At 37.2% G+C, this 72,089-nt stretch overlaps 2 protein-coding genes across 2 annotated transcripts in view; both read left to right on the forward strand.

The window, feature by feature from the left end:
* The first annotated feature begins 41,205 nt into the window (after positions 1–41,205).
* LOC109015864 (putative F-box/kelch-repeat protein At1g12870) lies at positions 41,206–42,662 on the forward strand. Its single transcript, XM_035691147.1, has 2 exons — positions 41,206–41,829; positions 42,044–42,662. Exons 1-2 carry the CDS (start codon positions 41,233–41,235, stop codon positions 42,080–42,082), a joined length of 636 nt encoding a protein of 211 aa, XP_035547040.1. The 5' UTR covers positions 41,206–41,232; the 3' UTR covers positions 42,083–42,662.
* A 28,645-nt stretch (positions 42,663–71,307) lies between these two features.
* LOC118348652 overlaps positions 71,308–72,089 on the forward strand; it is a 3,700-nt gene continuing 2,918 nt past the window's right edge. Inside the window, exon 1 of the mRNA XM_035690724.1 lies at positions 71,308–72,089. This exon is cut by the window's right edge and continues 268 nt beyond it. Coding sequence (XP_035546617.1) covers positions 71,308–72,089 — 782 coding nt within the window.

Consider the following 72,089-nt stretch of genomic DNA (forward strand, 5'->3'; position numbering starts at 1 on the left):
GTATATTTGCCGAGAACGGGAATGAAATACCTTTCATGCCAATAATATAATTACCATCAGCATCCAGACTGGAGGCTCTAAGCCCTCTATAAAAGTCGGTGACAAGATCAATATATGCCACGTACTGGAATGCTTCGTCCATGTGGTCCAAAATCGGTGACCAACTACACTCCACGAATACCGATGTCAAGGAGCAACCCTTGAAGAGAATATCCTAAAAATCATCGATCTTCACTTGACGCTTCAGTAAAACTTTACGGCCTAACAATGTATTAACCATACTAGTAGAAGAACCTAGTTCCCCTGGTCTGGCTTGCTTTGACCTTCCCCTAGCAAACATTTGAACCTGAAATTTAAATAATAAAATTAAAAAGATTAGTTACAAAATATAATATACAAAATAATCATAAAATTATATAATTAATCAAACAATATAAATATGTTTTCTATATTCAACCGTTCGAACGCTGCTAATAGAGTTCGAAAGGTTTTGCTTTTGGGTTCTAGACGTTCGAACACTAATAAAGAGTTCAAATGTTATTGTATATAAACAGTCGAACGGTTGAGACACCATTCCAAAGAAACTCTTTTGGGTTCTACTCATTCGACCGGCATCAAACCATTCGACTGGTAATGTATATAGGTAGTGGAACGGTTGAGACACCGTTCCCAAGAAAGTCTTTTGGGTTCTAATCATTCAAACAGTATACAATTGTTTGAACAGTGTTGTATATAGGCAGTGGAACGGTTGAGACACAATTCCCAATAAAGCCTTTTTGGTTCTTACCATTCAAACGTGATGAAAAAGTTTGAACAGTAACTGGATCGAGCTCAGCAATGGCTGAGTCAACTCAATGGCCATTGAAGCAAAAGGAATCCACTGATTCCTTTCGTTTCTTCAACAAAATAACACACACGCAAGGCCGAAATGTCCATAAAACCATTTCGACCTTGTGTTTTGCAGCCCTAGAGTACTAAATCTAAACTTAGAATAAGTTTTATATAAATTATAAATAATAATGGAAAATCACAACAAAAATACTAAATAAAAACTGTACCTCTTTGATAGTGGTATTGTTGGTCGACGATGATAGCGATCAATAGCACCCATGAACTCTGTACGTACGTCTCTGAAGGCAATTTGGATCTTTGTACGCACTAGATTAGCAATTTGATCAGCAGTAAAACTGCGTGATGCCTCGGATTGCTTGGATGTCTGACTGGTTGATACTCCATGATCAGTCGAGTGTGCATCTCTAGTCTAAGTATCGACCAGTTCTGTGGTAGGAGCACAAAGACGAAGTCTTGAGTGCCCCGTGCTCCGTGACAGGGTGGAGGCGTTGATCGGTCCAATTAGCTCCCGAATTCGGTCAGCAACATCAGGTAAGACTCCAACTGACAATAGGAATCGTGTGATTAGGAGGCCGAACAGCAAAATATATGTCGTAACGTATGAAACCTCTGATCGCATCCTAGTGAATATATAACCCACTAGGTCGATAGGCATCATACAAGCGACACGTATCATAAATCTCGCCCTATCCATTCCAACTTTCGTCTTGTGCTACCGAGGGTCAATGTTGTGGGCGATGATTAAGTTCAGAATCTTGAAAAAATCTAATAAATGAACATGTTTGATGCTCTATATCCCATCATAAGGAGGAGCATCTGGACCCACAACCAACTGCCTCATCTCTGCATCTGAGAGGCCATCCAGTCCATGAGGATCAATGCTGCCAAATTTTTGGTTGCGGGAAAATTTTGGCGCTCATGAGATTTTCACATTCAAGCACCATAATTAACCGTTTGAATGTTTTTGCCAAAATAGAAAAATTTTGGCACCCATTGAATTTTCACGTTCGAACTTCACAATTAGTCGTTTGAAAGGTCGCCGATGATCTAGGTGACAACTTATTCCACTGTAATAAGTTGTATTTTAATTAGAACGGTGCCATTTCACGATGTGGGGAACTTATTACAATGACAAAAGTCGTCGTAATAAATTTTAAAACCTACTTTCCCTACAAAACCCCTCAGCCCACAAACTTCTCTCATTTTATCATTTCTTCTTCTTCAACCAACGCCCAAAACACTCATCTTCTCCACAATCCTCCACATTTCCCACCATAATCCTTCATTCTATCCACAAAATCTATAAACATTAGTAGGTTATTGATTCAAGGTAAGTTGTTTTTTTAAATTTTTATGTAAATTAACTCATTTTCTTCATTATAGCGATAAGATTTGTTTAAACGCCATTTTGTAGGTGTTTCTTTAGTTATTTCAGTTTGCACAGCTCAAGGTATGTCCATATTATGAATTTATCTTCATTGTGAACTGTATATTTGTGTCTTTATCTTCATTATGTATTTATTTTCATTGTGTATTTATTTTCATTGTGTATTTATCTTTATTGTGTATTTATCTTCATTGTGTATTTTTCTCCAAAATAGTTTTTATCATCAAATTTATATATTTGTGTATTTATCTTCATTGTGAATTGATGTTTGGGATGATGGGGAAATGTTTTGTGATTGTTCTCTGGTTCGTATTCTGGATTCGACCGTTCGAACTCAATATCAATTCATTCGAACGATAGTACATGTTCGAACATGTTCGAACGTTAACATAGAGAACAGTTTGCCGTTACTAAATTACAATTATTAGGATACTTAAAATACACTTAATAATTAAAATATTTAAAATACACTTAATATTAAAAAACATAATAATTAGGATACTTAAAATACACTTAATAATTAAAATATAAAATAATACACTTAATTTTAAAACATAATATTTAGGATAATTAAAATACATAATAATTAAAATAGTTAATAATTAAGATTTGTGGATTCTCGTATCTTATATTCTTGTATATTGTATTCTCGTATCTTGTATTCTTGTCTCCTCTATTGTTGTTGTGTTTTAATATCGTATCTTATACTTTTCATTGAAATAAACCTTTGACCCGTTCGAGACTTATCAATCCTATTGAGCGGCTGATTAATAACTCTTGAATTGTTCAGAGTGGACAATTTGGGATTGTAAAATCATTCTCGCAAACTATCCAATTATATTTGTTGCATCCAACATTATGATTTTGGTAGAGTCATCATGTTCTTTGTATATGCAGTTTCGGTGATGGTGCAATGAGTTATTACTTGTTGGTGTGCACAACCAAATGAGCATATTTGGAGAACTATGGGGAGATGCTGCCGAAATTTTGTTGGACGTGACCAATAATAGCTGGTAGGTTGGTGATTATGATCTTACGATCCCGAATGAGATAGGACCAACTACTTGGTGAAAGGAAAAAATTGCACAATATGTTAGATAATGTTATGTTTCTTGATACATGTGACTGTTTGCAATAGGATATTAGACATGGATAAGAGTTGGATGCGAGTTAGAAATTGGTTGGGTGAGGATTACAATGTATATGCTGTAAGTGTTAAGAAATTTTTGGGGTTCGCATCTTGTACAATTGGCAGTGACGGTCGTATTAGATGCCCATGCCGACAATGTAAGAATTTTCGTTCTCATAAGATAGAATTGGTGAGAGAGCATTTGTTTGTCAAATATATTGACCAAGGTTATATCGATTGGGTCTTACATGGAAAACCGTATCCAACGTCATTCGAAGTTTGAGATGAAGAAGAAGACATTGATAAATATGTACATCCCGACGTTGTTGGTGACGATCCCGAAGAGGATATGGAGCAAATGTTGGGCGACATTGGTGCGTGAATGTTTATGGATGCAAGTGATACGGACCCATCATATTCAAATGATCCGGGCCATAACACTTTTACCCGCATGTGGAATGATTCACAGCGTGAGTTATATCCAGGGTATAGAAGGCACAGAAAGTTGTCATTTACCTTTAGATTGCTCCATATAAAATCCATGTGGCGAATATCTATTAAAGCTATTAATATGTTGCTTGAACTGTGTAAAGCGGCATTTCCATAAGACACTATTTTACTCTGCAACTTCTACAAAGCAAAAAAATTGAAAAGATGACTCGAGTTTGATTACAATGTAATACATGCATGTAAGAATGATTGTGTGTTATTTTGGCGGGAGAATGAGCAGCTGAACGAGTGTCCTATTTGCCATAAATCAAGATGGACAACTGAGAAGCAGAATGTGCCACGGAAGGTCGTACATCACTTTCCATTGATACCTAGATTATAACGGTTATTTATGTCACGTTCAACGGTTGTGGACATGACATGGCACTCATCATCTAGAGTCAAGAATGATAATATTTTGTTACATTCTGCATACTCTTAAGTTTAGAAGGAATTTGACCTAGAATACCCATGGTTTGCTGAAGAACCTCGTAATGTTCGACTTGGGTTAGCAATAGATGGATTGAATTCATTTGGGAAAATAAGTACTAGTTATAGTACTTGGCTAGTTGTACTTATGCCGTATAATCTACCACCGTGCAAGTGTATGAAAGATCCATATTTCATGATGAGTTTGTTCATTCCAGGTTCGAGATTCACAGGAAATGATATATACATACACTTATAGCCACTAATTGCATAATTGAAAGAATTGTGGGAGAATGAGGTCTTAACATTTGATTCATCAACAGGCAAGTCGTTCAAGATGCATGATGCGGTGTTATGAACAATAAATGATTTTCCCGCTTATGGAAACTTGTCAGGTTGGAGCACTTAGGGGAAAATGGCATGTCCGACTTGTAACAAACATATCCAATCTGAATGGCTTACGTATGGGAGGAAACTATGGTTCATGGGTCATCATCGATTTTTACCTAGTGACCATAGATGGATGGAAATGGTAGGATATTTGATGGCACTGTTGAATGGGGCACCCTCTACCATTCTTGTCTGGCGAATATGTTATTGCACAGTTTGTGGATGTTGGAAGTAATGATTTTGGTAAAAAATAACATGTGAGAAAACGAAGTGTAAATAAGTTGAATTGGACAAAGAAGAGTATATTTTTTAAATTCCCCAACTAGTCAACGTTAAAATTGCGGCATAGTCTCAATGTTATACATATTGAGGAAAATATATGTGAGTCCGCGTTAGAAACATTGATATCAATTGAAGGCAAAACGAAGGATAATATAAACTCACAAAAAGATCTAATGCGGTTGGAAATCAAACCTGAAATATATTTGCAACAAAGTGGTTCGTCTGCCTATATGCCAATTATGTGGTATACATTGTCAAGAAACGAAATGGCTACATTTTATGAGTGGTTGTAGGAGATTAAATTACCAGACGGGTATGTCTCGAATTTAACATGGCGTGTACGAACAAATGACTTGAAAATGACTGGATTAAAAAGTCATGATTGTCATATATTTTTACAACATATCTTACCTGTTGATATCCATGGGTTCTTGACGAGAGATGTTTGGGTTGCATTAATTGAGTTGGGTGCATTTTTTAAAAATTTATGTGCTAGAACGTTGAATATAGAAGTTTTGAATCGTATGGAACAAGAAATTGCTATAATATTATGTAAGTTGGAGAGTGTTTACCCACCATCATTCTTCGACATCATGGTTTACGTAGCTGTTCATTTGCCACTTGAGGCTCGACTTGTAGGACCAGTCCAGTATAGATGGATGTATCCCATTGAACAGTTTCTTGGAAAGTTGAAACGCACAATGGGTAACAAGGTCCACCGAGAATGATCAATTGCAGAAACATATATTGATGATGAGTGGCATACATTCTGTTCCAAATACTTCCACGGCGTTGACACAAGGTTTGATTGGCTGGAAATAAACTTTGATGTTGACCAAGCATGACAATGGAACGTGTTTTCTATATTTTCCAACAAGTACGTCCACTTGATGCTCAGTGTGGTTATGATTTATGTGGAAGAAAGTTCGAGAAAGTTTAGTAGTACGTGTTAAACAATTATCTTGAGATAGAGAGTCACTTGAAGTAAATTCAAATTAATTGTTAATTCATATTATAATTTACTTATTAAACAATTATACGAATATACTTATTGTTGATAATGTTTAATTTCAGTGATCATATTAACGTGCTCAAGGAATTGGGAGTAAATAATATAGACTAGAGACATGAACAAAAGTTTCCGAAATGGTTCGAACAACGGGTAATGAAATTAATACAGATGTGATTTTGCACAAAATTAAAAAAATAGATTGGAATGTTTCACGATTGAACGTTTATGTTTTATTTAATATGTAGGTTGTACAAATGCATGCGAGTAATCTGAACGATATATCAGACGAACTATATGCACTGGTGCGTGGTCCCTCAAGATGCGCTACTCGATATTTTGCATGTATTTATTGAGAAAGTAGGTATCACACAATTAATCTAGAACTTTATAAGAAAATACAAAATAGTGGTATCCTTGTTGAATAGAATCAAGATGGAGACAACGCTGATTTCTATGGAGTTATCGTAAATATAATTGGAATGAGATATGTCAAAGAGCTTGTGGTTTATATATTTAAATGTGATTGGTGGGATTTAAGCAATCCTCGAGTGGGAAAACACCACGATGAATATTTTCTGAGTATTAATACATCAAAAAAATGGTATGAAGATGATCCTTTTTATTTTGGCTTCCCAAGCATCTCAAGTATTCTATTTAGACAATCCTGAGTTAGGAAATCAATGTCAAGTAGACAATCCTGAGTTAGGAAATCAATGTCAAGTAGTACAAAAGTTTTCTCCTAGAAATATATATGACGTTATCCCTAAGGCGGAGGGACAAGATGAAGAAGATGATGATCCCTTTACTCAAGAAGCATAGTAAGAGAGTCAACCTGTTTTTAGCTTATTTGTGGATTTGAGCTAGTATGAGATGATCCCATTACATAGGGAAGATATTAAGGTTGAAATAGTTGATGCGATAGTTGATCAAAGTGTTGAGTCATCTGAAGTATCTACAAATGATGAGAGCGAAACCATAGATGAAACTGATATAGATGATTGATCGGTTTTGTATTCACATTACATAGTATCTCGCAATTATGCCACAAACGAGGAAGGAAGTTCGCATTCCATCTCCACCTGTTCCTAACTCTCCGTCTGACTCACCATTAGAGACTGACTCTATGGAACAAGGTAAATAGCTAAAATTTATTTTTTTAATTAAGATAATTGATAATTGATACAAGGTAAATAAATAAAGATTATTTTATTGAGATAACAGTACAATTTCATCACATACGAGGTACTACTAGAGGCGTGACGTTGGAGAAATATCGTAAAGTGGGTAAGATTAAGGTTAACATCCCAGATGAAAATACCGGAGGCGAGGGACAACAAGCAATGTACTCGTTTATTTATTTATTTTTATTCTATATAGTTTTTTGTTTAAATTACTAATTTTACTATTGACTTTATATCTTAACAATGTCTCTTGTAGCATGAGTCAAACACCAATTATGATCTGACAAAATTATATACTGCATCACATACTAATAGTAATTGAAAGTGGACTCATCCTGATGCTCATGAGAATTATGTAAGTATTATAATTTGTTTTAATTAAACATATTTAAATTATATATTGTGTCAATATTAATTTTTTATGTTGTGTGTAGGATAAAATAGTTGCCCTCCGTGCTGAAACTGCATCAGATCAGAATTCATCAACAAATGATCTAAAATTTTTACACAAGTTCTAGGTCAACGTTCAGGATATTTGAAGGGTTTGGATCGTTGTGTAAGGCCTTCAGGCTCTTCATAAAAGTCAAGTACTACTGTCATTGCATTAGAGAATGCGAATTCTCGGATCGAAGAATTGATTGCAAAACAACATGAGTTAGAGGCTCAATTGACGAAACAAGCAGACGTGGAGATGCGTATAAAACAACAAGAAGATCAGCAAAGAGAAATACAACTCCAAATACAAATGCTTATGCAACAATTCAGGCCTCCAAACAATTGATTTTCGTATTTTGCATAAATTTTAGTATTTATAAAATTCTGTACTGATAAGATTATTCGTAATATTATTATTTTATTTAACTAGTTCTGACTTATTTGATTAGTTTTATTTATATTGTACAATTTGTAATTTATTTTTGAAATATAAATATCTATTTGGTTTTAAATTAGTATTCTCCATGAAAATACTAACCGTTCGAACGATTATCAAACGTTCGAATCTATATACATCAGACACAACCGTTCGAACATCACAAGTTAGAGTTCGAACGGTAAACAAACGTTGCGAACCGTTGGAACATGTTCGAACAAGCAACTCAATTTTTCCATCCCAAACATGTTTCGAACGACTTATTCAATTATAAAAATTAATACCTCATATCTATTTAGTTGAACGGACTGGTATTGATCAACCAGCCATGAAGTACCTATTTGAACAGACATATTGTTCGAACGATTTTTTGGCCGTCAGAACTACTTCCTGAGACGAAATTCAATCGTCCTAGAAATAAAAATTCCATTCGAACGTGATTGAACGGTCTAGCAAAATTTCATCGCAAAAGATATTTTTTGGGATGAAATTGTGATTTTCATCCCAAAATACCTTTTGGGACAGTGATATTGGAACAACCTTGAAACGCTTTACTTTCATCCTAAAATATATTTTGGGACGAAAATCCAGTCTTTTGGGACAAAACATTTCATCCCAAAAGATCTTATTTGTTATAGTGAATGACTTGTAACACCCCGTATTTTAGTATATTTTTACTGAAAGAATTATTTTTATGGATTCAAAAATTTATTCTCTTATTTTAAAATTGTCGGATTTTTAATGGGTTTATTTTTACGATTTCTAATTTTGTGAAAATTATTTTGAAGTGCTTTCTTATTATTAATTATTGTTATGCGTTTAGATTTCTCTCTATTCTAAATTAATTTACTGTTGGATTTAATTATTTTATTTTCATTTTATCATTACGTTTAAATTATTTTATTTAACTTGTTGTTTTAAAATCGTTTCCGTTGGATCATTTTTGTGACCCAAAATATGAGGATTGGACCTCATTTCTTTCCCTCCATTTTCTCTTTCCTCTCTTTTTCTTTCTTCTTTTCTTTTCTTTGTCTTCTTTTCTTTCTTCCTTCCTTGGTCTCCCGTGCGCTGCACGTCCATCCTCTCTCTCCCTGTGCATTGCTTCTCTTCCACCCAGCCACCGCCGCACGCCGCCGTGCACGACACCGCCCCTCCCTTCAGCTCCCCCACCGACCGGCGACACCACCCCACCAACCTCAGCCCCTAACTCGCCGCCAATAGCCCCCTCGCACCACACCAAGCCGCGGTGCTCTCTTCGCTCCAGCTCCGCCGTAGCACCACCACTGGCCACCATTTGTTCACCACTTTATCCTCGACCTCATAGCAACCCAATGTACCCATCCTCGCCTCCGATCTGTCACCGGTGAAGCACAACCAACCCCATTTCCGATTTGGGTATTTTTGGTCTTCAACCACCCTTTGCGCCGCCACCCACGGCCAACCACCACCACCACTAACTTCACTGACATTCCTAAGCTCTACCCTATCAATCTTGGGTCTTCGTTTGTTCCCGTTTAAAAGTAGGTTTTTGAGACCCACGACCATAGTGCCTTTTGCATTGTTACGTTGCTGAGACATCACTTCTTGCACTTCTGTGATCCTCCCAAAATTACTGTATAGCACTGTAAGTATTTCTCTAAAGAACTTTCATGATTTAAATGTATTTTTGCACAAACTCATTTCACTGTGATCTAATTGGTTTTGTCGGACTGAGTCCGAGCAGTACAGGGGTTAGATGGATTAGTGGAGGTAGTTTGTTTGTGTGTTTTGGGCTATGCTGAATTGTTGGTTGGGATTTGTGTGGTACATGTACATTGTATAATTGCACGCATGATCATGTTTGTAAAGGAAACTGGGTTTTCGCGTATTGCATTCATGTTCATGTGTTTATTGAAAACTAGGTTTTCATGTGAAATGAGTTTTGGGTGCGTGTGTATCACGACCCCAAGCTGAGATGGGGTATTATCTCCGTGGAGCTCCTCTGGTCACTCGGGAGCGGAATATACTGAGTGACGTCCCCTGGATTGTCGACGGGCGACAATGGGATCGAACAAGATGGTCTCATGCCGACTCCGTGGTCCTTCTGCTGGCGGGGACTAGAGGATGTCTGGCCACGTACGCGCTGGGCGCGGAACTGGGCATCGCTCGTTGCGTAGTGTGGATGCTTGGCCACAAACGTGCTGGGCGCGGAACTGAGCATCGCTAAGAAGCCAGGACGTGCGGATGGTCCCTAGGGGAGATCATGGTGCATATGGTAATAATGGATTAATGGCCTATTTTCTGGGAAAATAGTGTGTGTTGGATTTGTGTGTAAACCATTTTCTGGGAAAATGTTTTACGGATATTTTGGGCCAAATGAGATTTTGGCGTGTGTTGGAAAATGTTCATTTTTGGGAAAAATGATGCTTTGAGAATAATGCATATTTCATAATATGCATACATGTTGGTCGCATTAATGCATTTGTATATCTGAGGGTTGTTTGGTTTATACTTACCTGCAGTACCAATTTGTGGTAACGCAGCTTTTGATGCAGATGAAGGTGAGGGTGAGCCTGAGGATTCGGCTCCGCCCGAGGAGTGATTTGGTTTCACTCATTTTATTGAGACTTGTATTATTTATTTTGGGATGACTATATAATTTTTAAACCTTTTTACAGATTGTTTAAATTGTGTTTACATTCTGGTACTTAATAGACTTAATTATCCGCTGCGTTTTTATTGTACACTATTGCATGTACACACACTTAGTACTATCGTTGGGATGCATGACAGTGTTGTCATAATCCTGGTGTCTCGATTCCCGTGTTGCCTTACATGGGAGTCGGGGGCGCCACAGGTGGTATCAGAGCAGTTCCGCTCTGAGTAAAACCACATGTCCCTTAGGTGAGGTACCAGAAATTTTAGAAGTTGTAATTGAAATTATTTAATTTAGAGTATGGTTTTATTGGTTTTATTTATTTTATTGTATACTACTTTGTTTGTTTATTTATTTTATTGCTTTATTTTATGGTAGGTTATTTAATTTGTTTTAATTATTCATTTTGTCGTATGTTATTTTATTTATGGAATTTTATTTTATTTTATTTTGTTTTGTTTTGTTCGAAATTGAAAGGCGGGTTAAGGATTGTGCTATGGCAGGAAGATGGTACGACTGTGAAAGCCATTATTAGGCTTGAACATTTGGTGTAATAGGCCTGAACTTTTGGTGATTGGTTCGTTTAATATCGAGGCTTGAACATCAGGGTTTGGTGTGAACTCTTGGGAGTAGGATCTCAAGTTGTTGCTAAGGAGGGGAATAGTTTTTAAATTGCTTAGGATAATTGAGGTTATAGGTTCCGGAGAATTTATGTAATGAGTCTTTTGGGTAGGAGGTTGTAAGTTCAACGAACCTCAAGGTTAGATTTATGAGAAGTTCATCTAAGATTTGAGGACCCATAGTTTTTAGGAAATAAGTTATGAGATTTAAGGTGGTAGGTTCAACAAGCAATTAAGGGATTACTTAGATTAGACGTTTTCGATATTGCCGACCTTGATAAGCAATTTGATAACATTTGAGATTTTAGAATTTACAAGTTTTATAAGGAGAATGTTTTAGATTTACGGTCATCGATCTTGAAGATTTCGGGAAATGATTTTTATCTGTTTTAAGGTTTTAGAATTGCAGAGTTGAAGGGTTGAATTAAAATAGAATTGGTGAGAGTTGCGTAGCTGATATGAGAATTTTTTTTAGGTGAGAATTTCTTTGGAGATGGAAGGTAATGATCTAGTTAGTTTATTTTCTGGAGATTGAAGATGTTGATCTAGTTCGGTTAATAATTTTTTTTAGCTTGATGTTACAGTGACAGGTTAAGGATTTAATCCATATCAATTTTAAGGATAATAGATGGTGCGGATTTAGGAAATTATTCTTGTTGATTTCGAGGATGTAGGTCTAGTGATGGAAATGGTAATGATGATCACTTGCACGTTTGGAGGATTATTGGTTTTGGCTAAGGGTGCATGAGATTGATGCGTAGTAATGGTGAGTGAGTATGCATTTTAGAGGGTATAGGTCCTAGTCTCATTTTGGTTTGGAGGAATTGACTTTGGTAGGGGTTGAAGAGGAGTCGACACAATAGTCCTAATTCAAGAGACCTTGGCTTGGAGTTTTTTTTTTTTTGATGAGTTGATCGAAGTGTGTAGTCGAGTGGGTTACTCAATGGAATCATGGTTGGCATTAGTTATTGTGATTATCTTTAGGAATTAATTGTGACTTGAGGTTACCTGGGAATTTTTTATTTTTGAGGCTATACTTTCTTTTGGAGAGTGAGCATCCAGTTGGTTGAATTAAGGACATTGTTATTTAACTTGAAGAGAGATTGATGAGATGTCATGTAAGGCGTATGATAAGATCTTGGAAGTTGAAGTTTAGGCATCATCAGTGGATAATATGGTCAGGTATGTGGGTTAATAAAGCTCTAGGATCCTTGGGTGCTTTGCAATGGCTTTTGGTGGATTGAAGATTTGAGCATTATGGCTTGCTTTGAGGTTTAATAGTGATCTACTATTGAAGGAACTAGTTGTGTTAATGCTAGCTTGGAGGAGTAGAAATACGTGGGTGAGTTACCAAGATGGTTTCGATAATATTTTGGTGTAGTCAATGGTGATTCGTGGTGAGTTTAGTCACCGCTAGATTAGATGTTGTTCAGAATGTAGGTGATGAGCTTTTGGGTTTAGGTTGTCAGGTAGAAGTCTCTAGGCGCTCTTATTGGTTCGCCAGGTTGGGATCTAGCCTTTTAAGGTATGCTCCTTATCGTAGATGAGATGGATGTATTTTGGGTTGAGGTTGCTTATTTTCATTTTGGGATGTTGAGGTTGGTTGATATTGGTTTTCTATCAATGACCATGGATGTATTTTATGGAATGTGATTTTGATCAAGGCTGCAGGAGTTAATTGAGGAATTTGAGTTATAATTCGTGGTTTTGGGAAAGAGAGTATTTTTCTATCAAATTATGATAAGAGTTTTGGTTAGTAGGAATGGAGACACCTTGTATTCGATGGTGCTAGTTTTATGAGGACATAAACTTTATGCATGTGGCGAATATCAGAGTGCGCAGCAGAAGCGTGATATTTTTGTGGTAGTCAGGAGTTCAGATTGTGCTGATTTTGAGGAATTAGTTGTGACTTGAATTTTGAGAAGATACTTGTAATTGTAGATTAATCATTTGGTTGTGCGAAATTTTTTATTGATGGTTAACTTTGGAAGTGGCTACTAGACTACCAAAAGTAGAATTCAATGGAGGTTTAGAAGTTGTAGCATAGGAGTTGATTGAGGTTGGCACATATTATTGTACGGAGATATTAATCATTGGAATTTATTGGATGTTGTATTAAGGTTCTCGAGGAAGATTTTGGATAGCATAGTCACCTTGGGAATACTGGTCGTGATGTGCCACTGGGGGACTAATACGAGTATGTTGAATATTGCCATGTTTATTGAGAAATGTGCCACGTGCCGTCAAGTTAAGGCTGAGCATTAAAGACTTGCTAGTAGACTTCAACCTCTCTCTATTCCTGGGTAGAAGTGGGATGACATTTCTATGGATTTTGTAGTGGCTTTGCCGAGGACACCTAGTGGAAAGAACTCAGTTTGGGTGATTGTTGATCAGTTGACCAAGAGTGCCCATTTCTTGCCTATCATTAATACCGACTCTTTGGGTAAGTTAACTCGGTTGTATGTCAAAGAGATAGTGCGTTTGCATGGAGTACCCAGGAGTATTGTATCGGATCGGGTCCCGCGGTTTACGTCCCATTTTTTAAAAAGTTTGCAGGCAGCATTAGGCACTAAGTTGAAGTTTAGTACTGCATATCACCCTCAAACAGATGGTCAATCAGAGTGCACTATTCAGGCTCTTGAGGTTATGTTGCGGTCTTGTGTCATGGAAATTCAGCGAAGTTGGGAGAATCATCTGCTTCGAATTGAGTTTCTTATAGTAACAGTTTTCATTCCACCATTCAGATGGCCCCGTATAAAGCTTTGTATGAAAGGAAGTATAGATCACCTTTGTGTTGGGACGAAGTTGACGAGAGTAAATTAATTGGGCCTAAGATAATTCAAGAAATGAAAGATCAAGTTCAGTTTATAAGGACTAAAATGGCAGAAGCTCAAAGTTGCCAGAAGAGTTACGCAGATATAAGCAGAAGAGACTTATCCTTTGAAGTAGGTGATTGGGTTCATCTCAAAGTCTCTCCTATGAAAGGCGTTAAGCGCTTTGGTAAGAAGGGAAAAACTTAGTCCGAGGTATGTTGGCCCTTTTTAGATTGTAGAGAAAGTTGGGCTTGTTGCTTATAGAGTTGCATTGCCGGATTATTTTGCGAAAGTTCATGATGTGCTCCATGTGTCATGGTTGAAGAAGAGTTTTGGACAACAAGAGCCACGTTTTGTGGACCCGGGACGCATTCAACTTCAGCCTAACCTTATGAAGTTGTTGCGATGCAGATCGTGGATTGGAAGGAGCAAGGGTTAAGGTCCAGGACAATACTTCTGGTGAAAGTGTCATGGGGTGATGAGTGATCCTTTGGCTCAAGATTTCTCTTGGGAAAGAGAAGCCGACATGAGGGAGCAATATTCATATTTGTTTGATTGACTCTTGCGATATGTTCCTTATGTCTTCTCAGTCGAATCTTATTCTTGTCTTAGTTTAATGTTGACCATGCCAATTTCGAGGACGAAATTTTATTTAAGGCGGGGAGGATGTAACACCCCATATTTTATTTTGTTTTGGGAAAACATCTCATCTCATCTCATCTAATCATTATAACTTTCCCAACTTCCAATACAAAATAAAATAAACAATTCAACTTTTTCAAATCCCAAAACAAAAATAATATTAAAAAATATACTCTAACAACATTTTATTCAACTTTTTATCTTTAATCTCATCTCATCTCCGAAAACAAACGAGGCCTAGTGTATTTTTACTGAAGGAATTATTTTTATGGATTCAAAAATTTATTCTCTTATTTTAAAATTGTCAGATTTTTAATGGGTTTATTTTTACGATTTCTAATTTTGTGAAAATTATTTTGAAGTGCTTTCTTATTATTAATTATTGTTATGCGTTTAGATTTCTCTCAATTCTAAATTAATTTACTGTTGGATTTAATAATTTTATATTCATTTTATCATTACGTTTAAATTATTTTATTTAAGTTGCTGTTTTAAAATCGTTTTCGTTGGATCATTTTTATGACCCAAGATGTGAGGATTGGACCTCATTACTTTCCCTCTATTTTCTCTTTCCTCTCTTTTTCTTTCTTCTTTTCTTTTATTTTTCTTCTTTTCTTTCTTCTTTCCCTGGTCTCCCGCGCGTTGCACGTCCATCCTCTCTCTCCCCGTGCTTTGCTTCTCTTCCACCCAGCCACCGCTGCAAGCCGCCGTGCGCGACACCGCCCCTCCCTTCAGCTCCCCCACCGGCCGGCGACACCACCCCACCAATCTCAGCCCCTAACTCGCCGCCGATAGCCCCCACGCACCACACCAAGCCGCGGCGCTCTCTTCACACAAGCGCCGCCGTCGCGCCACCACCGACCACCATTTCTTCACCACTTCATCCTAGACCTCATAGCAACCCAATGTACCCTTCCTCACCTCCGATCTGTCACCGGTGAAGCACAACCAACCCCATTTTTTATTTGGGTATTTTTGGTCTTCAACCACCCTTTGCACCGCCACCCACGGCCAACCACCTCTACCACTAGCTTCACCGACATCCCTAAGCCCTACCCTATCAATCTTGGGTCTTCATTTTTTTCCGTTTAAAAGTTGATTTTTGAGACCCACAGCCACAGTGCCTTTTGCACTATTACGTTGCTGAGACATCACTTCTTGCACTTCTGTGATCCTCCGGAAATTACTATATAGCACTCTAAGTATTTCTCCAAAGAACTTTCATGATTTAAATGTATTTTTGCACTAACTCATTTCACTGTGATCTGATTGGTTTTGCCGGACTGAGTCCGAGGAGTACGAGGGTCAGATGGATTAGTGGAGGAAGTTTGTTTGTGTGTTTTGGGTTGTGCTGAATTATTGGTTGGGATTTGTGTGGTACATGTACATTGCATAATTGCACGCATGATCATGTTTGTAAAGGAAACTGGGTTTTCGTGTATTGCATTCATGTTCATGTGTTTATTGAAAACTGGGTTTTCATGTGAAAGGATTTTTGGGTGCGTGTGTATCACGACCCCAAGCCGAGATAGGGTATTCTCTCCGTGAAGCTCCTCTGGTCACTCAGGAGCGGAATATACTGAGTGACGTCCCCTGGATTGTCGCCGGGCAACAATGGGATCGGACAAGATGGTCTCGTGTCGACACCGTGGTCCTTCTGCTAGTGGGGACTAGAGGATGTCTGGCCACGTACGCGCTGGGCGGGAACTGGGCATCGCTCGTTGCGTAGTGTGGATGCCTGGCCACGAACGCGCTGGGCGAGGAACAGAGCATCGCTACGAAGCCAGGACGTGCGGATGGTCCCTAGGGGAGATCATGGTGCATATGGTAATAATGGATTAATGGACTATTTTCTAGGAAAATAGTGTGTGTTGGATTTTTGTGTAAACCATTTTCTGAGAAAATGTTTTGCGAATATTTTGGGCCTAATGGGATTTTGGCGTGTGTTGGCAAATGTTCATTTTCGGGAAAAATGATGCTTTGAGAATAATGCATATTTCATCATATGCATGCATGTTAGTCGCATTAATGCATTTGTATTTCTGAGGGTTGTTTGGTTTATACTTACCTGCGGTACCATTTTATGGTAACGTAGATTTTGATGCAGATGAAGGTGAGGGTGAGCCTGAGGATTCGGCTCCGCCCGAGGAGTGATTTGGTATCACTCATTTTATTGAGACTTGTATTATTTATTTTGGGATGACTGTATAATTTTTAAACCTTTTTACAGATTGTTTAAATTATGTTTAAATTCTGGTACTTAATAGACTTAATTATCCGCTGCGTTTTTATTGTATACTGTTGCATGTACACACACTTAGCACTATCGTTGGGATGCGTGACCGTATTGTCATCATCCTGGTGTCTCGATTCTCGTGTTGCCTTACATGGGGGTCGGGGGCGCCACGTGACTCGCACACATTTTCCAATTACATTCGCAGGTATAAATATAAAGTTCTAAGGCTTGAGTTAAGTCTGAAATTATGATTTTCTAGAATTGACTTCCTAAGCTGTATACAATGTCAAGTATGAGCTGTACACAAATGTAAACATTCAAATTTTAAACTTTGTAGAAACAAACGGGTAAGAGCTGATTTTATGGGAGACTAATTGCTTTCCTTTTATAATATGCATGTGTTGTACATCTATTGACTTGACTACCTGGGTTGGACCAATTATGCCTATCCCAATAATTTCTACCACTCGATCACATTATTGCAATCCTCTCTTTCATAACAAAAAACACATCATGAGGATCAGGCTTTGTAATGGCTTTCTCTTTTAGAAAAGTTATAGAAGAATTTGTTGTGGGTAAGTTTCTGAAGAAGCAGTAGGAAGCAATAGAAGTATGAAGAAATTGTGGGCTTAACGGCTATTTGAAGATTGAAACGGTGCCTTGCGTTTAAGTCTGAAGAAGTGAAACAGCTACTTGAAGTGATGCGTTGCATTTAATGATACGGCGCGTTTTGGCAATTGTAAATATCCGTTGTTTTCAGTTGATTAGCTGTATTCAACGACTACGTTTTACTGTGTAGCCTTAGTATAAATAATAGACTCTTGTAAATAGAAGGGGACTGAAAAATTACGAAGCAAATTTCATTGTTGTAAGGAGTTTGGAGATTACTCGAAAATCTCTCTCAAGAAATCAAAAGTAGATTTCTTGATTTAATCTTGTGTTCTTTCTGGGTTCTGATTTATTACTTTATTGTTCTTGTTACTGCAAATTACTAGGTTCTTAATTCAGAAAGACCATTACAAGTGGTATTAGCTGGGTGGTCCTCTCATGGCGGATAATACAAGGGTAGCAGAGGCAGCCGCAATGAAGGCACAACAAGAAGAGTTTTCAAGGCAGGAAGAAGGCATGCGTCAGCAACTAGAGGAACATCATATTGCAATTTCTAGGATTACATGCAGGTTAGACAAATTAACAGATATGCTGCAATCTTTAATTGAATCTCAGCAGCGTAATTCCGATTCTTTCGGGGATGTGAATCCTGAAGAAGGAACCTATGGGATGCCAAATAATTTTAATGAAAGGGGTTCCTTGGCTCGGGGAGTCAGATTGGACTTTCCTCACTTTGAGGGAACCAATCCTTCTGCTTGGGTGTTTAAGGCAACTCAGTATTGTGAGTTCCACCAGATTTCTTTAAATCAGAGGCTTCTTATGACCTCTTATCACATGGAGGGTGAGGCCCTCTTGTGGTATCAAGATGTTGTGGATGGGAGCATTTTCAATAGTTGGGATTCATTTGTAAAGGCCCTTCTGGCCAGGTTTGGGCCTATAGCTTATGATGATCCCATGGAAGCTTTGACTCGTCTTAAGCAAACTTCCACTGTGGCCATTTACAAGGCACAATTTGAGTCTTTATCTAATAGGCTTAAGGGACTGTCAGATAGCCTCAAATTAAGTTGTTTTATGACTGGAATGAAGGATGAGATTCGATTGCCTGTTCGAATGCTCAATCCTATCAATTTGAATGCAGCCTTTAGTCTTGCAAAGATTCAAGAAGAGTACTTATGGGCTTCTAGGAAATCTTGGAAATATAATGGGTTGAGTGCAAGCAAGATTCAGCAAGAAAAGAGTGTGGATAGTACCAAAGTGAAAAGAAGGCATATACCAGTCAAAAAAGTTTTCTCTTCTCAGATGGATGAGAAAAGGAGGAGGGGACTTTGTTATCATTGTGATGTAAAAATCCCACTTATAAATGTAAAAATCTCATTGTTCACCTTTTGCAAGTTGATCAAGAAGTTTCAGACCCCTCTAGGGTGAATGAGGATGAGTTGTGTGTAGGAGATGAAGATGGACATGCTGTAGTTCAAGAAGAAGGGGAGGAAGGTGTTGAGGTGTCTCTTAATGCCATCTCAGGCTATTCTACCAGAAATGCAATGAGATTGCATGGGAGAATTGGTGCATGTGCTGTTGAAATTTTAGTGGACTTGGGAAGTACTCATAACTTCCTGGATCCACTAGTGGTTCAGAAGGCTATGTTGAGGATTGAAAGGGATTCAAGCTTGCAGGTAAGGGTTGATGATGGGACTAAAGTACTGAGTCGAGGAAAAGGTGAAGAAGTAGTCAGGATACAAGGGTCTAAGTTTTCTATTCCATTTCTTGTGTTATCATTAGGGGGCTGTGACATTGTTCTTGGAGTGCAGTGGCTCAAAACTCTGGGGTCTATTTATTGGTGCTTTACTAAGATGTCAATGAGTTTCAGGTTATGAAAGGAAGATGTAGTGTTGCAGGGAATTAGTACTGGCACTATTGATGTGCTCATGGGAGACAAATGGCTAAAACCTGATTTTGTAAATGGTCAAGGGTGGTTCTTACAACTAATGGGTGTAGACCAAAAGGTAGCACATGAGTTCACTCCTGGGATCTTTACCGAGTTATTGAATGCATACCCTAGGGTTTTTTCTGAACCTGTGGGCTTTTCACCTAATAGGGCTTTTAACCATCCTATTAATCTTAAAGAAGGGGCAAATCTTGTTTTTCTTAGGCCATATAGGTATCCCCATTACCAAAAGGCAAAAATTGAGAAGATTGTTAAAGAATTGTTGGCTTCTGCGGTGGTGAGACACAACCAAAAGTCCTTTTTCATCACCTGTTTTACTAGTTAAGAAAGCTTATGGCACTTGGAGGATGTGCATTGATTATCGTGCACTCAATCAAGTAACTATCAAAGATAAGTTTCCAATATCTGTCATTGATGAGTTGTAAGATGAACTCTTTGGTGCACAAGTATTTTCTAAGTTAGATTTGAGGGCTGGATATCATCAAATCAGAGTGAGAGAGCAAGACATTCCCAAAACAGCTTTTAGAACTCATGAAGAGCACTATGAGTTCTTGGTAATACCCTTTGGGCTTACTATTGCACTAGCAACTTTCCAAGGACTGATGAATGACATATTAAGCCCTTCTTGAGGAGGTTTGTACTTGTTTTCTTCGATGGCATACTGGTCTATAGTAGAAATATAGAAGAGCATGTTCATCATCTGAAATCTATTTTGCAAGTATTGGAGCAACACACCTTGTCTGCTAAGATGTCAAAGTGTAAATTTGGGGCATCTAAAATCGAATACTTAGGCCATGTCATCTCAGGAAAAGGGGTTCAAGCAGATCCTTCCCAGACTTTAGCCATGGTGCAGTGGCCTAGCCCCAAAACTTTGAAATCCTTAAGAGGGTTTTTGGGCCTTACAGGCTATTACAGAAAATTCATAAGACATTATGGATCCATTGCAACCCCATTGACCTTCTTGTTAAAAAAGATCTCATTTCATTGGGATGAAACAGCTGTAGTTGCCTTTGAAACTTTAAAAAAAAGCTGTCAGCAATCCTCCAGTTTTAAATTTACCAGATTTTTCAAAAACATTCATTATTGAATGTGATGTTTCAGGCATTGGGATGGGAGCTGTCATTATACAAGAAGGCCACCCAACTACAGCAAGGCCTTGACAGATAAAGCCTTATTGTTGTCCACTTATGAGAAAGAGTTGTTAGCTCTTGTCTCTGCAGTGACTAGATGGAAGTGACTTTGGTAGGGGTTGGAGAGGAGTCGACACAATAGTCCTAATTCAAGAGACCTTGGCTTGGAGTTTTTTTTTTTTTTTTTTGATGAGTTGATCGAAGTGTGTAGTCGAGTGGGTTACTCAATGGAATCATGGTTGGCATTAGTTATTGTGATTATCTTTAGGAATTAATTGTGACTTGAGGTTACCTGGGAATTTTTTATTTTTGAGGCTATACTTTCTTTTGGAGAGTGAGCATCCAGTTGGTTGAATTAAGGACATTGTTATTTAACTTGAAGAGAATTTGATGAGATGTCATGTAAGGTGTATGATAAGATCTTGGAAGTTGAAGTTTAGGCATCATCGGTGGATAATATGGTCAGGTATGTGGGTTAATAAAGCTCTAGGATCCTTGGGTGCTTTGCAATGGCTTTTGGTGGATTGAAGATTTGAGCAGTATGGCTTGCTTTGAGGTTTAATAGTGATGTACTATTGAAGGAACTAGTTGTGTTAATGCAAGCTTGGAGGAGTAGAAATAGGTGGGTGAGTTACCAAGATGGTTTCGATAAAATTTTGGTGTAGTCAATGGTGATTCGTGGTGAGTTTAGTCACCGCTAGATTAGATGTTGTTCAGAGTGTAGGTGATGAGCTTTTGGGTTTAGGTTGTTAGGTAGAAGTATCTAGGCGCTCTTATTGGTTCGCCAGGTTGGGATCTAGCCTTTTAAGGTATGCTCCTTATCGTAGATGAGATGTATGTATTTTGGGTTGAGGTTGCTTATTTTCATTTTGGGATGTTGAGGTTTGTTGATATTGGTTTTCTGTCAATGACCAATGATGTATTTTATGGAATGTGATTTTGATCAAGGCTGCGGGAGTTAATTGAGGAATTTGAGTTATAATTCGTGGTTTTGGGAAAGAGAGTATTTTTCTATCAAATTATGATAAGAGTTTTGGTTAGTAGGAATGGAGCCACCTTGTATTCAATGGTGTTAGTTTTATGAGGACATAAACTTTATGCATGTGGCGAATATCAGAGTGCGCAGCAGAAGCGTGGTATTTTTGTTGTAGTTAGTAGTTCAGATTGTGCTGATTTTGAGGAATTCGTTGTGACTTGAATTTTGAGAAGATACTTGTAATTGTAGATTAATCATTTGGTTGTGCGAAATTTTTTATTGATGGTTAACTTTGGAAGTGGCTATTAGATTACCAAAAGTATAATTCAATGGAGGTTTAGAAGTTGAAGCATAGGAGTTGATTGAGGTTGGCACATATTATTGTACAAAGATATTAATCATTGGAATTTATTGGATGTTGTATTAAGGTTCTCGAGGAAATGAGATTTTGGATAGCATAGTCACCCTGGGAATACTGGTCATGATGTGCCACTGGGGGGACTAATACGAGTATGTTCGATATTGCCATGTTTATCGAGAAATGTGCCACGTGCCGTCAAGTTAAGGCTGAGCATTAAAGACCTGCTAGTAGACTTCAACCTCTCCTTATTCCTGGATGGAAGTGGGATGACATTTCTATGGATTTTGTAGTGGCTTTGCCGAGGACACCTACTGGAAAGAACTCAGTTTGGGTGATTGTTGATCAGTTGACCAAGAGTGCCCATTTCTTGCCTATCATTAATACCGACTCTTTGGGTAAGTTAACTCGGTTGTATGTCAAAGAGATAGTGCGTTTGCATGGAGTACCCAGGAGTATTGTATTGGATTGGGACCTGCGGTTTACGTCCCATTTTTGGAAAAGTTTGTAGGCAGCATTAGGCACTAAGTTGAAGTTTAGTACTGCATATCACCCTCAAACAGATGGTCAATCAGAGCGCACTATTCAGGCTCTTGAGGTTATGTTGCGGTCTTGTGTCTTGGAAATTCAGCGAAATTGGGAGAATCATCTGCTTCTAATTGAGTTTCTTATAATAACAGTTTTTATTCCACCATTCAGATGGCCCCGTATAAAGCTTTGTATGGAAGGAAGTATAGATCACCTTTTTGTTGGGACGAAGTTGACGAGAGTAAATTAATTGGGCCTAAGATAATTCAAGAAATGAAAGATCAAGTTCGGTTTATAAGGACTAAAATGGCGGAAGCACAAAGTCGCCAGAAGAGTTACGCAGATATAAGCAGAAGAGACTTATCCTTTGAAGTAGGTGATTGGGTTCATCTCAAAGTCTCTCCTATGAAAGGTGTTAAGCGCTTTGGTAAGAAGGGAAAAACTTAGTCCGAGGTATGTTGGCCCTTTTTAGATTGTAGAGAAAGTTGGGTTTGTCGCTTATAGAGTTGCATTGCCGGATTATTTTGCGAAAGTTCATGATGTGTTCCATGTGTCATCATTGAAGAAGAGTTTTGGACAACAAGAGCCACGTTTTGTGGACTCGAGATGCATTCAACTTCAGCCTAGCCTTATGAAGTTGCTGTGATGCAGATCGTGGATTGGAAGGAGCAAGGGTTAAGGTCCAGGACAATACTTCTGGTGAAAGTGTCATGGGGTGATGAGTGATCCTTTGGCTCAAGATTTCTCTTGGGAAAGACAAGCCGACATGAGGGAGAAATATTCATATTTGTTTGATTGACTCTTGCGGTATGTTCCTTATGTCTTCTCAGTCGAATCTTATTCTTGTCTTAGTTTAATGTTGACCATGCCAATTTCGAGGATGAAATTTTATTTAAGGGGGGGAGGATGTAACACCCCGTATTTTAGCCTCGTTTGTTTTGGAAAAACATCTCATCTTATCTCATCTAATCATTATAACTTTCCCAACTTCCAATACAAAATAAAATAAACAATTCAACTTTTTCAAATCCCAAAATAAAAATAATATTAAAAAATATACTCTAACAATATTTTATTCAACTTTTAACTTTAATCTCATCTCATCTCATCTCATCTCCGAAAACAAACGAGGCCTAATGTATTTTTACTGAAGGAATTATTTTTATGGATTCAAAAATTTATTCTCTTATTTTAAAATTGTCAGATTTTTAATGGGTTTATTTTTACGATTTCTAATTTTGTGAAAATTATTTTGAAGTGCTTTCTTATTATTAATTATTGTTATGCGTTTAGATTTCTCTCAATTCTAAATTAATTTACTGTTGGATTTAATTATTTTATATTCATTTTATCATTACGTTTAAATTATTTTATTTAACTTGCTGTTTTAAAATCGTTTTCGTTGGATCATTTTTGTGACCCAAGATGTGAGGATTAGACCTCATTTCTTTCCTCTCTTTTTCTTTCTTCTTTTCTTTTATTTTTCTTCTTTTCTTTCTTCTTTCCCTGGTCTCCCGCGCGCTGCACGTCCATCCTCTCTCTCCCTGTGCGTTGCTTCTCTTCCACCCAGCCATTGTCGCAAGCCGCCGTGCGCGACACCGCCCCTCCCTTGAACTCCCCCACCGGCCGGCGACCCCACCCCACCAATCTCATCCCCTAACTCGCCACCGATAGCCCTACGCACCACACCATGCCGCAACGCTCTCCTCACACAAGCACCGCCGTCGCGCCACCACCGGCCACCATTTATTCACCACTTCATCCTTGACCTCATAGCAACCCAATGTACCCATCCTCACCTCCGATCTGTCACCGATGAAGCACAACCAACCCCATTTTTTATTTAGGTATTTTTGGTCTTCAACCACCCTTTGCGCTGCCACCCACGGCCAACCACTACCACCACTAGCTTCACCGACATCCCTAAGCCCTACCCTATCAATCTTGGGTCTTCGTTTATTCCTGTTTAAAAGTGAATTTTTGAGACCCACAGCCACAGTGCCTTTTGCACTATTACGTTGCTAAGACGTCACTTCTTGCACTTCTGTGATCCTCCAGAAATTACTATATAGCACTATAAGTATTTCTCCAAAGAACTTTCATGATTTAAATGTATTTTTGCACTAACTCATTTCACTGTGATCTGATTGGTTTTGCCGGATTGAGTTCGATGAGTACGATGATCAGATGGATTAGTGGAGGAAGTTTGTTTGTGTTTTGGGTTGTGCTGAATTGTTGGTTGGGATTTGTGTGGTACATGTACATTGCATAATTACACGCATGATCATGTTTGTAAAGGAAACTGGGTTTTCGTGTATTGCATTCATGTTCATGTGTTTATTGAAAACTGGGTTTTCATGTGAAAGGATTTTTGGTTGTGTGTGTATCACGACCCCAAGCCGAGATGGGGTATTATCTCCGTGAAGCTCCTCTGGTCACTCGGGAGCGGAATATATTGAGTGACATCCCCTGGATTGTCGCCGGGCGACAATGGGATCGGACGAGATGGTCTCGTGCCGACTCCGTGGTCCTTCTGCTGGTGGGGACTAGAGGATGTCTGGCCACGTACGCGCTGGGCGCGGAACTGGGCATTGCTTGTTGCGTAGTGTGGATGCTTGGCCACAAACGCCCTGGGTGAGGAAATGAGCATCGCTACGAAGCCAGGACGTGCGGATGGTCCCTAGGGGAGATCATGGTGCATATGGTAATAATGGATTAATGGACTATTTTCTAGGAAAATAGTGTGTTGGATTTTTGTGTAAACCATTTTCTGGGAAAATTTTTTACGGATATTTTGGGCCAAATGGAATTTTGGCATGTGTTGGAAAATTTTCATTTTCGGGAAAAATGTTGCTTTGAGAATAATTCATATTTCATCATATGCATGCATGTTGGTCGCATTTATGCATTTGTATTTCTGAGGGTTGTTTGGTTTATACTTACCTGTGGTACCATTTTATAGTAACGCAGATTTTGATGCAGATGAAGGTGAGGGTGAGCCTGAGGATTCGGCTCCGCCTGAGGAGTGATTTGGTATCACTCATTTTATTGAGACTTGTATTATTTATTTTGGGATGACTGTATAATTTTTAAACCTTTTTACAAGTTGTTTAAATTGTGTTTAAATTCTGGTACTAAATAGACTTAATTATCTGCTGCATTTTTATTGTATACTGTTGCATGTACACATACTTAGCACTATCGTTGGGATGCGTGACCGTATTGTCATCATCCTGGCATCTCGATTCCCATGTTCCCTTACATGGAGGTCGGGGGCGCCACATGACTCGCACACATTTTCCAATTACATTAGCAGGTATAAATATAAAGTTCTAAGGCTTGAGTTAAGTCTGAAATTATGATTTTCTATAATTGACTTCCTAAGCTGTATACAATGTCAACTATGAGCTGTACACAAATGTAAACATTCAAATTTTAAACTTTGTAGAAACAAACGGGTAAGAGCTGATTTTATGGGAGACTAATAGCTTTCCTTATATAATATGCATGTGTTGTACATCTATTGACTTGACTACCTGGGTTGGACCAATTACGCCTATCCCTATAATTTCTACCACTTGATCACACTAATGCAATCCTCTCTTTCATAGCAAAAAACACATCATGAGGATCAGGCTTTATAATGGCTTTCTCTTTTAGAAAAGTTATAGACGAATTTGTTGTGGGTAAGTTTCTCAAGAAGCAGTAGGAAGCAGTAGAAGTATGAAGAAATTGTGGGCTTAACGGCTATTTGAAGATTAAAACAATGCGTTGCGTTTAAGTCTGAAGAAGTGAAATAGCTACTTGAAGTGATGCGTTGCATTTAATGATACGGCGCGTTTTGGCAATTGTAAATAGCCGTTGTTTTCAGTTGATTAGTTGTATTAAACGACTACGTTTTACTGTGTAGCCTTAGTATAAATAATAGACTCTTGTAAATGGAAGGGGACTGAAAAATTACGAAGCAAATTTCATTGTTGTAAGGAGTTTGGAGATTACTCGAAAATCTCTCTCAAGAAATCAAAAGTAGATTTCTTGATTTAATCTTGTGTTCTTTCTGGGTTCTGATTTATTGCTTTATTGTTCTTGTTACTGCAAATTACTAGGTTCTTAATTCAGAAAGACCATTACAAGTGGTATTAGCTGGGTGGTCCTCTCATGGCGGATAATACAAGGGTAGCAGAGGCAGCCGCAATGAAGGCACAACAAGAAGAGTTTTCAACGCAGCAAGAAGGCATGCGTCAGCAACTAGAGGAACATCATGCTGCAATTTCTGGGATTACATGCAGGTTAGACCAGTTGCTGCAATCTTTAATTGAATCTCAGCAGCGTAATTCTGATTCTTTCGTGGATGTGAATCTTGAAGAAGGAACCTATGGGATGCCAAATAATTTTAATGAAAGGGGTTCCTTGGCTCGGGGAGTCAGATTGGACTTTCCTCACTTTGAGGGAACCAATCCTTCTGCTTGGGTGTTTAAGGCAACTCAGTATTGTGAGTTCCACCAGATTTCTTTAAATCAGAGGCTTCTTATGACCTCTTATCACATGGAGGGTGAGGCCCTCTTGTGGTATCAAGATGTTGTGGATGGGAGCATTTTCAATAGTTGGGATTCATTTGTAAAGGCCCTTCTGGCCAGGTTTGGGCCTACAGCTTATGATGATCCCATGGAAGCTTTGACTCGTCTTAAGCAAACTTCCACTGTGGCCATTTACAAGGCACAATTTGAGTCTTTATCTAATAGGCTTAAGGGACTGTCAGATAGGCTCAAATTAAGTTGTTTTATGACTGGAATGAAGGATGAGATTCGATTGCCTGTTCGAATGCTCAATCCTATCAATTTGAATGCAGCCTTTAGTCTTGCAAAGATTCAAGAAGAGTACTTATGGGCTTCTAGGAAATCTTGGAAATATAATGGGTTGAGTGCAGGCAAGATTCAGCAAGAAAAGAGTGTGGATGGTACCAAAGTGAAAAGAAGGCATATACCAGTCAAAAAAGTTTTCTCTTCTCAGATGGATGAGAAAAGGAGGAGGGGACTTTGTTATCATTGTGATGAGAAGTGGAATCCCACTTATAAATGTAAAAATCTCATTGTTCACCTTTTGCAAGTTGATCAAGAAGTTTCAGACCCCTCTAGGGTGAATGAGGATGAGTTGTGTGTAGGAGATGAAGATGGACATGCTGTAGTTCAAGAAGAAGGGGAGGAAGGTGTTGAGGTGTCTCTTAATGCCATCTCAGGCTATTCTACCAGAAATGCAATGAGATTGCATGGGAGAATTGGTGCATGTGCTGTTGAAATTTTAGTGGACTTGGGAAGTACTCATAACTTCCTGGATCCACTAGTGGTTCAGAAGGCTATGTTGAGGATTGAAAGGGATTCAAGCTTGCAGGTAAGGGTTGATGATGGGACTAAAGTACTGAGTCGAGGAAAAGGTGAAGAAGTAGTCAGGATACAAGGGTCTAAGTTTTCTATTCCATTTCTTGTGTTATCATTAGGGGGCTGTGACATTGTTCTTGGAGTGCAGTGGCTCAAAACTCTGGGGTCTATTCATTGGTGCTTTACTAAGATGTCAATGAGTTTCAGGTTAGGAAAGGAAGATGTAGTGTTGCAGGGAATTAGTACTGGCACTATTGATGTGCTCATGGGAGACAAATGGCTAAAACCTGATTTTGTAAATGCTCAAGGGTGGTTCTTACAACTAATGGGTGTAGACCAAAAGGTAGCACATGAGTTCACTCCTGGGATCTTTACCGAGTTATTGAATGCATACCCTAGGGTTTTTTCTGAACCTGTGGGCTTTTCACCTAATAGGGCTTTTAACCATCCTATTAATCTTAAAGAAGGGGCAAATCTTGTTTTTGTTAGGCCATATAGGTATCCCCATTACCAAAAGGCAAAAATTGAGAAGATTGTTAAAGAATTGCTGGCTTCTGCGGTGGTGAGACACAACCAAAAGTCCTTTTTCATCACCTGTTTTACTAGTTAAGAAAGCTTATGGCACTTGGAGGATGTGCATTGATTATCGTGCACTCAATCAAGTAACTATCAAAGATAAGTTTCCAATATCTGTCATTGATGAGTTGTAAGATGAACTCTTTGGTGCACAAGTATTTTCTAAGTTAGATTTGAGGGCTGGATATCATCAAATCAGAGTGAGAGAGCAAGACATTCCCAAAACAGCTTTTAGAACTCATGAAGAGCACTATGAGTTCTTGGTAATACCCTTTGGGCTTACTATTGCACTAGCAACTTTCCAAGGACTGATGAATGACATATTAAGCCCTTCTTGAGGAGGTTTGTACTAGTTTTCTTCGATGACATACTGGTCTATAGTAGAAATATAGAAGAGCATGTTCATCATCTGAAATCTATTTTGCAAGTATTGGAGCAACACACCTTGTCTGCTAAGATGTCAAAGTGTAAATTTGGGGCATCTAAAATCGAATACTTAGGCCATGTCATCTCAGGAAAAGGGGTTCAAGCAGATCCTTCCCAGACTTTAGCCATGGTGCAGTGGCCTAGCCCCAAAACTTTGAAATCCTTAAGAGGGTTTTTGGGCCTTACAGGCTATTACAGAAAATTCATAAGACATTATGGATCCATTGCAACCCCATTGACCTTCTTGTTAAAAAAGATCTCATTTCATTGGGATGAAACAGCTGTAGTTGCCTTTGAAACTTTAAAAAAAAGCTGTCAGCAATCCTCCAGTTTTAAATTTACCAGATTTTTCCAAAACATTCATTATTGAATGTGATGCTTCAGGCATTGGGATGGGAGCTGTCCTTATGCAAGAAGGCCACCCAACTACAGCAAGGCCTTGACAGATAAAGCCTTATTGTTGTCCACTTATGAGAAAGAGTTGTTAGCTCTTGTCTCTGCAGTGACTAGATGGAAGTCTTACTTGCTTGGCCATACTTTTAAGGTGAAGACTGATCAGCAGGCTTTAAAGTATTTGATTGAACAAAAGGTAGGAACTGAGGCACAACAAAAATGGATTTCCAAGTTGATTGGATATGACTTTACAGTTATTTATAAGAAGGGCAAGGAAAATATGACTTTACAGTTTTTACCCACTCCTTTTGGAGGCAATTGTTTCTTTTGCAGGGTACTTCATTGAATTTTAGCTTAGCCTACCATCCACAATCAGATGGACAAATTGAGGCATTGAATAAAAGCTTGGAAACTTGTCTTAGATGCTATGCTGGACAGAAGCCTAAAGAATGGTTTGCGTGGTTGTCTATGGTTGAGTGGTGTTATAACACTACAACTCACTCTACAACAGCTATTACTCCATTTGATGCTCTTTATGGATATTCCTCACCTAAGTTGTTGTCTTATGTGCCTGGTACTACTCGTAATCAAGCTGTGGATCTCCAATTGAAGTCTAGAGAGGAGATTTTATCCTTGTTGAGGGAAAACATTCATAAGGCTTAACACAGAATGAAGTATTATGCTGACAAGAGAAGGTTTGAGAGGAGTTTTCAAGTTGGTGACTAGTGTTTTTGAGATTACAGCCCAACAGACAAAAGTCAATTTCTTTGAGGCATAATATGAAACTTGCTCCTCGCTTTTATGGACCTTTTCAGATTTTGGAAAATATAGGATCTGTTGCTTATAAGTTACAGTTACCATCTTCTTCTTCCATACATCCTGTGTTCCATGTGTCAAGTTTAAAAAAGAAATTGGGTCAAGGCATTGCTCCACTACCAACTCTTCCCCCAACAGATGCAGTTGGATAGATTCAACTAGAGCCTGAATTTATTTTAGAGAGGAGGATGAGGAAACATGGTAATCAGTCTATTACTAAGGTTTTTGTCAAGTGGTTGGGAGCTCCTGTTGAGGACAGTTCTTGGGAATCCTTATGGAACCTGAAAGGCCTTTATCCACACCTAGTGGGTAAGGTTCTCTAAAAGGAAAAAGTTTTCTAATAATATCTTGTGGACAAGAGTCTTAAGGGAGGGGGAATGTGATGGCTCTCTCTTTTAGAAAAGTTATAGAAGAATTTGTCGTGGGTAAGTTTCTGAAGAAGCAGTAGGAAGCAGTACAAGTATGAAGAAATTGTTGGCTTAACGACTATTTGAAGATTAACGGTTATTTGAAGATTGAAACGGTGCATTGCATTTAAGTCTGAAGAAGTGAAACGGCTACTTGAAGCAGTGCGTTGCGTTTAATGATACGGTGCGTTTTGGAAATTGTAAATAGCCGTTGTTTTCACTTGATTAGCTGTATTAAACGGCTGCGTTTTACTGTGTAGCCTTAGTATAAATAACAGACTGTTGTAAATGGAAGGGGACTGAAAAATTACGAAGCAAATTTCATTGTTATAAGGAGTTTGGAGATTACTAAAAAATCTCTCTCAAGAAATCAAAAGTAGATTTCTTGGTTTAATCTTGTGTTCTTTCTAGGTTCTATTTTTTGCTTTATTGTTCCTGTTACTGCACATTACTGGGTTCTTAATTCAGAAAGACCATTATAGGCTTCAATCGCCGACTGCTCATATAAACTGATTTAGAAATTTTATGAAGAAGTACGACTAATGGTCATCTAAACTTACCACTCATATGTTGTTCTTGACGGAGCATTACTTTGTGGTACAACATAATTTATTGAAAAAATTAAAAAATATATATATTTTTTCTAAACAAAACGGAATCAAAAAATACAAAAATGGAAGACTGAGAAAATTTACGCACAAACACATTTCATTTTCAATAGTAACTCCATTGTCAAATTCAGGCCTAACCATGAATTGAGAAGCAATGGGAACGACGAAACCTATGGATAGGGGTGTAAATTCAAACAAAAAAACTGAAAAATCAGTCCAGACCGCACCAGTTTTGATCCGGTCCAGTTCGGTGCCAGTTCTTAGAATGTGAAAACCGGCCGGTTCCGGTTCGATTCCGGTTTTAGGATTTTTCGGAACGTACCGGACCGGTTGATAAAAAATATATATATATAAAATAATATTTGTATTATTGTATATATAAGTATTATACAAAATATTATATATATATAGTAATATATAAAAGTTTTATATATTATGTATAATTATAAATTTTTATGTGAAATTTTTATATATAATATATATAATTATATATATTCATATATGAAATAATTTCTTATTATAATTTATAAATTATTACATAAAATGTTAATACTAAATCACTAAAAGTTTATAATTAATACTACTAGTCTAATATAGACTAATGACTATAGTTATACTTATAATTAATATTAAAAGTTTTTACTAAAAGTGTATAACTAATACTAATTTTAAATATATAATTGATAACTAATACTAATATATAACTTATATCTATACCAATAGTCTAATATATTAATAAAAGTATAAAACAGTTTTTTTTAAATAAGTTTTTTTTTTATAAATAAATTTTTAATGACAAATTGTGAAACTTACATTTAAAAAAAAACAGAAAATCAGATCCGATCGGACCGAAAACCGGTAAAATCGGACGTACAGGTTTAGGACAATGTTTTGAATACCGTACCAGAGATCGTACCGGTCAAGGCACTGGAACGAAATATTTCGATACCGGTACCGTTTCGGGATAGGGTTTCGGGATAGTCGATATATAAATAAATTATATATAAATACATATATATATAAATTATAAATAGTCTAGTTTGAATTAGGGGTTAAAAAATAAGTTTGTAGTTTGAAAAAATGAAAAAAAAAAAACACACAGGCCCAAATATCGGCCGGTACCGGCCGAAATATAGGCCGGTACAGACCGAAATTTAGTCCGGTATGGCCGGTATTTTAGCCGGTACGATACAGATATAGTACATGTACCGGCCGGACGGCCGAAACGAAAAATTTCGGCCGTACCTGCCGGTACGGTACGAAATTTAAAACACTGGTTTAGGAGGGTAACCGGTGTTTAATTGGTTTTAAAAAATACAAAACCGATACATATCGGTTCGGTCCTAGATTTTATCCAAAACTGGACCGAATCGGATCGGTTACACCCCTACCTGTGGATGGGCTTTCTCTACTATTTTTGTGTTTTTCTTTTAATTCTTTTTTAATAAATCACGTGACACCGTATGGTCATGGTGCCACCACTTCAAGAGGGTCATATGAGCATTAAGTTTCAGATGACCAAATAGAATTATTGAAAATTATTTAATCATTGATTTTCTACAAGTTTGTGATTTTTTCAACGTATATTCATTTTATAAATCTTCAATTCTTCCATACACACACACATATGTATTTATTGTATTAATTGTTAGTTTATATATACATTTAAATATTTATATATAATATATAACTACAAATGGTACATTGGAATACAATAGTACTGAAATATTCCGTTCCAATATTTAAATCGGAATAATTACCGAAATGGAATTTAAAACATTCGTATAGAAAGCTCTAATAAATAATTTCATGAAATAAATCTTTTATAAATTTTCAGAATAAAATTTATCATTAAGGGCAAAACCTGCCACACATCCTACTTTCACTGAGTGAAGGTAAGTTTTTTCTCTTAAGTTTCCTGGTAAACTTAGAGATCTCTCTCTCTCAGGCCTTGGTCTGTGGAGTATAGTGTGATGGCTGGTGACTTAGCAACAACGTGTGAGGGGTTGAGGTTGACAGAAGAGGAACAACAGAAGATAGTGGTACGTTCTGCAGATATTTTATCTGCTATCTCTAAGAGTAAGAAGGGCATTATGTCTTGTGTTATTTCTGACAAAGGAATCAATAGAGGGGCGTTCATGTAGACCATATCAAGAGTTTGGCAGGTGGAAGGTAAGGCAGTTTTCAAAGAGGTGAGTTGGAATAAGTTTTTGATAGAGTTTAAGGAAGTTTCTGATAAGAGGAGAGTGTTGAAGGGTCGTCCATGGTCTTTTGACAACTCTTTAGTCTGCAGGCTTGATTGTGAAGGGGCAGAGTCAGTGCAAGAGATGCAGTTTAGGCATGAGCCCTTCTAGGTTCAATGTCACAACTTAGCATTTGCTAGTATGACTCAGGGAATGGGTGAGAAGTTGGGTAGTTCTTTAGGTGATGTTATTCTGGTGGATGTTGCTGACAATGAATCATGCAGGGATAAATTTTTATGTGTCAAAGTGATGATTGATATCACCAAACCTCTTGCTAGAGGTAGATTTCTATCAGTTGGTGACACTAGATCTTGGATTTCTTTTAAGTATGAATGAATGCCAAATTTCTGTTATCACTGTGGTTTGATCAAACATACTGCCGGAAAATGTTCTCAGTTAGAAGAAGGTAAAACTGTCAGTGGTGGATTTAGTTAACAATATGGGGATTGGAGGAGGACTAGTTCTAAGGTTCCTCATAGCAGTAGTTCACAGTCAAAGACCTATCATGTTCATGGAGGCTCCTCTGAGAGTGGCCCTCGGGAGACCTCAGTTGAGTCACAAGGTGAAGCTGCTATTTTAGGAAGGTCTACTAAAGATGGTCATAATTCTCAAGAAGGTACAAGTTTGGAAAGTGCTATTAAGAATCCTAGAGATGTTGGGTTTGAGAAGCAGACTGAGGCTCTTTATGGTAATCAACATAACTCCTCACCAATTAGGCAAGTGGACCAGAATCAAGATGCTATAAGGGAGGCTGAGATTGAGGGGGCAGTTAATAAGGAATATTTTGTCTATAATCATGACATGATTGAAGACACAAATTTAGGAGTGGGGGGTGTATTATTTCGCATTAACAAAGAGACGTGGTCCTTTTCTAACCCAATCAATATTGCAAAGTTTGAGGGGTCTTTATTTACAGGTGGAAATAGAGGCTCCAAAAAATAGCTGAGCTGGAAGAGAAGAACAAGGGCTAGCGGTTCAGGTGTGTTGGATCAGGCTGAGAAAAGTACGATGGATTTGGATATGGTTTCACAGCCCAAGAAGATGAAACTAGTGGGCTCGAAGAATGTTAAAACTGATAAAAGGCATAAGGGGTCTCAAGAGGTTAAGATGATGGAGATCAATACTAAGGCAGAGGCTATTGTGCAGCCCTGCCAATCACCATGAAACTCTTATGTTGGAACTGTAGAGGGTTTGGGAACTCTCATACAGTTCGTGGGCTTCACCTTTTGGTGAAGGAAGTGGTCCCATATGTGGTGTTCTTATATGAAACAAAGTGTAGAAAGGAAAAAGTAGAGAAGATTAGGGATAAGTTGGGTTTTGAACATGGAAAAATTTATCCTTGAATAAAGTGCAGTCTTTATTCAAGGGACCATATTTCTTTTTGACATGGAACATGAGGAAGGGTCATGTAAGTGGTTGCTTTCTAGTTTCTACGGGAACCTGCAATGGAAAAGAGGAAGGAGAGTTGGCAACTACTGAGAATGCTTAAACCTGCAGATCTGAAGGCATGGTTATACATGGGAGATTTTAATGAGATTATAAGCAATGAGGAGAAGTTGGGTGGTGCTAATAGGCCTTTCTCTCAAATGGAAAGGTTTAGTGAAGCTTTAGAGTTCTGTGAATTCAGTGATATGGGCTTCCAAGATTCAAAATTTACTTGGAGTAATAGAAGAGGGGTGAGTTTACAAAAGAAAGGCTTGATCGAGTCCTGGGTAATAACTACTGGGCAATGATTTTTGGAACAACTGATGTTCAAGTGCTGGCAGCTCAAACTCCAGACCACTCTCCACTTTTCATCTCTTGTGTTAATGAGGGAGAAGAAGAGAGTAGGAATGTTTAGATATTCAGGTATGAGGCATGTTGGTCTAAGAGATAGGGTTGTAAAGAGATAATCAAGAGGGCATGGAGATCATCAGTGGAAGGAGGCCATTCTCTTAACTCTGTTAAGGGTGGTCTGCAGAGGATCAAGAATCAGCTGAAGAATTGGGCTAAGACTTATGATGGCAACCAGAGAAAGCAGATCCGTTTGAAGAGAGAAATAATTCAGGAAATGAAAAAGTTGAACCAAGGGGATTTTAATGATTCTATTAAAGTATTACAGAATGATGTCGATGTTTTATTGGAAGAAGAGGATATAAGGTGGAAGCAAAGATCAAAATAGTTGGGGCTCAAGCAGAGGGATACGAATTCAAAGTATTTTCATAAGTATGCCTCTCAGAGAAGGAAAGTTAATGCAATTAAGAAAGTCTCGAATGGGAGTGGACAGATAGCAAGTGGCCAGGTAGAAGTGAGTGAAATGTTCCAAAGTTATTACCAGGATCTATTTAAAACATCACAGCCATGGGGAATTGAGGAGGTTCTAAGGAATGTTGAACCAATTGTCACTCTTGAAATGAATGTTCAGCTTCAAAAGACTTGTTCCCATGAAAAAGTGAAGATAACAGTTTTTGAGATGAATCATATGAGCTATCCAAATCCAAATGGTTTCTCAGTAGGTTTTCATCAAGAAAATTGGGATGAAATAGGTCATGAGGTCTTTTCTGCTAAGAAGGATGTTCTCTCCTCTAGAAAAGGCTTACTAGATATTAATAAGACCTTTATTGCATTAATTCCTAAGAAGAAGAATCTAGTTTTAGTCTCTGAATCTGAATACAGGCCTATAAGCTTACGCAATGTCCTTTACAAAATTGTTTCTAAACTCTTGGCAAATAGATTGGAGCTGGTTTTACCAAGTCTCATCTCACTATCACAAAGTGCATTTGTTCAAGGTAGATTGATTTCTGACAACATTATTGTTGCTTATGAAGCAATGCATTCGATGCAACAAAGGATGAGGGGGCAAAAGGAAGGCTATATGGCACTCAAATTGGATATGTGTAAGGCCTATGACAGGCTTGAATGGAGCTTTTTGGCAGCTATGTTAAAGTGGCAATTCTGTCAGCTGCAAATCTCAAGGAAACTGGGTCATATGAGAAGTATTTGGGCCTTCCATCCAATGTGATTCCATCCTATGTGAGGAGACATAAGGTAGCAAGTTTCAGTTCTATTCTAGAATCTATCAGAAGCAGATTACAAAATTAGAAGGTTAGATTCTTTTCACAAGCTGGCAAAGATGTCTTACTGAAATCTATAGTGTAGGCTATACCTACTTACTGCATCAACATTTTTAAACTTCCATGGAGATCATAGCCTTGTGAGGATGCCGCCAACCCAGAAGCAGCAATTCCAGTACCTGGCTTTGTGGTTGATGAACACCCAAACATGGATTGGATGAAGATTATGGTTGCTTTCTACTTGAGCACAGGCATTGATGTAGCAATTTTAGTGGAATTTTTGCTTCTTTCTTCGTTAGGAAGTACATTCATCCCAAGTTCTTAAAGACAGCTCAAGTTCTCGCCCTATTGTACATTGTGTAATTTACATTTTCACTGTGTTTTTCATCACCACCATTGTTCCATTTCCTTTGTCTCTAAAGATTACTAGTTGGCTCATCTAGTTATATACCTTCTTGCCATTTTAATTTTGCTGTTTTCTTCAGCTTCCAACTCTTGGAAAAAAATGAATCTAATAGAATAGAAGAAAGAAATGAATATATATGTGTATGTATTGTGAGTGAGTCACCCTCCTTAAAAATCAATATCGAGACATACTCTTCGCATTATTGAAAGAGAAATCTTTCGAAAGGAGTGAGCGACACTTGCATACTTTATAATTACAAATATTATTTTTCTAATAGAAGTTGATTTGTGAGAAGAGTTTAAAATTATATTTGCAATTCGATTTTTCCACCTCTATGGTGTGACATGTATTATTCAAAACGGTTTTAATATATATAATATATATTACTTTGAGAAGGCCGTACCATGAAAGACAAGATACGATAATGAATTATTTTGAATTTATATCACAAACGAGTACAAATAAGTCCTAACCGTTTAAAACTTATATTGATTTTCTTGTTTTGTTTTAAGTTTTATAAAAGTTATATCCATTTTTGTGCCTCAATAACTATTGGGCAATGATTTCATAAAAATGTTGGCAATTTAAAATTGAAAAGTATTCAGTATTTAATTGATGTTTGAAGATGAAATTACAAAAAGTTTGGAAATGAAATTATGAAAATTAAAAAAAAATTTAATTGCAAATTCTTATTACCATAACAAAAGTCATCATTTAATTTTTAAGTTAATCTGTATAATAATTAATTTACCATAACTAATAATTAATCTGTATAGATAGATTTGTCATCTTTTGAAAATTATAATTAATAAACTCAAAGAATATTTATTTTTAAAATATTTGAATGTTTTTCAATAAATTTCTATAATTAAATTTGTTTCGATTGTCTACGCCACTGTTCAAATACTCTTATGAGAGTTCGAACGGTTTGTAAATGTGTTTGACTAGTATAGCAACCATCCCCGCCAAACTTATTTATTACTTCCCACCAAAAAAATCGTTCGAATAACTTAAATCTTGCCTTCCAACGGTTTTTAATTTTTTTTCTACCGCAATTGTGTATACTTTTCCATCACGACTATTATTCGAACAATTATATTTTGTCTCAAAAAGTCTTGTTCGAATAAATATTTGTCTATTCTAATGCTAAAAGATCACGATTTCCATATTTTGGGAAGAATTGTAATTTTCATCCCAAATAATTGTTTTTAGGGACAAAATTTACTTTGTGCCTAAAAATTAAATTTCTTGTAGTGTCATAGTGTCCAACATGCCCCAAGTATCCGTAGAGAATTATAAAAAAATTGTTTTGTTCACATATTTCTTGTTATTTGTAGGATTATAAACTTAGTTTATTATTAAATGAGTTCTTATTTATAGTTTTATTAAATTCGACATTAATATGCTTATCAATAACAATAAAAATTTCGCAGACAAGGTTATCGGGCCAGTCATGCGGGTCTGGGAATATTTATTAGGTTTCGGGTCTGAGGGTTGGGTAATCATGTTTGGGCCTTTTCATGGGTCTGGGATATAATTATAACAGCCCTGCTAGGTACAAGCAATGTCGTGGACCGATTGTGCACCTAACACTACGTGGCTTTTCATTTATTGCATCATTAAATGCAGCTATAAAATACAACAAAAGTTTATCACCTAATTCAGAACATCTCGTCTTTTTCTCTACTCACTGCAAACTTGTACGGTTGTACCTGTACCCAGTTCCGTCTCCCCTCCACCTCCCCTTTGTGTTTGGTGAATTTGTTTTAGGTAGAGTTTTTCCAGTATATATGCATTTACCAAGGTTCTTATTGTACCAAAACTACAAAAATCCTTATATTTTTTCCTTCATTGCCGCCATTGATGGACCCAGAGGAGGTCATGGAGCTCTTTGATTTTTACTGGTTCAGCCTCAAAATCTTCAAGAAACAACTCCCAAATGTACATAGTTCATCGGATTTCGAAGTAAACATAGATCATCAAATTCAAGAGCTAAAATTTATGGATCTGGGTTTTGTTTTCTCATAAGAAGCTAGGAATTCAAGCTTGGCTTCAGTCGTTCCTGGGTTGCAAAGATTTGGAAAGAAAGATGAGGAAGAAGATGTTGTTGATGAATCAGCAACCTCAAGGCGTTATCTTTCTGAAGCTTGGGATGTTTTGGAGAAGAAAGTCACATAACCCGTTGATGAATTGGAAATGGTGGGCTCACACCGTTGCTTCCAATGTTAGATGATGATGTATGTGTGTGTGTGTATATATATATATAGAGAGAGAGAGAGTTACAGTAAAAAGATCGGAGAATAGCGGAGGACTCCATGAAAGACAAATCGAAATAGTTAAGTTGGAAGAAGAGGGAAAATATATAGCGAAGTCCGGCCGGGAGTGGGAAGACCGAGAAAAGAGAAATGGCGTTTTATTCAAAAAGGAGCATTGGCTGATCGATAAGTTGAACGTAGGTGAATTCAATGAAACGCTCCGTTTCATTTTCCACATCAGCGTTCGGTGCGCAATGGGTCCTCGAATTCACCTGTCTCAAGAGTTTTCCTAATTATAATTTATGGTTTTCGTCTATTGGTCTTTAAAGTTGTCTATTAGGAGCTCAATTGGGATCTTAACATGGATAATGATAAGGTTATCTATTTATTATTTTTTTTATATTTGATTTTTTTTAATTTTCAATTTTACTTAATGGTTAAGTAAGAGACTATTACTAAAATTATATATTTTTTGAATTTTTTATGAATGATTAAGGATATTAAAAAATACTTTAAAATGATAAAAAAAAATTCAAATATACTACAAGTAGTAAATCGGTAGTAAGAGGATAGTAATAGTCACTACCCTCTTAACATAAGGGTTGGATCATTTAATATTAAATTATAGGGCTTATCTATAATATAAAGAATTACGTCAATTAACAATTCTAATGGACTGATCTTAAATTTTAAAATGAGTCCAACTTGTGCACTGTATTTTTTTGGACTTTTAAATAAATTATTCAGTTTAGGAACCAATAAATATGAGTTCTATTGCTCCATAAATATGAAATGAGTTTTAAATCTAATTATTTTATCCCAATAAAAGCCATTAATTCATCATAATAAATTTTGGACTTACGAGCCATTTAAAATAATCCAATATACCTGAATTGGTCTTTCCAAAACATATTATACTTATAACCCAATGTAAAAATGCCTGTAATTGAATAAATTATTCTTTGTTTTTCCTGTTATTTTAATGATTTATATGGATGCAATTGCATATAGTAATGCTCAATTCCTATTTTAAAAAATTAATATTATTTATATCAATTTGAATATAATGGCAGGTTTTAGGAAAATTAAAATTTATTATACATTAATGTTCTGCATGCTTTTATTTGAATTGATAAAATTAGGAAATAAATAATATCTTGTATTATATTTGTAACTCTGCATAAAACAATATAATTATAATAAAATTGTAAATTTGATATAAAATTTAAACAAGGTATTATGTCTTGAATCTTTTGATTTTATCTTAAAGGGATTTACTCTTTTATTAAACGAATCCATCTTTTATTAATCATCCTAACATTTTTTTATACTGACTAGAACCAATCACATTCCTTTTCATGAACCTAATAAAACAAACTATCTCATGTTATTTCATCTCATTTAATTATTATAATTTTTTTAAATTTTTAAATAAAATAAAATAAATAATTTATCCTTTTGAAATCTGAAAATAAAAATAATATTAAAAAAATTTTATTCTAATAATATTTAATTAACTTTTAACTTTTATTTTATCCCATCTGCTTAACAAAACCATCTTAATAATTTATTAAAATTTTAAGTTCACAGATGAGTTATTCATATGATAAAAGTCAGAACAAGTCCATTAATTAACTGAACAAAACCAATCTTATTTATTTATGGATTAAATAAAATAAAAATTAATATATAGAAAGCTCTAATAAATAATTACAGCAAATTAATATTTTATAAATTTTCAGCATTAAAGTTTCGTTTGGATCCCAAATTAATCTCAATTCATCATTATAACTTTTTCAAATTTCAATATAAAATATAATAAATAATTCAACTTTTTCAAATTTTAAAATAATAATAATATTAAAAAATAATATTTTAACAATATTTTATCATCTCAACTTAACTCAACTCAATTCACTTCAACATTCAAACACAACCTAAACCTGTCATGAAAACGCACATTAAGAACAAAACCTGCCCAGATATGAACATTTATTACATTGGTTTTGCACAGATAAGATTGACAACGCAACGACAAGTATGGAATTGCTTAATGTCTAAGACATTACAGCTAGTAAAGCGTCTTTACAGAAAATTCAAATTCACTATAAGTATTACTTTTTTATACTCTCAACTGGTGGTGAAATTGAATTAAGAATGTTGAGCCGCCATCTCCCAGAGGACGTGGTGACTGAAATTTTGTCGACGCTGCCGGTAAAATCGTTGATGCGATTTAAATCTGTGAGTAAAGCCTGGTATGCTCTCATCAGAAACCCTCATTTCATCACAAAGCACCACACTTCCGCCATTTCTGATCACAATCGCAATCACTGCCGTCGAGTCATCCTTGAGCGTTACCGAGCAATAGATACCCCACGTTTCTCCATGCACTCTAACGACACCCTGGAGTTTTCCGGCGACATACATCTCATCCCACAATTGTTCTCAGAAGATGTTACCCCAGTACTTTTCATCGGTTCCTGTAATGGAATAGTTTGTGCTGTTGGTATTTCTGCAGAGCGTTTTCATTTTGGTCCTGATCCAGACCGAGCTTGGGAGATAGGGCTTTGGAATCCTGCAACCAGAGAATCTAAGAGGCTTCCGTTTGTCCCTCGCCCGCCTGATTTTGTCCCTTTCCCCCCTGATTTTCGCGTCCCGAGTTACGATTTTGGCTTTGGTATTGATCTCAACACCAATGACTTCAAGGTGGTTAAAATCACGTGCTTCTATTCTCCGCGGCATTACCAAGTTGAGGTATACAACCTTACTACTGATTCTTGGAGAGTGATTGATGCATCCCTCAACTCAGCCGATTTTATTAAAACATCTAATTTTCCTTCATACTTAAATGGATTCTGTTATTGGTTGAATTTTCCTCGTCGTTGCGACAGGGAGCATAATTTATTGCTTTCCTTTGATATGAGCAATGAGATGTTCCGGGAAATAATGTTGCCTCATGATGATGTAGGATCTCCTGCTGACATTGCCATTATCAATGACTCTGTAGCTGTGATTTTTCCTACGTCTATTGTGGAATGTTCTTGGACTAAACTATTTACGATTGCAGTACCCAGCCGTCCTTTACAATTTCGGGACGATGGTTTGATTGTGCTTAACGGCGGCCATTGTGTTTCAGATAAATGTTTGGTATTGTTTGATCCAAGAACAGGAGAACTAAAGAATCTTCCAATATATGACGAAGGCTCGGAAATGTTTAAGCTGGTGAGTTACAGAGAGAGCCTAGTTTTAGTTAATGGATGGAGGAATGTGCTTGAGCAACAATACACTTGATCATTATGATATTGTTATCACAGATTTGGACTATTATTATTTATGTATTCCAAGAGGACTATAGATCATTATCGATGTTGTGATTTTGGTCATGGAGTCAATTGACTGCTTATGTAACAAAAGTTGATTTAGTTGAAGAGTTGGTCCTATTTTGCTTAAATACAATGGTTTGTGGATTGGAATTACATGAGGAGCATGACGTCCAGGAGTATGACAGATTTTAGCTTCAATTGAGATGGTTTCACTTTAAAGTATATGGCCATTGGCTTAATATTGGACAAAAAGTGAAAGCTCAGGGAATTTATATATACTTGCTGCAGTAGGCGTTTTATACTTTTTAGGTTTATACTTAATTTATGCTTCAACCCTCTCTTACTCAGCTCTTTCCCTCTTCACCATTTCAGCCATGCTGAGAACCTCTTGAAAGAGGGATTTGAATTTCTTGTTTTGGCACTTATAGCATTTTCATATATAATGTAAGTGTCACTTTCTTTTCTTCATATCATTCCTTCTTGGTTTGTGAAAAATCGTGATTAATTTTCTGGTCCAAGTCTTAGGGCAGCAATTCATAAAACAGTTTTCCTTTTCCTTCAAGTTTTGCCATTTCGATTTAGTGTGTTGTTCCTTTTGACTATCCTCAACGCTAGAGTCATATTTAGTAGAGTGTGTAGTGAATGAAATGAAGAGGTGAAACAAGGAGCATCGCCTAAGCTTGTGGCTGTTCAAATGAGAATATGATTCCTGTATGTTAATTCTGTTTTGGGGGATTTTGTTTTGTAAGTCAGCACTTTAAGTCTTTCCTATATATCCTTCAATCTTGTGATCAACTTAGGTAGCGTTCAATTTTTTCTTAGTTGAGCTCAAGCCACCACGAACAACCATTCTTAACCTTAAACCACTGTTATTGAAGAAAACAGAAATATACAAACAGCAATAGATCAACATGCACACTCCCAAACCAGTGCAGAAAATCTTGTTGTAGCGGTAAGGAAAATATTCAACCTTCCTTCTTCTCAACTCTCACCACCTTAGTCACTCATTTACCCTGTTTTAGACCACTCAAAAGGGTATCTCAGCCACCACAACAGTTGTAATTGAAGCACACAAACAGCAAAACAGAAAAATCAACAAGAAAATCTGCAGTTGTTCATAAATCAGCTTAGATCAAGCTCTCGGGTCTGTCTTGGTACTTCTCCAGCGCTTCATACTTCACTCTTTCGTCTTGTGCTGCCGAGGGTCGATAGGCATCATACAAGCGACACGTATCATAAATCTCGCCCTATCCATGCCAACTTTCGTCTTGTACTGCCGAGGGTCAATGTTGTGGGCGATGATTAAGTTCAGAATCTTGAAAAAATCTAATAAATGAACATGTTTGATGCTCTACATCCCATCATAAGGAGGAGCATCTGGACCCACAACCAATTGCCTCACCTCTGCATCCGAGAGGCCATCCAGTCCATGAGGATGAATGCTGCCAAATTTTTGGCTGCGGGAAAATTTTGGCACTCATTAAATTTTCACATTCAAGCACCATAATTAACCGTTCAAACGTTTTTGCCAAAATAGAAAAATTTTGGCACCCATTGAATTTTCACGTTCGAACTTCACAATTAGTCGTTCGAAAGGTCGCCGATGATCCAGGTGACAACTTATTCCGCTGTAATAAGTTGTATTTTAATTAGAACGGTGTCGTTTCACTATGTGGGGAACTTATTACAATGACAAAAGTCGTCGTAATAAGTTTTAAAACCTACTTTCCCTACAAAACCCCTCAGCCCACAAACTTCTCTCATTTTATCATTTCTTCTTCTTCAACCAACGCCCAAAACACTCATCTTCTCCACAATCCTCCGCATTTCCCACCATTATCCTTCGTTCTATCCACAAAATCTATAAACATTAGCAGGTTATTGATTCAAGGTAAGTTATTTTTTAAAATTTTTAAGTAAATTAACTCATTTTCTTCATTATAGTGATAAGATTTGTTTAAACACCATTTGTAGGTGTTTCTTTAGTTAATTCAGTTTGCACAGCTCAAGGTATGTCCATATTATGAATTTATCTTCATTGTGAACTGCATATTTGTGTCTTTATCTTCATTATGTATTTATCTTCATTGTGTATTTATTTTCATTGTGTATTTATCTTTATTGTGTATTTATCTTCATTGTGTATTTATCTCCAAAATAGTTTTTATCATCGAATCTATATATTTGTGTATTTATCTTCATTGTGAATTGATGTTTGGGATGATGGGGAAATGTTTTGTGATTGTTCTCCGGTTCGTATTCTGGATTCGACCGTTCGAACGCAATATCAATTCGTTCGAACGATAGTCCATGTTCGAACGTTAACATAGAGAACAGTTTGCCATTACTAAATTACAATTATTAGGATACTTAAAATACACTTAATAATTAAAATATTTAAAATACACTTAATATTAAAAAACATAATAATTAGGACACTTAAAATACACTTATATTAAAAAACTATAATAATTAGAATACTTAAAATACACTGAATATTAAAAAACTATAATAATTAGAATACTTAAAATACACTTAATATGTATAGTTACTTAAAATACACTTAATATTAAAATACACAATAATACACTTAATTAAAATACTTAAAATACACTTAATAATTAAAATATAAAATAATACACTTAATTTTAAAACATAATATTTAGGATAATTAAAATAGTTAATAATTAAGATTTGTGGATTCTCGTATCTTCTATTCTTGTATATTGTATTCTCGTATCTTGTATTCTCGTCTCCTCTATTATTGTTGTGTTTTAATATCGTATCTTATACTTTTCATTGAAATAAACTTTTGACCCTTTCGAGACTTATCAATCCTATTGAACGGTTGATTAATAACTCTTTTATTACTTAGATCTTAACAGATCGACTTGTTTTGATCCAAATTCATTTATATAAATCTTAATTAGAGCTATTGAGTACAGAGCTGATCTGACCTTTCTTAGTAAGCAAAACTAAATAAAAGGAAAAGACTGATATTGCCACGAGGAAGAAAAAGAGAATGGAGTTTCAATTTCCAGAAAGAGCAAAAAAGGGAAGGCAGCAGCATTATTGTATAAAGCTTTTTATAGGTAATAATTTGTTTTATTGGGTTCATGAAAAGCATCATCTGGTTGGTACAGGTTGTTGGAAGCAATCAATTAGAGGTGTTAATATCATGTGATACGATTCATAAATTTAATACAGATACGAAATTAGTATATTTGGACTTCATATAAATAAATTCGGATCAAAACAAGGTTGATCTGTTAGGATCTGATTAATAAAGGAGTAAACATAATAACTCGTTTAAATTTTATATCAAAATTGCAATTTTATTATAATTATAGTATTTTAATTATGCACAATCACAGATATAATTATTTCATTCACTTCTTAATTATTTCAATCCAACTAATTAATAAGATAATGAAAATCATGTCTTGATCTCTTTTAATTAATTCTCAACCATTAAATTTAAATATCAGCTTTTTGTGCTACTGCAATTGCTGCCAGTTGCTGTCTTGACTACTGCAATATGGAGTTGCTATTGTACTGAATCGACTTATGGAGGCCTCATCCTCAAGCGGGTTTGCAATATTCCCAGACCCGCTTGACTGGCCCCATATATAACCTTCTTCTCTGTTCCTGCTTAATAAATAATTACAGCAAATTAATCTTTTATAAATTTTCAGCATTAAATCTATCATTAAAACCCACATGATTTAAGGACAAAACCTGCCCAAATATGAACATTTATTACATTGGTTTTGCACAGATAAGATTGATAACGCAACGACAAGTATGGAATTAATGCTTAATGTCTAAGCTGGTTAAGACATTACAGCAAAGAGTCTTTGCAGAAAATATTAAATTACAATTTCGGGACGATGGTTTGGTATTGTTTGATCCAAGAACAGGAGAACTTAAGAATCTTCCAATATATGACGAAGGCTCGGAAATGTTTAAGCTGGTGAGTTACAGAGAGAGCCTAGTTTTTAGTGAATGGATGGAGGAATGTGCTTGAGCAACAATACACTTGATCATTACGATATTGTTATCACCGATTTGTACTATATATGTATTATTATTTATGTATTCCAAGAGTACTATAGAATTACTGTGAAACTGAGTGGTTTCGATGTTGTATTTTTTTTTTTTTTAAATCTTATCATCTCAAGTAAATGTTGTTGATACGGCACATGTTTAGTAGTTGAAATACGATTGATGATTAGAGAAAGGGGAGAAAAAGAAAAAAATAAATAAAACCATACCCCTGATACCATATAGAGAAAATAGGAGAGCAGAATTTAAGGTAATCATTACAATAGTTTTGAGCTTTTGGGATGATTTTTCCATTGAAACTATTCGAACATGTAAATCATCATTTTCGGACGGTCAGTTAATGTAACGCCCCGTTTCTGGAGATCTGGAGAGTTAACTCTTAATACCTCAAATCAACTTAAATGGTACAATTAAGAAAATCCAAAAAATCCAATAAAAAAATTAATCAATTTAATCAATCCAAATATCTAGGTTCCTCCATGGGGACAATAAAGAAAATCTCAATAACATAAATTAAAAACTCTCTAAAACTCGAAATTATCATTAGCTCATCAAATCAAAATATCCGAAACATAAATTCAGTTTACTAATTACTACAACTCTCAAATAAGCACTTGTACCCTCGGGCACTTATTCCACTCTGATCATCACACCTGCTAAAACTTTCTACTCTTATTCTCCAGCTGAACCATCAAAATTATCTAAAAAATATATGGAGATAAGGAATGAGTTATCAACAACTCAGTAAGCAGATGACATATACTAGTATGTAAACATGAGCATTTACAGAGTTCAGAATGCAGAACAAAAATATTTTCTTTTAGAATGCAGAATCAGAATAATAATTTCAAAATGCAGCGTTAGAACATATTTTCAAAAATATCAGAGCGAAAGTTCAAAAATATTCAACATCAAAATCCCTTTGGCATAGCATAAACTGAAACATCACATCTTATCTTATCATATCAGAACAAATACCATGTTTAACCCCTATGGTAGGGTTGTGCAAATCCCGGTAGCTAACCGAGTAGAAATAGAATCTGAATCTTCCCCTTATTCATTCTCGGAGCCCCGAGTGTGCACATAGGAAAGACCACACAGAAAACCACTTTGTTTCCAAAGTGGGTGCACCAGAAACAGAAAAGTTGGTACCAACCCGAACAGAGGCCACAGTTTTACACCCGTGGTGAGGTCAGAACGGAACAGAAACAGAAACAGAATGTTATACCAGAGGTTTTCAGAAATCACATCAGATCATATCAGAGTACAGAAAATCTTCAGAAAAGAACAAAATCATTACACAACATAATTTATACACAAAATTTCATATTCGCTCTATTTTTCAAAGTTCAGAAACAGAATGTCAGAAATAAGCTCATGTCTACACCAGTCATGATAGAAAATAATTTCTTCCTAAACAGAATCTCATGAGCAATGCAGAACAAATAATTGAGGCAGTTCAAATTTCTTTTCAACATCAAATATGTATATTTTCTAAAAATAACCTCAGCTCATTTTATTTTAAATGCAAAGTCTAGCACAGGAACCCCGCTTACCTGAACTTCTTAGCTTTTTTTGAAATTCTTCAAAAATGTCAGAAAATAATTAATCGTCACCTATAAAATAATCACGTAATTCTCATAAATTTTCAATTAATCACGTATTTCGATATTTAATCCTAAGCTTATAAAATAACCTATTTAATTCCTCAAAACCTAAAATTACCAATCATCACTTTCTAAAATCGTCAATGCTAATTTAATACAATGACTAAAACATTTAAAAGTCAGACCTATTTATTAATGAAAACAACTTATGAAGTTTAATACTAAGTAATATAATTATCCCAAAATATTTTAAAAATAAACCATAACTATTATTAAAAAGACTAAAATATATCTAAAATGTAGAAATAACAATGCACCAATATTGTTTACTCTTAAAATAAACATTTACTTAATAACATGTTAAAATACTTAAGCGATTTAAGGTAAGTACAAGTAAAAAAATTTCGTTAAATAATAATAAACAAAAAGCTTTAATAGTAATTTAAAAGTTTAAAATAAAATTTCACAATTACTAAAATAATTTGCTACCAAAGTACAATTTGAAAATCCTATTTATTGTCTGTAAACTTTTCTTATACCACCCGTATAAACCAAGTAAAAACAGACCAAAAAGAAATATCAACTTGAACACATTCTAAAACTAAGGGTAAAACTGTAATTCCTATTCAAAAACTATGCAAAATATAAGTTACGTAGACTACAAATGCATTCACACAGTCTCGGTGCGAAAACCGTAAGAACAGGGGCGCGAGGTACTCACCGCCAAGGGAGGAGCTGCGCGCAACGTGGCGAAGAAGGTCACGGTGGTGAGGCACTGAGAGAGAGAGAGAGAGAGAGAGAGAGAGATGAGTGAGAGACCTCACGCAGAAAGAGAAAGGGATGGAGAGATGGCTCGGTGTGAAAGAGGACAAAAACTCACCGTGGGGCAGCGAGGCTTGCGACGGTCTGGGGGTTGGGCGTCGACCTGGCAATGTCTGAAGGTGGAGGCTTGTCCTCTGGCGTCTTTTGATGGCGCAGTGGCGTCGAAGTTGAGGGGGCTGACGACGTGGCTCGCGGTGGGGATGCTTCCCCTGTTTCGGCTTGCAAAAACGGAGTCCTTCACATCCCAACGTATCAGCGACTTGGTGCGGAGATGCAGGGCAGAGCAGCGTCAAACATGGTGGTTTCCATTGTGCGGGATGTGATTTGAGTGTTTCAGGCTGGGCTCGGTCGTGGCAGTGGCTGGGATGCAGTGTGGTTGTCTTCGCGTTGCACTACGGTGCAGTGGTGATCTGTGCAGTGGCGCCACGGGTTAAACCGTGTTGCGATACGGGCTTGGCTCGTTTGGGGCAGTGGTTCAGGTGCTGCACAGCTGCGCTATGGGGAAAGGCTCACGGTGAAGGAGGCAGAGGCGTGAAAAGAAGAAGCGGCACTCTAGGTTTTTATTGAGGATGAAGATCGGGAAAATAAATAGATGAAAGGTTGACCGAAATAAATAAAGAAACCCTAGAGAGTCGAGAGAGAGACGTGGGCGCGGATGTGCCGTGTGTGTGCATGCACGACGTGCACGAGAAAAACAAACTTACGGGAAATAAGAGATAAAGACCGAAAGAGAAAAAAAAACAAAAAAATGAAACATGTGCAGAAAATAAAAAAAAACACTACTCAAGTCCATACTATAAAAACTTAAAATATCAAGCTCAAAAAAAAAAATAAAAAATAAAAAATCCATAGTCCAACTATACCAATTTTGGGTCTGGGTGTTACAGTTAACGTTTGAACGATGACACTAATTTAATAAAAAATTTAATCAATTAAAGAATTAATAATAGTAATCAACGATTAATTTTTAAAAGAAAGATATAATGCATAATTAATTAAACTTAGAAAACATCAAATATTGTCTATACCAAAAATAAAACTTGATATAAAATACTATGTCCTCAACTCTTTAAGGACATCCTTGATTGAATCTACTTTTGCCTCTATCTGTGTGAATCGAGTAGATATCGTCTCTTGAGTCCGAGACACGAGATCAATGGCACCCATGAACTCTGTACGTACGCCTCTGAAGGCAATCTGGATCTTTGTACGCACTATATTAGCAATCTGATCAGCAGTAAGAGTGTGTGATGTCTTGGGCTGCTTGGATGTCTGACTGGTTGATACTCCATGAGCAGTCGGGTGTGCATCTCTAGTCTAAGTATCGACCAGTTTTGTGGTAGGAGCACAAAGACGAAGTCTCGAGTGCCCTATGCTCCGTGACAGGGTGGAGGCGTTGATCGGTCCAATCAGCTCTCGAATTTGCTCAGCAACATCAGGTAAGACCCCAACTGACAATAGGAATCGTGTGATTAGGAGGCCGAACAGCAAAATATCTATCGTAATGCATGAAACCTCTGATCGCATCCTAGTGAATATATAACCCACTGGGTCGATAGGCATCATACAAGCAACACGTATCATAAATCTCACCCTATCCATGCCAACCTTCGTCTTGTGCTGCCGAGGGTCAATGTTGTGGGCGATGATTATATTCAGAATCTTGAAAAAATTTGATAAATGAACATGTTTGATGCTCTACATCCCATCATAAGGAGGAGCATCTGGACCCACAACCAACTGCCTCACATCTGCATCCGAGAGGCCGTCCAGTCCATAAGGATCAATGTCCTCATCCTCAGCTGTCTCCTGATCAGTTGTAGACTCCATGGGCACCACGTTTGGATATGCAGTCTACAAACATGCAATACTGATAAAAATTAGCCAGTATATTTGCCGAGAATGGGAATGAAATACCTTTCATGCCAATAATATATTTACCCTGAGCATCCAGACTAGAGGCTCCAAGCCCTCTATAAAAGTCAGTGACAAGATCAATATATGCCACGTACTGGAATGCTTCGTCCATGTGGTCCAAAATTGGTGACCAACTACACTCCACAAATACCGATGTCAAGGAGCAACCCTTGAAGAGAAGATCCTAAACATCATCAATCTTCACTTGACGCTTCAGTAAAACTTTACGGCCTAACAATGTATTAACCTTACTATTAGAAGAACCTAGTTCCCCTAGTCTGGCATGCTTTGACCTTCCCCTAGCAAACATTTGAACCTGAAATTTAAATAATAAAATTAAAAAGATTAGTTACAAAATATAATATACAAAACAATCATAAAATTATATAATTAATGAAACAATATAAATATGTTTTCTAAATTCAACAGTTTGAACGCTGCTAATAGAGTTCGGAAGGTTTTGCTTTTGGGTTCTAGACGTTCGAACACTAATAAAGAGTTCAAACGGTATTGTATATAAACAGTAGAACGGTTGAGACACCATTCCCAAGAAAGTCTTTTGGGTTCTACTCGTTCGACCGGCATCAAACCATTCAACTGGTAATGTATATAGGTAGTGGAATGGTTGAGACATCGTTCCCAAGAAAGTCTTTTGGGTTCTAATCATTCAAACGGTATACAACCGTTTGAACAGTGTTGTATATTGCCAGTCGAACGGTTGAGACACAATTCCCAATAAAGCCTTTTCGGTTCTTACCATTCAAACGTGATGAAAACGTTCGAACGGTGACTGGATCGAGCTCAGCAATGGCTGAGTCAACTCAATGGCCATTGAAGCAAAAGGAATCCATTGATTCCTTTCGTTTCTTCAAAAAAAAAACACACACGCAAGGCCGAAATGTCCATTGAACCATTTCGACCTTGTGTTTTGCAGCCCTAGAGTACTAAATCTAAACTTAGAATAAGTTTTATATAAATTATAAATAATAATGGAAAATAACAACAAAAATACTAAATAAAAAATGTACCTCTTTGATAGTGGTATTGTTGGTCGACGATGACAGCGATCAATGGCACCCATGAACTCTGTACTTACGCCTCTGAAGGCAATCTGGATCTTTGTACACACTATATCAGCAATCTGATCAGCAGTAAGAGTGCATGATGCCTCGGGCTGCTTGGATGTCTGACTGGTTGATACTCCATGATCAGTCAGGTGTGCATCTCTAGTCTAAGTATCGACCAGTTCTGTGGTAGGAGCACAAAGATGAAGTCTTGAGTGCCCCGTGCTCCGTGACAGGGTGGAGGTGTTGATCGGTCCAATTAGCTCCCGAATTCGCTCAGCAACATCAGGTAAGACTCCAACTGACAATAGGAATGTGTGATTAGGAGGCCGAACAGCAAAATATCTGTCGTAACGTATGAAACCTCTGATCGCATCCTAGTGAATATATAACCCACTAGGTCGATAGGCATCATACAAGAGACACGTATCATAAATCTCGCCCTATCCATGTAAAGTTTCGTCTTGTGCTGCCGAGGGTCAATGTTGTGGGTGATGATTAAGTTCAGAATCTTGAAAAAATCTAATAAATGAACATCTTTGATGCTCTACATCCCATCATAAGGAGGAGCATTTGGACCCACAACCAACTGCCTCACCTCTGCATTCGAGAGGCCATCCAGTCCATGAGCATCAATTCTGCCAAATTTTTGGTTGAGGGAAAATTTTGGCGCTCATTAGATTTTCACATTCAAGCACCATAATTAACCGTTCGAACGTTTTTGCCAAAATAGAAAAATTTTGGCACCCATTGAATTTTCACGTTTGAACTTCACAATTAGTCGTTCGAAAGGTCGCCGACGATCCAGGTGACAACTTATTCCGCTGTAATAAGTTGTATTTTAATTAGAACGGTGTCGTTTCACGATGTGGGGAACTTATTACAATGACAAAAGTCGTCGTAATAAGTTTTAAAACCTACTTTCCCTACAAAACCCCTCAGCCCATAAACTTCTCTCATTTTATCGTTTCTTCTTCTTCAACCAACGCCCAAAACACTCATCTTCTCCACAGTCCTCCACATTTCCCACCATAATCCTTCATTCTAATGCGGTTGGAAATCAGACCTGAAATGCACTTGCAACAAAGTGATCCGTCTGCCTATATGCCAATTATGTGGTATACATTGTCAAGAAATGAAATGGCTACATTTTATGTGTGGTTGTAGGAGATTAAATTACCAGATGGGTATGTCTCGAATTTAACAAGGCGTGTACGAACAAATGACTAGAAAATGACTGGATTAAAAGTCATGATTGTCATATATTTTTACAACGTATCTTACCTGTTGGTATCCATGGGTTCTTGACGAGAGATGTTTGGGTTGCATTAATTGAGTTGGGTGCATTTTTTAAAAATTTATGTGCTAGAATGTTGAATATAGAAGTTTTGAATCATATGGAACAAGAAATTGCTATAATTTTATGTAAGTTGGAGAGTGTTTACCCACCATCATTCTTCGACATCATGGTTTACGTAGCCGTTCATTTGCCACTTGAGGCTCGACTTGTAGGACCAGTCCAATATAGATGAATGTATCCCATTGAACAGTTTCTTGGAAAGTTGAAACGCACAGTGGGTAACAAGGTCCACCGAGAAGGATCAATTGCAGAAACATATATTGATGATGAGTGGCATACATTCTGTTCCAAATACTTCCACGGCGTTGACACAAGGTTTGATTGGCTGGAAATAAACTTTGATGTTGACCAAGCATGACAACGGAATGTGTTTTCTATATTTTCCAACAAGTACTTCCACTTGATGCTCAGTGTGGTTATGATTTATGTGGAATAAAGTTTGAGAAAATTCAGTAGCACGTGCTAAAGAATTGTCATGAGATAGAGAGTCACTTGAAGTAAATTCAAATTAATTGTTAATTCATATTATAATTTACTTATTAAACAATTATTCGAATATACTTATTATTGATAATGTTTAATTTCAGTGATCATATTAACGTGCTCAAGGAATTGGGAGTAAATAATATAGACTAGAGACATGAACAAAAGTTCCCGAAATTGTTCGAACAACGGGTAATGAAATTAATACAGATGCGATTTTGCACTAAATTAAAAAAATAGATTGGAATGTTTCATGATTGAACGTTTATGTTTTATTTAATATGTAGGTTGTACAAATGCATGCGAGTAATCCGAATGATATATCAGACGAACTATATGCACTGGTGCGTGGTCCCTCAAGACGCGCTACTTGATATTTTGCATGTATTTATTGAGAAAGTAGGTATCACACAATTAATCGAGAACTTTATAAGAAAATACAAAATAGTGGTATCCTTGTCGAATAGAGTCAAGATGGAGACAACGTTGATTTCTATGGAGTTATCGTAAATATAATTAGAATGAGATATATTTAAATGTGATTGGTGGGATTTAAGCAATCCTCGAATGGGAAAACACCACGATGAATATTTTCTGAGTATTAACACATCAAAAAAATGGTATGAAGATGATCATTTTATTTTGGCTTCCAAAGCATCTCAAGTATTTTATTTAGACAATCCTGAGTTAGGAAATCAATGACAAGTAGTACAAGAGTTTTCTCCTAGAAATATATATGACGTTATCCTTGAGGCGGAGGGACAAGATGAAGAAGATGATGATCCCTTTACTCAAGAAGGGATCAAAGTGTTGAGTCATCTGAAGTATCTACAAATGTGAGAGCGAAACTATAGATGAAACTGATATAGATGATTGATCGGTTTTGTGTTCACATTACATAGTATCTCGCAATTATACCACAAACGAGGAAGGAAGTTCGCATCCCATCTCCACCTGTTCCTAGCTCTCCATCTGACTCAACATTAGAAACTGACTCTATGGAACAAGGTAAATAGCTAATCTTTATTTTTTTAATTAAGATAATTGATACAAGGTAAATAACTAAAGATTATTTTATTGAGATAACAGTACAATTTCATCACATACGAGGTACTACTAGAGGCGTGACGTTGGAGAAATATCGTAAAGTAGGTAAGATTAAGGTTAACATCCCTGATGAAAATACCGGAGGCGAGGGACAACAAGCAATGTACTCGTTTATTTATTTATTTTTATTCTGTATAGATTTTTTTAAATTACTAATTTTAATATTGATTTTATATCTTAACAATGTCTCTTGTAGCATGAGTCAAACACCAATTATGATCTGACAAAATTATATACTGCATCACATACTAATAGTAATTGAAAGTGGACTCATCCTGATGCTCGTGAGAATTATGTAAGTATTATAATTTGTTTTAATTAAACATATTTAAATTATATATTGTGTCAATATTAATTTTTTATGTTGTATGTTGGATAAAATGGTTGCCCTCCGTGCTGAAGCTGCATCGGATCAGAATTCATCAACAAATGATCTAAAATTTTTACACAAGTTCTAGGTCAACGTTCAGGATATTTGAAGGGTTTGGATCGTTGTGTAAGGCCTTCAGGCTCTTCATAAACGTCAAGTACTACTGTCATTGCATTAGAGAATGCGAATTATCGGATCGAAGAATTGATTGTAAAACAACATGAGTTAGAGGCTCAATTGACGAAACAAGCAGACGTGGAGATGCGTATAAAACAACAAGAAGATCAGCAAAGAGAAATACAACTCCAAATACAGACGCTTATGCAACAATTCAGGCCTCCAAACAATTGATTTTCGTATTTTGCATAAATTTTAGTATTTATAAAATTCTGTACTGATAACATTATTCGTAATATTATTATTTTATTTAACTAGTTCTGACTTATTTGATTAGTTTTATTTATATTGAACAATTTGTAATTTATTTTTGAAATATAAATATCTATTTGGTTTTAAATTAGTATTCTCCATGAAAATACAAACCGTTCGAACGATTATCAAACGTTCGAATCTATATACATCAGACACAACCGTTCGAACATCACAAGTTAGAGTTCGAACGGTAAACAAACGTTGCGAACCGTTTGAACATGTTCGAACAAGCAACTCAATTTTTCCGTCCCAAACATGTTTCGAACGACTTATTCAATTATAAAAATTAATATAATTAATGTTCAATTATCAATTTGTTTGTTCAAACATTTCCTCATATCTATTTAGTTGAACGGATTGGTATCGATCAACCAGCCATGAAGTACCTGTTTGAACAGACATTGTTCGAACGATTTTTTGGCCGTCAGAACTACTTCCTGAGACGAAATTCAATCGTCCTAGAAATAAAAATTCCATTCTAACGTGATTGAACGGTCTAGCAAAATTTCATCGCAAAAGATATTTTTTGGGACGAAATTGCGATTTTCATCCCAAAATACCTTTTGGGACAGTGATATTGGAACAACCTTGAAACGCTTTACTTTCATCCTAAAATATATTTTGGGACGAAAATCTAGTCTTTTGGGACAAAACTTTTCATCCCAAAAGATCTTATTTGTTGTAGTGAATGACTTGTAACACCCTGTATTTTAGTGTATTTTTACTAAAAGAATTATTTTTATGGATTCAAAAATTTATTCTCTTATTTTAAAATTGTCGGATTTTTAATGGGTTTATTTTTACAATTTCTAATTTTGCGAAAATTATTTTGAAGTGCTTTCTTATTATTAATTATTGTTATGTGTTTAGATTTCTCTCTATTCTAAATTAATTTACCGTTTGATTTAATTATTTTATTTTCATTTTATCATTACGTTTAAATTATTTTATTTAAGTTGTTTTAAAATCGTTTCCGTTGGATCATTTTTGTGACCCAAAATGTGAGGATTGGACCTCATTTTTTTCCCTCTATTTTCTCTTTCCTCTCTTTTTCTTTCTTCTTTTCTTTTCTTTCTTCTTTTCTTTCTTCTTTCCTTGGTCTCCCGTGCGCTGCACGTACATCCTCTCTCTCCCTGTGCATTGCTTCTCTTCCACCCAGCCACCGCCGCACGCCGTCGTGCACAACACCGCCCCTCCCTTCAGCTCCCCCACCGGCCGGCGACACCACCCCACCAATCTCAGCCCCTAACTCACCGCCGATAGGCCCCACGCACCACACCAAGCCGCGGCACACTCTTCGCTCCAGCTCCGTCATCACACCACCACCGGCCACCATTTGTTCACCACTTTATCCTCGACCTCATTGCAACCCAATATACCCATCCTCACCTCCGATCTGTCACCGGTGAAGCCCAACCAACCCCATTTCCGATTTGGGTATTTTTGGTCTTCAACCACCCTTTGCCCCGCCACCCACAGCCAACCACCACCACCACTAGCTTCACTGACATCCCTAAGCTCTACCCTATCAATCTTGGGTCTTCGTTTGTTCCCGTTTAAAATTGGGTTTTTGAGACCCACGACCACAGTGCCTTTTGCACTGTTACGTTGCTGAGACGTCACTTCTTGCACTTCTGTGATCCTCTCAAAATTACTATATAGCACTGTAAGTATTTCTCCAAAGAACTTTCATGATTTAAATGTATTTTTGCACTAACTCATTTCACTGTGATCTGATTGGTTTTGCCGGACTGAGTCTGAGGAGTACAGGGGTCAGATGGATTAGTGGAGGAAGTTTGTTTGTGTGTTTTGGGCTGTGCTGAATTGTTGGTTGGGATTTGTGTGGTACATGTACATTGCATAATTGTACGCATGATCATGTTTATAAAGGAAACTAGGTTTTCGTGTATTGCATTCATGTTCATGTGTTTATTGAAAACTAGGTTTTCATGTGAAAGGAGTTTTGGGTGCGTGTGTATCACGACCCCAAGCCGAGATGGGGTATTATCTCCATGGAGCTCTTTTGGTCACTCGGGAGCAGAATATACTGAGTGACGTCCCCTGGATTGTCGCCGGGCAACAATGGGATCGGATGAGATGGTCTCATGCCGACTCCGTGGTCCTTCTGCTGGCGAGGACTAGAGTATGTCTGGCCACATACGCGCTGGGCGCGGAACTGGGCATCGCTCGTTGCGTAGTGTGGATGCTTGGCCACAAACGTGCTGGGCGTGGAACTGAGCATCGCTACGAAGCCAGGACGTGTGGATGGTCCCTAGGGGAGATCATGGTGCATATGGTAATAATGGATTAATGGACTATTTTCTGGGAAAAAAGTGTGTGTTGGATTTGTGTGTAAACCATTTTCTGGGAAAATGTTTTACGGATATTTTGGGCCAAATGGGATTTTGGCGTGTGTTGGAAAATGTTCATTTTCGGGAAAAATGATGCTTTGAGAATAATGCATATTTCATCATATGCATACATGTTGGTCGCATTAATGCATATGTATATCTGAGGGTTGTTTGGTTTATACTTACCTGCGGTACCATTTTGTGGTAACGCATATTTTGATGCAGATGAAGGTGAGGGTGAGCCTGAGGATTCGGCTCCGCCAGAGGAGTGATTTGGTTTCACTCATTTTATTGAGACTTGTATTATTTATTTTGGGATGACTGTATAATTTTTAAACCTTTTTACAGATTGTTTAAATTGTGTTTAAATTCTGGTACTTAATAGACTTAATTATCCACTGCATTTTTATTGTACACTGTTGCATGTACACACACTTAGTACTATCATTGGGATGCATGACAGTGTTGTCATCATCCTGGCATCTCGATTCCCGTGTTCCCTTACATGGGGGTCGGGGGCGCCACAGGTGGTATCAAAGCAGTTCCGCTCTGAGTAAAACCACATGTCCCTTAGGTGAGGTACCAAAAATTTTAAAAGTTGTAATTGAAATTATTTAATTTAGAGTATGGTTTTATTGGTTTTATTTATTTTATTGTATACTACTTTGTTTGTTTATTTATTTTATTGCTTTATTTTATGGTAGGTTATTTTATTTGTTTTAATTATTCATTTTGTCGTATGTTATTTTATTTATGGAATTTTATTTTATTTTGCTTTGTTTTGTTTTGTTCGGAATTGATAGGCGGGTTAAGGATTGTGCTATGGCAGGAAGATGGTACGACTGTGAAAGCCATTATTAGGCTTGAACATTTGGTGTAATAGGCCTGAAATTTTGGTGATTGGTTCGTTTAATATCAAGGCTTGAACATCAGGGTCTGGTGTGAACTCTTGGGAGTAGGAACTCAAGCTGTTGCTATGGAGGGGAATAGTTTTTAAATTGCTTAGGATAATTGAGGTTTTAGGTTCCGGAAAATTTATGTAATGAGTCTTTGGGGTAGGAGGTTGTAAGTTCAACGAACCTCAAGGTTAGATTTATGAGAAGTTCATCTAAGATTTGAGGACCCATAGTTTTTAGGAAATAAGTTATGAGATTTAAGGTGGTAGGTTCAACAAGCAATTAAGGGATTACTTAGATTAGAAGTTTTCGATATTGCCGACCTTGATAAGCAATTTGATAACATTTGAGATTTTAGAATTTACAAGTTTTATAAGGTGAATGTTTTAGATTTACGGTCATCGATCTTGAAGATTTCGGGAAATGATTTTTATCTGGTTTAAGGTTTTAGAATTGCAGAGTTGAAGGGTTGAATTAAAATAGAATTGGTGAGAGTTGCGTAACTGATATGAGAATTTTTTTTAGGTGAGAATTTCTTTGGAGATGGAAGGTAATGATCTAGTTAGTTTATTTTCTGGAGATTGAAGATGTTGATCTAGTTCGGTTAATAATTGTTTTTAGCTTGATGTTACAGTGATAGGTTAAGGATTTAATCCATATCAATTTTAAGGATAATAGATGGTGCGGATTTAGGAAATGATTCTTGTTGATTTCGAGGATGTAGGTCTAGTGATGGAAATGGTAATGATGATCACTTGCACGTTTGGAGGATTATTGGTTTTGGCTAAGGGTGCATGAGATTGATGCGTAGTAATGGTGAGTGTGTATGCATTTTAGAGGGTATAGGTCCTAGTCTCATTTTGGTTTGGAGGAAGTGACTTTGGTAGGGGTTGAAGAGGAGTCGACACAATAGTCCTAATTCAAGAGACCTTGGCTTGGAGTTTTTTTTTTTTTATGAGTTGATCGAAGTGTGTAGTCGAGTGGGTTACTCAATGGAATCATGGTTGGCATTAGTTATTGTGATTATCTTTAGGAATTAATTGTGACTTGAGGTTACCTGGGAATTTTTTATTTTTGAGGCTATACTTTCTTTTGGAGAGTGAGCATCCAGTTGGTTGAATTAAGGACATTGTTATTTAACTTGAAGAGAGATTGATGAGATGTCATGTAAGGTGTATGATAAGATCTTGGAAGCTGAAGTTTAGGCATCATCGGTGGATAATATGGTCAAGTATGTGGGTTAATAAAGCTCTAGGATCCTTGGGTGCTTTGCAATGGCTTTTGGTGGATTGAAGATTTGAGCAGTATGGCTTGCTTTGAGGTTTAATAGTGATGTACTATTGAAGGAACTAGTTGTGTTAATGCTAGCTTGGAGGAGTAGAAATAGGTGGGTGAGTTACCAAGATGGTTTCAATAATATTTTGGTGTAGTCAATGGTGACTCGTGGTGAGTTTAGTCACCGCTAGATTAGATGTTGTTCAGAATGTAGGTGATGAGCTTTTGGGTTTAGGTTGTCAGGTAGAAGTCTCTAGGCGCTCTTATTGGTTCCCCAGGTTGGGATCTAGCCTTTTAAGGTATGCTCCTTATCGTAGATGAGATGGATGTATTTTGTGTTGAGGTTGCTTATTTTCATTTTGGGATGTTGAGGTTGGTTGATATTGGTTTTCTGTCAATGACCATGGATGTATTTTATGGAATGTGATTTTGATCAAGGCTGCGGGAGTTAATTGAGGAATTTGAGTTATAATTCATGGTTTTGGGAAAGAGAGTATTTTTCTATCAAATTATGATAAGAGTTTTGGTTAGTAGGAATGGAGCCACTTTGTATTCGATGGTATTAGTTCTATGAGGACATAAACTTTATGCATGTGGCGAATATCAGAGTGCACAGCAGAAGTGTGGTATTTTTGTTGTAGTCAGGAGTTCAGATTGTGCTGATTTTGAGGAATTAGTTGTGACTTGAATTTTGAGAAGGTACTTGTAATTGTAGATTAATCACTTGGTTGTGCGAAATTTTTTATTGATGGTTAACTTTGGAAGTGGCTATTAGATTACCAAAAGTAGAATTCAATAGAGGTTTAGAAGTTGTAGCATAGGAGTTGATTGAGGTTGGCACATATTATTGTACGGAGATATTAATCATTGGAATTTATTGGATGTTGTATTAAGGTTCTCGAGGAAATGAGATTTTGGATAGCATAGTCACCCTGGCAATACTGGTCGTGATGTGCCACTGGGGGACTAATACGAGTATGTTGGATATTGCGATGTTTATTGAGAAATGTGCCACGTGCCGTCAAGTTAAGGCTGAGCATTAAAGACCTGCTAGTAGACTTCAACCTCTCCCTATTCTTGGGTGGAAGTGGGATGACATTTCTATGGATTTTGTAGTGGCTTTGCCGAGGACACCTAGTGGAAAGAACTCACTTTGGGTGATTGTTGATCAGTTGACCAAGAATGCCCATTTCTTGTCAATCATTAATACCGACTCTTTGGGTAAGTTAACTCGGTTGTATGTCAAAGAGATAGTGCGTTTGCATGGAGTACCCAGGAGTATTGTATCGGATCGGGAACCGCGGTTTACATCCCATTTTTGGAAAAGTTTCCAGGTAGCGTTAGGCACTACGTTGAAGTTTAGTACTACATATCACCCTCAAACAGATGGTCAATCAGAGCGCACTATTCAAGCTCTTGAGATTATGTTGCGGTCTTGTGTCATGGAAATTCAGCGAAGTTGGGAGAATCATCTGCTTCTAATTGAGTTTCTTATAATAACAGTTTTCATTCCACCATTCAGATGGCCCCGTATAAAGATTTGTATGGAAGGAAGTATAGATCACATTTGTGTTGGGACGAAGTTGACGACAGTAAATTAATTGGGCCTAAGATAATTCAAGAAATGAAAGATCAAGTTCGGTTTATAAGGACTAAAATGGCGGAAGCTCAAAGTCGCCAGAAGAGTTACGCAGCTATAAGCAGAAGAGACTTATCCTTTGAAGTAGGTGATTGGGTTCATCTCAAAGTCTCTCCTATGAAAGGCGTTAAGCGCTTTGGTAAGAAGGGAAAAACTTAGTCCGAGGTATGTTGGCCCTTTTTAGATTGTAGAGAAAGTTGGGCTTGTCGCTTATAGAGTTGTATTGCCGGATTATTTTGCGAAAGTTCATGATGTGTTCCATGTGTCATCGTTGAAGAAGAGTTTTGGACAACAAGAGCCACGTTTTGTGGACCCGGGACGCATTCAACTTCAAGCTAACCTTATGAAGTTGCTGCGATGGAGATCGGGATTGGAAGGAGCAAGGGTTAAGGTCCAGGACAATACTTCTGGTGAAAGTGTCATGGGGTGATGAGTGATCCTTTGGCTCAAGATTTCTCTTGGGAAAGAGAAGCCGACATGAGGGAGCAATATTCATATTTGTTTGATTGACTCTTGCAGTATGTTCCTTATGTCTTCTCAGTCGAATCTTATTCTTGTCTTAGTTTAATGTTGACCATGCCAATTTCGAGAACGAAATTTTATTTAAGGGGGGGAGGATGTAACACCCCATATTTTAGGCCTCGTTTGTTTTGGAAAAATATCTCATCTAATCATTATAACTTTCCCAACTTCCAATACAAAATAAAATAAACAATTCAACTTTTTCAAATCCCAAAACAAAAATAATATTAAAAAATATACTCTAACAATATTTTATTCAACTTTTTAACTTTAATCTCATCTCATCTCATCTCATCTCCGAAAACAAACGAGGCTGTGTATTTTTACTGAAGGAATTATTTTTATGGATTCAAAATTTTATTCTCTTATTTTAAAATTTTCAGATTTTTAATGGGTTTATTTTTACGATTTCTAATTTTGTGAAAATTATTTTGAAGTGCTTTCTTATTATTAATTATTGTTGTGCGTTTAGATTTCTCTCAATTCTAAATTAATTTACTGTTGGATTTAATTATTTTATATTCATTTTATCATTACGTTTAAATTATTTTATTTAACTTGCTGTTTTAAAATCGTTTTCGTTGGATCATTTTTGTGACCCAAGATGTGAGGATTGGACCTCATTTCTTTCCCTCTATTTTCTTTTTCATCTCTTTTTCTTTATTCTTTTCTTTTTCTTCTTTTCTTTCTTCTTTCCCTGGTCTCCCGAGCACTACACGTCCATCCTCTCTCTCCCCTTGCGTTGCTTCTCTTCCACCCAGCCACCGCCGCAAGCCGCCGTGCGCGACACCGCCCCTCCCTTCAGCTCCCCCACCGGCCGGCGACACCACCCACCAATCTCAGGCCCTAACTCGCTGCTGATAGCCCCCACGCACCACACCAAGCCGCGGCGCTCTCTTCACACAAGCGCCGCCGTCGCGCCACCACCGGCCACCATTTCTTCACCACTTCATCCTCGACCTCATAGCAACCCAATGTACCCATCCTCACCTCCGATCTGTCACCGGTGAAGCACAACCAACCCCATTTTTTATTTGGGTATTTTTGGTCTTCAACCACCCTTTGCGCCGCCACCTATGGCCAACCACCACCACCACTAGATTCACCGACATCCCTAAGCCCTACCCTATCAATCTTGGGTCTTCGTTTGTACCCGTGTAAAAGTGAATTTTTGAGACCCACAGCCACAGTGCCTTTTGCACTATTATGTTGCTGAGACATCACTTCTTGCACTTCTGTGATCCTCTGGAAATTACTATATAGCACTGTAAGTATTTCTCCGAAGAACTTACATGATTTAAATGTATTTTTGCATTTACTCATTTCACTGTGATCTGATTGGTTTTGCTGGACTGAGTCCAAGGAGTACGGGGGTCAGATGGATTAGTGGAGGAAGTTTGTTTGTGTGTTTTGGGCTGTGCTGAATTGTTGGTTGGGATTTGTGTGGTACATGTACATTGCATAATTGCACGCATGATCATGTTTGTAAAGGAAACTGGGTTTTTGTGTATTGCATTCATGTTCATGCGTTTATTGAAAACTGGGTTTTCATGTGAAAGGATTTTTGGGTGCGTGTGTATCACGACCCCAAGCCGAGATGGGGTATTATCTCCGTGAAGCTCCTCTGGTCACTCGGGAGCAGAATATACTGAGTGACGTTCCCTGGATTGTTGCCGGGCGACAATGGGATTGGACGAGATGGTCTTGTGCCGACTCCGTGGTCCTTCTGCTGGTGGGGAATAGAGGATGTCTGGCCACGTACGCGTTGGGGGCGGAACTGGGCTTCGCTCGTTGCGTAGTGTGGATGCTTGGCCACGTACGCGCTGGGCGAGGAACTGAGCATCGCTATGAAGCCAGGACGTGCAAATGGTCCCTAGGGGAGATCATGGTGCATATGGTAATAATGGATTAATGGACTATTTTCTAGGAAAATAGTGTGTTGGATTTTTGTGTAAACCATTTTCTGGAAAAAATTTTTATGGATATTTTGGGCCAAATGGGATTTTGGTGTGTGTTGGAAAATGTTCATTTTCAGGAAAAATGATGTTTTGAAAATAATGCATATTTCATCATATGCATGCATGTTGGTCGCATTAATGCATTTGTATTTCTGAGGGTTGTTTGGTTTATACTTACCTGCGGTACCATTTTATGGTAACGCAGATTTTGATGCAGATGAACGTGAGGGTGAGCCTGAGGATTCGGCTCCGCCCGAGGAGTGATTTGGTATCTCTCATTTTATTGAGACTTGTATTATTTATTTTGGGATGACTGTATAATTTTTAAACCTATTTACAGATTGTTTAAATTGTGTTTAAATTCTGGTACTTAATAGACTTAATTATCCGATGCGTTTTTATTGTATACTGTTGCATGTACACACACTTAGCACTATCGTTGGGATGCATGACCGTATTGTCATCATCCTGACGTCTCAATTCCCGTGTTCCCTTACATGGGGGTCGGGGGCGCCACATGACTCGCACACATTTTCCAATTACATTAGCAGGTATAAATATAAAGTTCTAAGGTTTGAGTTAAGTCTGAAATTATGATTTTCTATAATTGACTTCCTAAGCTGTATACAATGTCAACTATGAGCTGTACACAAATGTAAACATTCAAATTTTAAACTTTCTAGAAACAAACGGGTAAGAGCTGATTTTATGAGAGACTAATAGCTTTCCTTATATAATATGCATGTGTTATACATCTATTGACTTGACTACCTGGGTTGGACCAATTACGCCTATCCCTATAATTTCTACCACTCGATCACATTAATGCAATCCTCTCTTTCATAACAAAAAACACATCATGAGGATTAGGCTTTGTAATGGCTTTCTCTTTTAGAAAAGTTATAGAAGAATTTGTTTTGGGTAAGTTTCTGAAGAAGCAGTAGGAAGCAGTAGAAGTATGAAGAAATTGTGGGCTTAACGGCTATTAGAAGATTAACGGTTGTTTGAAGATTGAAACGGTGCGTTGCGTTTAAGTCTGAAGAAGTGAAACAGCTACTTGAAGTGATGCGTTGCATTTAATGATACGGCGTGTTTTGGCAATTGTAAATAGCCGTTGTTTTCAGTTGATTAGTTGTATTAAACGACTACGTTTTACTGTGTAGCCTTAGTATAAATAATAGACTCTTGTAAATGGAAGGGGATTGAAAAATTACGAAGCGAATTTTGTTGTTGTAAGGAGTTTGGAGATTACTCGAAAATCTCTCTCAAGAAATCAAAAGTAGATTTCTTGATTTAATCTTGTGTTCTTTCTGGGTTCTAATTTATTGCTTTATTGTTCTTGTTACTACAAATTACTAGGTTCTTAATTCAGAAAGGCCATTACAAGTGGTATTAGCTGGGTGGTCCTCTCATGGCGGATAATACAAGGGTAGCAGAGGCAGCCGCAATGAAGGCACAACAAGAAGAGTTTTCAAGGCAGCAAGAAGGCATGCGTCAGCAACTAGAGGAACATCATGCTGCAATTTCTGGGATTACATGCAGGTTAGACCAGTTAACAGATATGCTGCAGTCTTTAATTGAATCTCAGTAGCGTAATTCTGATTCTTTCGGGGATGTGAATCCTGAAGAAGGAACCCATGGGATGCCAAATAATTTTAATGAAAGGGGTTCCTTGCCTCGGGGAGTCAGATTGGACTTTCCTCACTTTGAGGGAACCAATCCTTCTGCTTGGGTGTTTAAGGCAACTCAGTATTTTGAGTTCCACCAGATTTCTTTAAATCAGAGGCTTCTTATGACCTCTTATCACATGGAGGGTGAGGCCCTCTTGTGGTATCAAGATGTTGTGGATGGGAGCATTTTCAATAGTTGGGATTCATTTGTAAAGGCCCTTCTAGCCAGGTTTGGGCCTACAGCTTATGATGATCCCATGGAAGCGTTGACTCGTCTTAAGCAAACTTCCACTGTGGCCATTTACAAGGCACAATTTGAGTCTTTATCTAATAGGCTTAAGGGACTGTCAGATAGGCTCAAATTAAGTTGTTTTATGACTGGAATGAAGGATGAGATTCAATTGCCTGTTCAAATGCTCAATCCTATCAATTTGAATGCAACCTTTAGTCTTGCAAAGATTCAAGAAGAGTACTTATGGGCTTCTAGGAAATCTTGGAAATATAATGGGTTGAGTGGAGGCAAGATTCAGCAAGAAAAGAGTGTGGATAGTACCATAGTGCAAAGAAGGCATATACCAGTCAAAAAAGTTTTCTCTTCTCAGATGGATGAGAAAAGGAGGAGGGGACTTTGTTATCATTGTGATGAGAAGTGGAATCCCACTCATAAATGTAAAAATCTCATTGTTCACCATTTGCAAGTTGATCAAGAAGTTTCAGACCCCTCTGGGGTGAATGAGGATGAGTTGTGTGTAGGAGATGAAGATGGACATGTTGTAGTTCAAGAAGAAGGGGAGGAAGGTGTTGAGGTGTCTCTTAATGCCATCTCAGGCTATTCTACCAGAAATGCAATGAGATTGCATGGGAGAATTGGTGCATGTGCTGTTGAAATTTTAGTGGACTCAGGAAGTACTCATAACTTCCTGAATCCACTAGTGGTTCAGAAGGCTAAGTTGAGGATTGAAAGGGATTCAAGCTTGCAGGTAAGGGTTGATGATGGGACTAAAGTACTGAGTCGAGGAAAAGGTGAAGAAGTAGTCAGGATACAAGGGTCTAAGTTTTCTATTCCATTTCATGTGTTATCATTAGGGGGCTGTGACATTGCTTGGCCATACTTTTAAGGTGAAGACTGACCAGCAAGCTTTAAAGTATTTGATTGAACAAAAGGTGGGAACTGAGGCACAACAAAAATAGATTTCCAAGTTGATTGGATATGACTTTACAGTTATTTATAAGAAGGGCAAGGAAAATATTGTAGCTGATGCACTTTCTAGAAGAAATGAAGAAGATTTAGCCACAAATGCTCTAATATCTTTTCCTATCCCTTTGTGGATAGAGGAACTCAAAAATAGTTACTCCTTGTGTCCCAAAACTTTTGAGAGTTTATCTAAGTTGCAACAAGGGCAAGAGGGTCCTAAACACTATTCTTTGCAGCAATGGTTATTGTTAAGGAAGGGAAGGTTAGTTGTGATACCATCTTCACCCTTCCAGGCAAAAATTTTGCAATTTATTCATAATAACCCACAAGCAGACCATGTAGGCTACCATAGAACTCTTAAAAAGGCTAGGTTGGATTTCTTTTGGGAAGGCATGAGGTGAGATAATAAGAAACTGGTGCAAGAGTGTGAAATCTGTCAAGTTAATAAACATGAAAATGTGCAATATCCTGGCTTACTATAGCCATTACCTATTCCAGATATTCCTTAGCATGATATCTTTATCGATTTTGTGGAAGGGTTGCCATCATCCAACAACTATTCTGTGGTGTTTGTTGTTATTGACAAGTTAACAAAGTTTGCTCATTTCTTTCCTTTATCACATCTTTCACATCCACTAAGGTTGCACAAGTTTTCTTTTCTGGAGTTTTTAAACTCCATGGATTGCCTAAATCCATAGGCTCGGATAGAGATCCAGTTTTTACCCACTCCTTTTGGAGGCAATTGTTTCTTTTGCAGGGTACTTCATTGAATTTTAGCTCAGCCTACCATCCACAATCAGATGGACAAACTGAGGCATTGAATAAAAGCTTGGAAACTTGTTTTAGATGCTATGCTAGATAGAAGCCTAAAGAATGGTTTGCGTGGTTGTCTATGGCTGAGTGGTGTTATAACACTACAACTCACTCTACTACAGCTATTACTCCATTTGATGCCCTTTATAGATATTCCCCACCTAAGTTGTTGTCTTATGTGCCTGGTACTACTCGTAATCAAGCTGTGGATCTCCAATTGAAGTCTAGAGAGCTGATTTTATCCTTGTTGAAGGAAAACATTCATAAGGCTCAACACAGAATGAAGTATTATGCTGACAAGAGAAGGTTTGAGAGGAGTTTTCAAGTTGGTGACTGGGTGTTTTTGAGATTACAGCCCAACAGACCAAAGTCAATTTCTTTGAGGCATAATATGAAACTTGCTCCTCGCTTTTATGGACCTTTTCAGATTTTGGAAAATATAGGATCTGTTGCTTATAAGTTACAGTTACCATCTTCTTCTTCCATACATCTTGTGTTCCATGTGTCAAGTTTAAAAAAGAAACTGGGTCAAGGCATTGCTCCACTACCAACTCTTCCCCCAACAGATGCAAGTGGATAGATTCAACTAGAGCCTGAATTAATTTTAGAGAGGAGGATGAGGAAACATGGTAATCAATCTACTACTGAGGTTTTTGTCAAGTGGTTGGGAGCTCCTGTTGAGGACAGTTCTTGGGAATCCTTATGGAACTTGAAAGGCCTTTATCCACACCTAGTGGGTAAGGTTCTCTAAAAGGAAAATTTTTTCTAATAATATCTTGTGGACAAGAGTCTTAAGGGAGGGGGAATGTGATGGCTCTCTCTTTTAGAAAAGTTATAGAAGAATTTGTCGTGGGTAAGTTTCTGAAGAAGCAGTAGGAAGCAGTAGAATTATGAAGAAATTGTTGGCTTAACGGCTATTTGAAGATTAACGGTTATTTGAAGATTGAAACGGTGCATTGCATTTAAGTCTGAAGAAGTGAAACGGCAACTTGAAGCAGTGCGTTGCGTTTAATGATACGGTGCGTTTTGGAAATTGTAAATAGCCGTTGTTTTCACTTGATTAGTTGTATTAAACGGCTGCATTTTACTGTGTCGACTTAGTATAAATAACAGACTGTTGTAAATGGAAGGGGACTGAAAAATTACGAAGCAAATTTCATAGTTGTAAGGAGTTTGGAGATTACTAAAAAATCTCTCTCAAGAAATCAAAAGTAGATTTCTTGGTTTAATCTTGTGTTCTTTCTAGGTTCTATTTTTTGCTTTATTGTTCCTGTTACTGCACATTACTGGGTTCTTAATTCAAAAAGACCATTATAGGCTTCAATCACCGACTGATCATATAAACTGATTTAGAAATTTTATTAAGAAGTACGACTAATGGTCATCTAAACTTACCACTCATATGTTGTTCTTGACGGAGCATTACTTTGTGGTACAACATAATTTATTAAAAAAATTAAAAAATATATATATATTTTCTAAACAAAACGGAATCAAAAAAATACAAAAATGGAAGACTGAGAAAATTTACGCACAAACACATTTCATTTTCAATAGTAACTCCATTGTCAAATTCAGGCCTAACCATGGATTGAGAAGCAATGGGAACGACGAAACCTATGGATAGGGGTGTAAATTCAAACCGGTCCGGTCCGGGACCGGTTCTTAGAATGTGAAAACCGGCTGGTTCCGGTCCGATTTCGGTTTTAGATGAAGATTATGGTTGCTTTCTGCTTGAGCACAGGCATCAATGTAGCAATTTTAGTGGAATTTTTGCTTCTTTCTTCATTAGGAAGTACATTCATCCCAAGTTCTTAAAGACAACTCAAGTTCTCGCCCTATTGTTCATTGTGTACTTTACATTTTCACTGTGTTTTTCATCGCCACCACTGTTCCATTTCCTTTGTCTCTAAAGATTACTAGTTGGCTCATCTAGTTATATACCTTCTTGCCATTTTAATTTTGCTGTTTTCTTCAGCTTCCAACTCTTGGAAAAAAATGAATCTAATAGAATAGAAGAAAGAAATGAATATATATATGTGTATGTATTGTGAGTGAGTCACCCTCCTCAAAAATCAATAGCGAGACATACTCTTCGCATTATTGAAAGAGAAATCTTTCAAAAGGAGTGAGCGACACTTGCGTACTTTATAATTGTAAATATTATTTTTCTAATAGACACTACAAGAAATATGGGTTTTTCCCACAAATTTCTTTCCCACGACAAAGCATAGTGGAAAATAGTGGTCTGATCACACTAACTCTATTCGTGAAAAATGAATAGAGTTGTTACAACGACATGTCCACCGACGAGTAGGATTCGGTGGAAAAACAACACTATTGTGACAAAACATACTCGCTGCAATAAATGAAACCCATAAAATAGTGTTGGTGAAATGGGACGATTACAGACAGTGGGAACAAATTCTTTTTCGCTCCTACGATTTCCGCGGTAAATCTTAGTGTTCTGATCAGACCATCGACTTTGTATTTTTCCCAAACCACTCTTGATTTCGCCCATTCCATAAGATCAATCCCCTGATCGATTATTCTGGGTTATCGGTTTTAGGGCTACGATCGAGGAGAACATTTCACATCGAGCATCTCTATTATCGGCGTCCACGAGTTGGATGTAGTCCCACAACAGGAATCTGCCCTTAATCGTATCGAGAATACTGGGCTGGAGCATCCAAAACTGACTTCGTTGGTCATTCTTTGTTTTACTAAATCTCTTCTATCCTCCCCTGTTTCATTATTAACGTAAACTAGATTTCATTCTTGATGCTGTAAATCTCATCAATTTTTCCTTTCTCATCAATTTGATCATCACGTATAGCCTCACTGACTTATCTCATTTCATTTCAGGCAATTCCCACAAATTGACAGAAGATTGCATGTAGTATCTAGTCTTTATATATAAGGAATGGGTCTGGATTTTTTGCTTCTGCCGACATCTGAATGACAGGTAAGGAATTCAATTCAAATTGGTTTTCTTATCATCATGTAGTTAAAACTCATTACCTAGTGTATCTTGATGAATATAGAATATTTGTGGTAGCCTGTTTCTAGTTTAGATGGTTTTTGGGCATAAAGGGTTCTTGTCCCCTAAATTTAATGATCTGATCTTACACTATAATATACAGATTAATGAATTTTCAATATTACTATCTATGCACACACATAACACATACACACGCACATATATATATTGCAGCAGTCAATTTTGGCATTCTCTGTGTTTCCATATAAAATGGATAGAAAATTCTGGAGGAATTTATTCGGAAGAGCAGCAAGATAGAGTGGATGAGAACAGAGGTTTCTTCTTTTCTTTTTTTTTTTTGGGAGGGAGTGGCTGCATGGTAGATGGATAAGGCTTGGATGCATATTGAAGATAGATTGCGTTCCAATGAATATGGTCAAGGTGTTAGACAATTCATGGCGATGGCTCAAGCCAATGCACCTAGTTCTGACCGTATTAGGTGTCCATGTCGGCGATGCCGAAATAGACAATTCCACCCTCTTAGTCTGGTTGAAGATCATCTGTTCATTATAGGGATCGATTCAACTTATACTGAATGGATCTTCCATGGGGAAGATGATCCTTTTCATCATGCTACATTTTCTGACGATGAACCTGATCATGCATCGGCTGATAACGACTACATTGATGATGTGGACGAGATGTTAGAAGACATCCGGGTGGGGTCATTTGTGGATAATTCATCTAGAACTGATGCCGATGCAGACGCAAATGATGATATAGATAGTTATAATCCTCCAACAAACCTTACTTTCAACGAGTTGGTAGCTGACGCACGACAGCCACTTTATCCTTCTTGTGCAAAGTTCTCAAGGTTATCATTCATAGTCAAGTTACTTCACATCAAGACAATTGGCGGGTGGACTGTGAAGTCCTTTGACATGGTCATCAAGCTTTTGCAAGCTGCATTTCTGGATGCTCTTTTCCCTGACTCATATAACGATGCTCGCCGCTTGCAATGTGGGTTGGGCTTTAGTTACGAAAAGATTCATGTTTGCCCAAATGATTGTGCATTGTTTTGGAAGGAGAACGCTGAGTACAATCAATGCCCTAAATGCAATGCATCTAGGTGGGTTTCAAGCTCAAGTGTTCAACAGAAGATACC

This window comes from Juglans regia, chromosome 6 (assembly GCF_001411555.2).
Source record: "Juglans regia cultivar Chandler chromosome 6, Walnut 2.0, whole genome shotgun sequence".
Taxonomy (NCBI): domain Eukaryota; kingdom Viridiplantae; phylum Streptophyta; class Magnoliopsida; order Fagales; family Juglandaceae; genus Juglans; species Juglans regia.

Excerpts from the sequence above, each read along its gene's own strand:
- LOC109015864 (XM_035691147.1), top strand. The coding sequence starts at position 41,233 with ATGTTGAGCCGCCATCTCCCAGAGGACGTGGTGACTGAAATTTTGTCG. Across the intron at positions 41,830-42,043 it reads CGCGGCATTACCAAGTTGAG|GATCTCCTGCTGACATTGCC; the intron begins GTATACAACCTT and ends ATGATGATGTAG.